Source organism: Poecilia formosa, unplaced genomic scaffold (assembly GCF_000485575.1).
Source record: "Poecilia formosa unplaced genomic scaffold, Poecilia_formosa-5.1.2 Scaffold388, whole genome shotgun sequence".
NCBI lineage: Eukaryota > Metazoa > Chordata > Actinopteri > Cyprinodontiformes > Poeciliidae > Poecilia > Poecilia formosa.
In genome coordinates, this window is record NW_006800327.1 from 1 (window position 1) to 67132 (window position 67132).

General features: G+C 36.7%; 5 protein-coding genes across 6 annotated transcripts; 3 read left to right on the forward strand and 2 right to left on the reverse strand.

Annotated features, from left to right (window-relative positions):
* Nucleotides 1-3052: 3052 nt before the first annotated feature.
* On the forward strand, nt 3053-5473 carry LOC103154475 (lysozyme C, milk isozyme-like). Its single transcript, XM_007575769.2, has 5 exons — nt 3053-3254; nt 3398-3676; nt 4666-4729; nt 5158-5202; nt 5320-5473. Exons 1-5 carry the CDS (start codon nt 3089-3091, stop codon nt 5378-5380), a joined length of 615 nt encoding a protein of 204 aa, XP_007575831.1. The 5' UTR covers nt 3053-3088; the 3' UTR covers nt 5381-5473.
* Nucleotides 5474-11851: 6378 nt separating this feature from the next.
* ifngr1 (interferon gamma receptor 1) lies at nt 11852-23863 on the forward strand. The gene is made up of 7 exons (NM_001360866.1): nt 11852-12121; nt 17956-18079; nt 18182-18363; nt 19329-19480; nt 20700-20856; nt 21412-21539; nt 22114-23863. The coding sequence occupies exons 1-7, from the start codon at nt 12058-12060 to the stop codon at nt 22534-22536; spliced, it is 1230 nt and encodes a 409-aa protein (NP_001347795.1). The 5' UTR covers nt 11852-12057; the 3' UTR covers nt 22537-23863.
* Nucleotides 23864-23923: 60 nt separating this feature from the next.
* Nucleotides 23924-34094, reverse strand: ltv1 (LTV1 ribosome biogenesis factor). 2 transcript variants are annotated; one of them, XM_016662740.1, is made up of 11 exons: nt 33885-34094; nt 33293-33424; nt 32345-32530; nt 31420-31507; nt 31119-31251; nt 30442-30664; nt 30117-30244; nt 29905-30041; nt 27551-27603; nt 25663-25863; nt 23924-24353 (listed from the first exon to the last, which is right to left on the reverse strand). In XM_016662740.1, exons 1-11 carry the CDS (start codon nt 33885-33887, stop codon nt 24243-24245), a joined length of 1395 nt encoding a protein of 464 aa, XP_016518226.1. In that variant the 5' UTR covers nt 33888-34094; the 3' UTR covers nt 23924-24242. The 2 variants fall into 2 exon arrangements, with proteins under 2 accessions (XP_016518226.1, XP_007575832.1); XM_007575770.2 differs by having other exon boundaries at nt 32327-32530.
* A 753-nt stretch (nt 34095-34847) lies between these two features.
* Nucleotides 34848-45692, reverse strand: LOC103154478 (B-cell receptor CD22-like). Its single transcript, XM_007575773.2, has 12 exons — nt 45569-45692; nt 42932-43285; nt 42618-42839; nt 41551-41889; nt 41243-41467; nt 39671-39940; nt 38450-38707; nt 37170-37430; nt 35906-35987; nt 35736-35808; nt 35395-35600; nt 34848-35275 (listed from the first exon to the last, which is right to left on the reverse strand). Exons 1-12 carry the CDS (start codon nt 45618-45620, stop codon nt 35203-35205), a joined length of 2415 nt encoding a protein of 804 aa, XP_007575835.1. The 5' UTR covers nt 45621-45692; the 3' UTR covers nt 34848-35202.
* A 3742-nt stretch (nt 45693-49434) lies between these two features.
* atpv0e2 (ATPase H+ transporting V0 subunit e2) lies at nt 49435-57511 on the forward strand. The gene is made up of 4 exons (XM_007575774.2): nt 49435-49662; nt 50950-50997; nt 54504-54602; nt 55938-57511. Exons 1-3 carry the CDS (start codon nt 49559-49561, stop codon nt 54595-54597), a joined length of 246 nt encoding a protein of 81 aa, XP_007575836.1. The 5' UTR covers nt 49435-49558; the 3' UTR covers nt 54598-54602; nt 55938-57511.
* Nucleotides 57512-67132: the final 9621 nt, after the last annotated feature.

The window sequence follows — 67132 nt, forward strand, 5'->3', positions numbered from 1 at the left end:
TTCTAATCCATATTCCAATCATATTTTAGTTGTTGCTACTGTTTCAGATTAAACTTTATTTGTTGTCCAGTTTGTCATGTATGAACGTTCAGGGCCTCAGATGATGGGAACCATTTTTTTTCTAAGCTCTGGTTGGACCAACTGCGCCATCTAGAGTCCAGTGTTATCATTCACCTCTGAATAATTTATGGATATATTTGAAATGGACTTATCAATAGTCATTCTCTAGAAAAGAAAATGACTTTATGATGGACAAAATAAACAGAGGTAAGAAAGTATGACATGTAATCCTGATATAATAATTTAAAATATGGATAACACCAACAGTTTTTACAGTTTCATCCTCAAAATAACTTGTTTAATCTATTTCTCTGCGTCAAAACGTGATAACTTTTATAAAAAATTAAAATTAAAAATTATTTCTGGAGTATATTTTGTAAAACCTTTGGAGTTTTAAGTTTCACAGATAAACTGCTGCTCATTTTAGATTCCTATATGGTTAATTCTTTCACATGCACATTATTGTCACTTATTGTGATATTTGTGTGATTCTACTTGCTTTGAATGCCAATCACTTTACTTTACTGCTGTCGCACAATGAAGAATATTTCTATTTTATCTCATTTCTCCATTTTTACAACAGCGTATTAGGGTCATTGTAGATTATGGGGGAATTTTTCTTTTGGTGTCAAAACTTTTAATACTTTTGCTTACATTTTCACTTAGAAAGCAGGACATCATATTTTTTTCTCAAAACTTGTAATGCTTGTACTCAAAGCTTCTCCTCGCGCTCAGAAACAGTCGCTGCTCGGAGCAAATCTTTGCTTGCAAAACTCTCTGCTCGCTTGTAGGGAACAAAAGACGTGAAATCTTTCAGACTGAAAATGTGCGCTCTTGGATTATGGCAGAAAATTTGCCCTTAGTAGATATGAAAAAAAAAGAAAATCCACCAAGGAACTAAGAAATTTACAAGTTATTTTCTAGAACATTTATGAGATTAATTGAAAGATTTCTGAGCTTTTTGGGGGAAATTTACAACTCCTTTTCTTTTCTATCTACAAAGGCCCTAATTAGCTGTTTCTGCACTTATTAAAATTGGATATATTTTACTTACTTCAATGCATTACTGTCGTTTGACCACATCACATGTTCTGTCTGTTTGAAATCTTCCTGGCTTTAGTTTTAGCAAAGCTGCATTGCTTTTACATTAAGCTGCAAACTTATATGGGTGTATGTTTATTTAGTCGGATGGACATTTTAATCCAGTTTCAACATGTGGTTTTCCTGGGTTCACATCTAGCATCACCTGCTAGATGTGAATTTGGTTTCAAACGGGGTACGCCTTACCTTCATTCTTTTCCCTTACACCATAATTTTGCTCTCCTCTCTAACAGACATGCACAGGCAGACATTTTGAAAACATGTGATTAAAGCAGTGGAAACACTTCTGCTCCAACTGAAGTAGCTGCTTTGTTGCTGTTTCTTTTGTTCTGTTTCTGTCTAACATATAGCGGCACTCAGGGTGTCCTCACATTTAGTATACTCCTTTACTTCTCTATGACGAATTAGTTTTCTAGCCAGGTTCTCTCTTTCTCTTATATATGTGATCAATTTTGACCCATACATGAGAAAAGATGGCTTTAAGGACAGTTGTAGTCTACTGTATATACCAATTATGGGTATCCACATGTTTTTAATTGTGGTCTATTAAAAGACCAAGTGGGTTTTTTAACAGTTTGCATTTCTTGTGAATGTTCTCTGATTTGGTGTTTTTAAACAGTAGCTGTGTTTCCATTACAAATGTGCACAAAATTTTGTCTAATGCCAAAAGGACAAAATTTTGCAATTACGGTGTTTCCATAAAATAAGAAACACAATTAAAATCACATGTGAATAAGTTTGTTCATGCGATAAGTCATTAAAAATCAAGGCCACCATTATCCTCCTGCCACTTCCTGTCGTTTTCTTTGTCTTTTCCGCCAATAATGGCATCCAGCTGTTGATCACGACTTGTGTGATGCCAAAAAAATAAATTAAAAAATTTGATAGAGCTGAAAAAAAAACACCTCACCTTTTGCAAAAACTCAAAATTGCCTTGTTCCCATTAAGCAACTTATTTATTTTCACAATTCCAACTTCCAATTTTACGGTCTGTTGAACCTCAGCTTATGAACAACTGAAGAGATTTCTCTGCTAAAATCTGGTGAGCAGCAGCAACGACACCATTTTCCACCTCACCACATAACCTGATCTCTGGGAAGGATGATCCTAACGATACCTCAGGTGTCCTGAAATCCACCCAGTGATCGACCCTGATTGGTTCACCCAGAAACCTGCAGACACTCTGAACCAAGCCGTTTCTGTTCAGAAGGTTTCGATGGTTCTGTCTGGACAAAAAACACTCCGGTTTCCCTTGTAACAATAATAACACATGACACTGACGTAAAAACAAATAAAACTATCACTAATTTTGCTCCTCAAATATTACTTGTGGGGAAGCAAATCACATACAGCTACTTTAACACATGATAACCCTCTGTTGGTTTGGGTTTTCAGGACAGACTGCAACAAAACCTTTCTTTTGCCACAATACTGTTCTACATTTTGCTCTCAGACGTCTGGTGCTCTGAATGATCAGGGATTAATTATGCTGCTTTTTCGTTGTGTTTTTTTACTTTTGTTCTTCTTTTGGAGACTGTTTTAACCTGATAGCTGTGCTCAGGATGTTATTTCATTCTGTACTCCCACTCTATGTTCATAGAAATTATAAATGCCTTATGGTGACGTGGGGAAGATAAATCGTTTCATCTTACCAGGTTTTCAGTCTTCTTTCAACTGGATCAGATGTGACCTAAAAATGAGAAAAGATAGTTTCAGGTGGATGTATCAGTTTCTTCCCCAAGCTTCTTTGGTGATCTAAAACTCAAAATAGCTGTGAGATTTTACATCATCATTGAGAGTTCAGGGAGAGGCCTTTATTCAGAAGGACAATGGGTGTCCTGTGATTCTTTGCTGCCAATGATTCCTCGGAGGCATATAAGCACCATGACACACAGGCTCAGAGTCAGAGAAGATACTTGGTGTCAAGATGAAGGTACTTGTGCTTTTTGCTTTCGTCGTGCTGGGATGCAGCCTGGCCGCGGCTCGAAATGTGACCAAATGTGAACTGAGGCAGCAGCTGATGGTGGCGTTCAGCTCCCTACCGAAAAGTGTGACGGTGAACGGACTGACTGAAGATGCCTTCTTAGCCAAGGGTTGGTAGCTGATTTTCTCTTTAGATAAGAACAAATGATTGTAGGCAAAGTTAAATTATAATGGTGTTTGCTCATTGTTGAAAAAATGATTTGTGAAAACTGAACAGTCAGATCGATTACTGATTTCATTTTTAACTTTTCAGTGGTCTGCCACGCGGAGCAGCTTTCAGGCTTTAACACCAGTGCCGTGACTGATCTGAGCCGTGGGACGGGAAAAGAGAGTCAGGAGGATTCAACTAAGAGCGGATCATCTGAATCTAAGGAGAAGGACAAGAAAAAGTCAAAGGGCAAGGGCAAGTCCTCCGAAAGCAACGAGGACGATGTGGGTGTGACCCTTTACGGCCTTTTCCAACTCCCCGATGATTTGGTCTGCAGCAGCACCAACAGCGCCTCACTCAATTTGTGTGATATCAGCTGCAACAGTAAGCATACGGTTATTGTGTAACTAACCCACAAATCAACTGTTTATAGCTGACAAGCTGTCTGAACAGGTTGTTTAGGGGTCTGTCTTTGTGTTTCTGTGCAGATGTTGACATTTTTGTGCAAATTTGTTTAGTTTTGCATTATTTTTGCCTAAAACCGTCTCAGTGCTGGCCTACTTTGGTCAAATGGTGCCTAGGCAGTTGATTCTCCTGTTATTTTAAACTGACCAGCTTTACCAAACACAGCTTCCTTAGGGATATAAAACATCTCACTAAAACGTAAAAGTCACTTCAACACAGAAAAATACCGCTACATTTCTCTCTTGTATTTCTGACAAAAAGTTGCTTGCTAAATACAGTGACGAAGTTTATAAGTTAGCAACAGAACTTCTTTTGTCCTGACCCTGGCCACGCCCCTCACTGTATCTTGGCTCCGCCCACTTTTGTGTAATTTTTCAATTATTGTGTGGGGGCAGGGTTATCAACCTTTTTTTTACTGACAGGTTTCTATCTTTAAAGTTCTGTGCAAATTTTGACATTTTTGTGCAAATTTGTTGAGTTCATATTATTTTGCCTAGAAATGTCTTGTTTTGTCAAATGTAAGCTGTTTAAAACGGTAATGTTTTATGTCATGCAGGTCTGAATTCAGGTCTAAAACCATCTCAAACATAAAACAGCACAAAAAAAGTTTAGATTTGCCACTTGTTGGTTTTTTTTTTTTTAAAGTCACTACAAAGTTCATAGCAATAGTACCACAAAGCCCCTCCGCTCATCCCCACTTGGCCACGCTCCTCCGCGTATATTGGCTCCGCCCACTTTTCAGGAATTTTCTGGGGCAGGGTTAGAGTTACACTTTAAGCTACTCATTGCTTAGCTGTGGCATGTAGAGTGATATGAGGACTGTTAAAACTTTTTACTGTTTTTCTCAAGTTCTTTTGTTCTGTCATCTGAAACAGGAAATACTGTTTTTGTGTTTTTTTTTTCCTTAGAACTAACTGATGACGACATCTCTGATGACATCAACTGTGTGGTGAAGGTCATCAACGAGCTTGTGTAAGTTTTTATTTGTTTTTTTTATTTTAAATTTGTATGTTGTACCATCAAGTTCCTGATGGTAAACTGGGTGTTTTTAAATATTTCCATGATGGTGGTTGAGTTATATGAAGTATAACAAAAAAGTGTTTGACCCCTTACAGATTTCTTCTGGGTTTTTTTTTTTGTTTTTTTGCCACACCTACGTGTTCATATCATCAAAGAAATCGTGATTTTTCCACTGGATTGCATATTGTTGGGATGGATGATCTAAAATATTAAATTGTGATAACAAAAGCAAAAAACAGAAGAAATCTGTCGGGGAATAAACAGATTCCCCCAAGAAAACTAAACCATGTTAAAATTAAATAAGTCAAGGTAGAATCATTACAAAATGACAAACATATTTTGTTATTTTGGTTGTTTTTTTATTTTACATTCTTCAACAGAACAAAAAACTTCATGGCGAAGAACTCAAAGGAGCTTTGGGAAGTGTAAGTCTAATTTACAGAAATGTTTTACTGTTGTTAGTTTTTTTGTATTTTTGTGACAGCTTGATTAACAAATGGCAAAATGTTCTTTACTGAGCGATCCCCTCTGTTTGTTTGCAGTGTCAAGAAACTTGTGGGTGGCAACTGCAACAATTTGGACCAGTACTTCAGTGGTTGCTGAGAAACTTTGTTTCACCCTTAATCTCAATAGAATGATCGGTCTTCCTTTACCAAACTATTGAGAATTATGAATGAATAAAAAATATGAAGCATGTGCCATGTGTTGTGTTTATGAAAAGAAAGTTTATGTTTCAATCAGTTTTGCAAAGTAAAAGCAATTACTGAGGGTAGGGATTTCCAAAGTGAGACCCAGGGGCCATTTTCAGCCTTCCCAATGATTCTTTACACAATTCACAAATCGTATCCATTTGGTTTGCCAACTCAGATGGTTGTTACAGACGAAGATTTAATTTTTACTGATAAGAGGCCTTAAAAAAACCCTTAAAAATAGAAAATATAAACAATTTTTTGCAGGTAAACCTGTGAGATGTTTTTTTTTATTGTGGATCTACAGAGATTCCTCATCTACTTTGCTTGTTTTATTAAAATATTGTGACCCAGAAGATTGAAAACAAATCTGGCTTCCATCAGCCCAATCAAGATATTGCTTTATTTCTCTTTAGGCCAGTGTTTCTCAAACTTTTTCAGGCTGAGGACCACTTAACCCATTTAACAAACAGTCATGGACCACCTAACCTGAAATTGCCCCACGATAATACATGTTCATATATAATGCAACCTATGACAATATAAATCTTTAACTCACTCAAGTGTTATGTGCATTCATAACAATTAGGACTACTTGTGATTTAGAATGAAAGAAAAGTAGACTTGAGTTGCGTTAACAGAAACAAAAAAGCACCATTAAATATAAAAATAATCCACCCATTTCTATCAGTTGTATTTATTTAATTTAATCATTTATTTAATTAAATAAAAATAACAATAGCTGTAGACATGTAAGCAGAGCATCATAGGCAATAAAAAACAAATAACAGTTCTCACTAACCAAGACGAGTCCAACCGCTGACCGCATAAAGCCATTGAAGGAATCCAGTCGCTAAGCTGTGAACGACACATCAACAATCAGCAGCTATGATTTAGCTTCTTGTGATCATATAATAGTCCTGGAGTTGTTTTCTTTCCACCGGTATCTGCAGCTTTTCTTTTGAGTAACTTGGTTTTACGCCAGTTTTTCATCAGTATTTTTAACATAATCCTTTGCTAAGCTAGCTGCAGCGTTGCACTTTAAGCTGACGTCACGGCAAATAAACGGTCGTTTGCGTGAAGTACCTCGCGGACCACTAAGGGGTGACCGCGGACCACCAGAGGTCCGGCAACCACAGTTTGAGAAAGACTGCTTTAGACCATTTTGAAGCATTTATGTTTTACATTTTAATGTTGTACCTCAAGGAATAGGAATTATTGCATTGGACAATTTTGCATGTATGAATGCAATTCTCTAAGCTGTTGAGCAACACGTTACAGTAATTTTGAGGCACTGTGTTCTGCATTTTAGTTTATTTGTTACATAATCAATGTCACATATTGTTTATGTGAGGATTTATTTGCATACAGTAAAACTTAGCAAGAATAAGAGGATTGTATTCCAAATGTTTGTGATTTCTGTCCCGTCATGGCTGAACTGATAAGAAAATTATTTTTATTATTTCCCACACAAAAAGGCAGATCACTGCAGAGATCGGAACGGAATAAACATTTTTTATTCCTTTGAGATTAGAGCTCATGAAATAACGATATAAACATTCTCACACAATCCATATTTACACATTTAGAAAAACATCTTGATCTGGTAGGATGAGCATCTCTTGCTTGTCTGTAACTTTGTCTGTTTCTTTTGTTTTCCAGTATGCAACAAATTTCGCTGACCATTTTTCTGATACTACAAAAGCTACATTTAATATTGAACATGTAGCCTTAAGCAGCTCTAAATCCAAAATCTGGAGCAAAACAGATAAATACTCTCCAGAACCTAAGTGACTGATTATACATATTGTTATAAAATCTTTTTTTAAGTAGTGGAGTTGAAGTTGCAGTTTGTAACTTTTTACACAAATTTTATTTTTCCATTTTTGTTGAAACTGTCACGATTTTGTGACAGTTTGATACGAGACAGATAATCTGTGAAAAAATCAGGCTCCTCCACCTTCTCCCTGAGCTAACTAAAGAAGAACTAATCAGACAGGAGGCGGCTCTTAGCGCTGTCAATCATTTTCAATGTGACGCTGCTCGCAACTCTTTTTTTCCCCACTGCCCCCCTATTGGTGAAGCTAAGAGCTAACAAATGCCAGGGGTTGTTAGTATGGCCACTGTTTTTCTGTAACTATAAATTGTTTCTTCTCCATTAGCACATTTAGCAACATGTTCATGAGATTGATTAACAGCTCTAAGACCCGCCTGCTGGCTCTGATTGGTTGTTTTTCCACTCCTTCATACAAAAATAGCAGCTCAAGTAGGAGGAGAAACAACCAATCAGTGCCAGGAGGAGTGTCAAAGTGCTGTCAATCACAATCTCACGTGGGGCTGCTCATCCTCCCCCATTGCAGCTAGCATAACTTGTTGTGAATGCTAAATCTAGTTAGCATGGCAGCTGATGATGGCAGATAAACAGTTTTCCTGTAACGGTGAGTTGTTTCTCTGTCATTAGCACATTTAGCAGCACGTTCATGAGGATGATTGGCAGCTCTAAGACCCGCCTCCTGGCTCTGATTGGATGTTTTTCCATTTCTGCAGACAGCAGCAGCAGCTTGGGGAAGAGAAGGAGATACATTTTTTCCACAGATAATCTGTCTCATAACAAACTGTCACAACATGGTGACAGTTTTAACAAATGTGTCAAAATTATATTTTTTAAATAAAATAAAAGTGCATAAGGTGCAGCTTTAAGAGCTCATCACACAGTCTGGATGTTATGTTTCAGCTCAGGGCCCAGCATGGCCTCCAGGTTTTCTATCTTCATCGCCTCTACATCTCTGGAGCTGGACAGGCTGGCGGCCCGGGTGATTTTGGTGAGCGTTTCCTCGTACGGCGGCGGCAGGTAAACCATGACGAAGACGCCTTCCGATCCGTCAGAACTGGTGCTGGTGTGGCGCTCGGCGTTCCTGGTCAGGGAGGCTAGAAACTCTGCGTTGGCGTCTGCGTCCTGGACGTCCAGGGCGATTATGTTGGCCAGGCTAAGTTTGTGGCAGAACCAGCGTTGATAGGCCAGTCCAGCCAGGAGAGCCAGCAGGAAAACGGAGACGATTGGGAGACAAATGTACAACGCCAGCTCTGAGCCTCTGTCCTCTTCTAACCCCACATCAGGCCAGGTGTTGATCTGAAGATCAGCAAGAAAGATTAAGATTTTAAAAACTTGATTTTATTACATTATCAGGTATAGAGAGAATGGTATCTGCAAAGTAATACATGAAAACAAGTAATAATTTCACTGAATTTCTGCTTTTAAAACCTGAACAAAATGATTAGAACCCAGATCTGAGTACCCAGAAATATTACTCGAGTAAAAGTAGCTCTGCTTCAACATATTTTTACTCAGGTAAAAGTAAAAAGTAGTCATTCAAGAAATTCCTCAAGTAAGAGTAAAAAAGTATTTGGTAAAAAGTCTATTCAAGTACTGAGTAACTGATTATCAATAATTTTACATTTAAAATGTACATAATCAGATTAACTGAAATATAAAGTTAAGTGAAAATTTTGGTATTTTAAGGATGAAAATGACAATAATTGATATAACAAAAATAATAACCAATTTAGGCAAAAGAAAATGTTTCCAAACCAGTTTCTTTAGATTAAAAACTTATGAAACTTTAACAAAAACGTTTACTTTTTACTTTTACTTGAGTAAAATATGTTGAAGTAGTGTTACTCTTACTTGAGTACAATTTTGGCTACTCTACCCACCTCTGCTCGTAAGTTAGTTTTATGTAATTTCAAGTGTACTAAGATACTTAAACTAGAAACTAAACTAAAAATACTTGGTAATATCTTGTGTTTTTGCAGTGAACTTTAAAATACTGCTCTGTATTGTTATTATAATAATTATTCAGTTATGATGTAACGTCACACACCTGCTGCTCCTGTGTTGGAAGCCGACCTGTCTTCCAGCCGTCCAGCCCATCGCCTGCTGGTCCAAACCNCCCACATCAGGCCAGGTGTTGATCTGAAGATCAGCAAGAAAGATTAAGATTTTAAAAACTTGATTTTCTTACATTATCAGGTATAGAGAGAATGGTATCTGCAAAGTAATACATGAAAACAAGTAATAATTTCACTGAATTTCTGCTTTTAAAACCTGAACAAAATGATTAGAACCCAGATTAGAGTACCCAGAAATATTACTCGAGTAAAAGTAGCTCTGCTTCAACATATTTTTACACAGGTAGAAGTAAAAAGTAGTCATTCAAGAAGTTCCTCAAGTAAGAGTAAAAAAGTATTTGGTAAAAAGTCCAGTCAAGTACTGAGTAACTGATTATCAATAATTTTACATTTAAAATGTACATAATCAGATTAACCGAAATATAAAGTTAAGTGAAAATTTTGGTACTTTAAGGATGAAAATGACAAAAATTGATATAACAAATAAATAACAAATTTAGGCAAAAGAAAATATTTCCAAACCAGTTTCTTTAGATTAAAAACTTATGAAACTTTAACAAAAACGTCTACTTTTTACTTTTACTTGAGTAAAATATGTTGAAGTAGTGGTACTCTTACTTGAGTATAATTTTGGCTACTCTACCCACCTCTGCTCGTAAGTTAGTTTTATGTAATTTCAAGTGTACAAAGATACTTAAACTAGAAACTAGACTAAAAATACTTGGTAATATCTTGTGTTTTTGCAGTGAACTTTAAAATGCTACTCTGTATTGTTGTTATAATAATTATTCAGTTATGATGTAACGTCACACACCTGCTGCTCCTGTGTTGGAAGCCGACCTGTCTTCCAGCCGTCCAGCCCATCGCCTGCTGGTCCAAACCTCATCCAGCTGCTGTCCAGCAGCGTCCGGGTCATGGTCAGCTGCTGCTGGAGTGGATGAATGATGGATGGATGGATGCAGAGGGGCCGTTTGCAGCAGCAGAATATGTGTCTGCAGAGAAAGCTGCACTGAGTTAAGGATGAGATGAGCGTGTTTCTGTCCAGCTGTGGTGGGAGGGGCCAGAGGTTAAGCAGCTGCTCACATGCTTACACATGCAGCGGAGGAACTGCCCAGTGATGGGATTATCTTTGTTTTGTCTGCCCTTCATCACAGTAACTGGAAAGCCTGGTGAGAGAAAAGGGAGTGGCTTGTCTTAAACCTCAGTCACGTGGAGTAAACGATAGTAAAATGACACAATAGTAACCTCGAGACCTCCGCAGCATGTGTGTTTTACAGACACATCGTGGTAAGGAAAGTCTCCCAAACGTCTGAGCGAGAAATTGGTCTGAAGCAACGTTTCACGACAAAACAATGAACAACTCGGTGCGTTTTGAGTTATTCACAGATTCTGAAAGAGTCTAACCTTTCCATTGACGTCAAACACATGGAAATAAAAAAACAGTTAATTTGTTAACATTTTAAGTCTATTTGTAACCAGACTTGACTTGCTTTGGAAGAAATAAAAATCCTCTTCTGCACCATTACATATAAAAGTTATCCACCTAGTTCTATAAGTTGTATTTATTTCCTGATTAAACCATTTTAAATTAAAAATAACAATAGCTGTTGTCGTGCAAGCAGAGCATTTTTAGTAAGAAAAGTCATAAAAAGCAAAGAACGGTTCTTACTAACTGAGACTTGAGTCCTACCGTTCAGGAGCCGTTCAAAAGAATCAAATCGCTAGTGAATGTTTTTGATGAGGCAATAACATAAATTGATGCAAAGCTAAAAAAAAAAAAAAAGTTGATTTTACATAATATTGTCTCTTTAAATACAGAATAAAAGTGAGAAAAAAAATCCAAAAGTCATTGTTTCTTTAAATATTTTGTAGCATTGTGTGTTGGTTTATAAAGGCCAAAAGCAAACACTGTTTGGAGAAGTCATGGCATGGAAATGTTTGGAAAACCCTGAGCTAGAGAACAAGGACATATAAAAACAAGATAAATATTTTCTTCTCCGTGTGGGAATAAAATCAAATAGCGTCAGGAAAGCAGTGGAAAGATAAATCACATCTCTTAAATGTGTCACCTGAAGGCAAATTTTTCATAAAGAAAACAAAATGGGGTCTAAAATGCAGCTTTGCGGGACTCCACAAGTAATGAATTCTGACCAGAATCGTCTTGTTGATAATCAGAACCCAAAACACAATGGAAACATGGTTTAAGCATCATTTAGGTGTTTAAAGCCAAACTGAAGCATTTTATTAATGCATTTGTCCTAAAAAAAAATGTCACAAGGTCCTTTAGTTGCAGGTCAAACCCTTTTGCTCAACCTTTTCAGATTTATTTATTTTTTTGATTGAGATTCTGACGTCCACCACTAGACGGCGATAGTGCACAACAGACGTTTGAAAGGCTCCACCCGTGACGTCAGTCAAGGTGTTTTACAGGTTAATGAGCCATCAGTCTTTTTACTACACACGCCTGAGAACTAGTCGGAACTCAGACTCATTTCTGCTGACGGGACGTTTGACAGGAAATCGACTTAAAAATAGCTCCGATGTGAAATCACGGAATTGTTGAGGCTTTTGATCCTTTTTGCCAAATGGAAGCTGAGGTTTAATTCGTTTAGTTCTGGCAGCCAGTCGCTGAGGAGGAAGTCCAACCTGACGGTCAATCAGAACCCTTCAAAGGCCTCAGCCATGCTGAAGAATGGTGCGTTCACGGCCCTGATTCTCGTCATCTGCGGCCATTTTTCTGACGCCGGTAAGAAGATTTCCTTGACCGTTTTTAAAAATGGATTATGAGAAATATAGAACGTGACTGTAATATATCTAATATTAGAGGAAAATATTGTAAAGATGTACCATAAAACAACTGACATACACGAACTGATAAGGAAATGATTGTTTCTTTGCTGTTTTAATATCTCGTTTCTATTTCAAAGTGGTTGATAAAATGCACCAAAGGAAAATCCCGAATGAAAAACTGAATATCCATTGAAAACTTAGCCATCAAATTAACTTATTTAATTTTTTTTAACAAAATAAGTGGATTTCTGGTCTTTCGTTCTGAAGAAATGACAAAATATAAATAACACAAATTAACTTGATTAAGGTATTTAAAGTAAAATCTGAAAACTTTACGGAAAACCGAGAAAATCATTTTTTTTAATGTTGAGGTAAATGTCTCATCTGTTCAGTTGAAGAAGCTGTGAATCAAAACCTTTTTGTTGTGCAAGGCTGTAAAGTGGCCATTGTGTGAGATGTTGTCACCTGAAAGTAATCAGGGCTGACCTGTTTGACATAAGGTGTGGAAATACCTTTTAGTTCTTTTTATGTTAACTCTTACCCAACCTGCTTGAATGCAGCTACGCTACAAATTGTACTTTTCCACCGGTTAGATTGGGGAAATCTGCTTAAGTACTTTAAATTTGATATCAACTTAGTTATAATTTAATTCACAATAAATCTGCTTTTTTTTGGGTTTGTTTTTTACTTCCCTAAAACTGGAGTATGTAGCTTTTGTAAATAAGTTTTGGTAAATAATAAATAAATTATTTTTACACATTTGTTGAAACTGTCACCATTTTGTCACAGTATAATCTGGGAAAAAAGTGAGCTCTTCTTCCTTCTCCCAGTTCTAACTAGAAACAACTAATCAGAGCCAGGAGTAGGTCTGTAGCGATACACTAATCTCACAATACAATATTCTGCTCACAATACGATGTATATCACGATATTCAGCAAACAATTTGATACGATTTGATACATTTTTAAGGTTTCCTGAAAGGCTTTGGAGGGACAGAGTGATTTTGGCGACATTTTGTGACTGTTCCATAAACTTGGATTGAATTAATTGAACTGATGATAATACTGGTGTAATAAATGTTGTTTTTGTTACACGTTTGCTTTGTTTAAATGTTAATTGTGTAGCTTTGTGTATTTGGTTATGCAGGAAAGGAACCTTTTTCGTCTTATTCGCTTAGATAATGTAGTTTATTTCATTTCATTATTTAATTAATTGTAACTGGTTGTTTCATTACATGTCATTTCTAATGTACATGTCCATCTGGGAAAAAATGTCATGTGTGATAGCTGTCATTTAATTCATGTGGATTTAACATAAAACTCAAAGTAGGATTTAATGTATCGACACTCACGGATGAAAAATTTATACTTTCTGAGGAAAAAAAAAATATCAATAAATATAGATAGAATTGATCAAATTACACAGCCCTGGCCAGGAGGCGGGTTTTATCGCTGTCAATCACAATCTTATGTGGCGCCGCTCATTCTCTCTCCTTTACTCTGTTGTGTAGCAGCATGTTGTGAATGCTAAGGCTAGTTAGCATGGCCGCTGATGACGGCAGATAAACAGTTTTTACTGTAACGGAAAGTTGTTTCTCCACCATTGGAACATTTAGCAGTGAGAACATGAGGTTGATTGACAGCACTAAGACCCTCCTCTTTGCTCTGATTGGTTGTTTTTGCTGCATTTGAGCGGTGCATTTCTTCAGATGGCAATAGCAGCTCAGGGAGGAAGTGGAGGAGATTGATATTTTCACAGACTATCTTTCTCACAGCAAACAGTAACGACATAGTGACAAAAATAAAATAAAAAATATATATATATTATATATATTTTTTATTTTTATTTTTTTTTCTTTAATAAAAGTTCTAAGCAATATCCTGAGCTTGAAATATCTCACGGTTCAATCCGTCATCCAAAACTAGAACGGATGTGGACCAACAACACACCCAACAAGAAACGACCATCGAAAGCGACTTAGTGGGCAGGGCGAGTATCCAGAGCAGAGAAGCTGTTCAAAGCTGAAAATGGCTCAGCAGGGAAAAAACAATATTTGTTGTGCTCGCTCACTGAAGAGCGATTAAAGAAAGCCTCTGTTGAAAGATGAGCGGACATGAAGGGAACAAAGCAGAATGTGGCAGAAGAGGCTCCGGTTACATGAGACCAAACCGATGAGTTTGACCAGCATTCAAAACGGTTTGAGAGGAGAAAAAGCCCTGAACAACCCAGAGGTGAAGCATAGTAATAGATAAAACATTGGGAAAATAAAACCCATTATTTTTTAAATCAAATATACTGAAATTCTGGGACTTTGTAAAAGTCAAAACTGTAAAACCATCAATTTTCTCCCAATATTCAGAAAATGTTTTGTGACACAGAGGGGGGGGGGGGGGTTATGATTTAAGATTAGCAGGAAATAAATATCAGTGTGTGTGGAAGATCTATGGACTGGATTAAATGATGAGTTTAAACAAAGTACAGATATAAACCTGCTTTAAAAATCTGGTAAAAAAGAAGCTTATTCATATGTTTTACATGATGGGTATAACATATGAAATTTAGGAATAATTTTACATTTAAGGAAGAGAATGAGAGGTCTAAGTGTATTTCAATGTGGGAATAATTTCAGAGTTTATCATGTGTGGAGATTTAAATGTTTGTAGGATGAATATGAGAGCAGGTGGAAATCATGAGATCAAATATGTAAAACTGCTTGTCAATGGGGCATGATTTGTTTTATTTTCATTTTTTTCATGTTCTCACTTGGTGTCTGTTAGATAAATGAATGAAAAAAGCTTGGTGGTAGCAGCATCAGGCTGTTTTCATTCAGCCGGTTGATGGGAAGAAAACCTGTTGGTCTACAAAGAGTTCAGCCTGCAGGGCGGCGCTCAAACTAATGTTTCTGTCTCCACAAACATCAAGTCTTTTCTCCAGTCGTTTTATTTATAAACGTCGCATCTGAAACCAGAAGTTTACATACTTTATAAAAGAAACACCGCAATTCTCTTTATTTAGTCTTTCCACTGATGTTACACGAAGAAGCCGTGTGTTTTAGGCGCACTTTAAATTACACCCACAGGTGTGTCTCTAATTAACTCAGATGTTATGAATAAGCTTCCAAACAAATGGCATCAAACTGTTTAAAGGCTTATTTAAGCTTCTGGCTTTAAAGAAAGTAATAAATTTGCCACTGTTGGTAATCTTGATTGACCTAAAATGGGAAAAGTTTGTCAGTGTGGTAAAAAAAATGCATAGGTGTCTTTAACAGAGTGTATGTAAACTTCTGGTTTCAAATGTATGTAAATGGACCAAAGTGCTTTCCGAGATCATCAAACACTAATCAATCAATCAATAAAATACAATGTCAGCTCTTATCAAATGAAAATGAGTCTTAAACTGATCCAAAGTATGAACAATACTTAATTATTTGTGTTTATAGATCACAAAAATGACTCAAAATTTTTGTCTCTTTTAAGTAAAATGTGGGGTGTAAAACATTTTGCAAGTCACTGTATGTCTGAATGTCTCTTCTTTAGCTGTGGGCTGTTATCTCACTACATGTTGGTACAAGTTGAAGTTTCATGTATATTCCTGGAGGATTGTTGCTCAGAGGTCATCTGCTGCCTTTTCCACTTCCTTGTCGAGTGTCTTAATATTTCTGCGAAGCCTTTTGGAACATGACTAACCGGTCGAAGGAGGCCTGGTGTTGCTGCTCTGTCTCCAGCGAGTTTCTTTAACCTCCTTATCTCATTTGATCTGTGGAGTTTAACCTGCAGCTGAAGGATTATAAAACTATAAACACTCCAGTTTGTAACGCAAAGGTCAAAAACATTTAGTTGCTGTTTTAAGCTCTTTCAGGAAACAACTGAGAATGATCTTGGTTTGCCTGCAAAGATTATTTAACTTTTGTTAAATGACTTGGTAATTATTTAGGCAGAAGGAAATTAAAATCTCAAACATCAGTTTGAGGAGCTCAATAATTTCCATTTGCCTGATTTATCACTTTTCTCTTTTTTTCCTCTTTTTATCAAAAGCTGGACCATAAAATTCCTCAACTAGCCAGTTTTTTGAAGAATCATTTTGTCTAGACTTCACAATTAATTTTATTTGTTCTCTGTTTCTCTTTCTTTATTTGGACATTTAAAATATCTTTCAGTTCCAGTGTTAAATATTCAACATAATTTATTGTTTGTTATTGATCTTTGAGTGTTTTTATCGTTACGCCATTATCAGTTTATATCAATAACTTCTGATCACCATGACAGGCCTAACCAAGTAGCTCATAAAACATGCACAGATTAAACATTTTAAAAGTAATTAACTACCAAAGTTAAAATTCACCAATAGATGATTAACGCAGTGGAAAAAAAATCAAACCAACATGTGAAAAGCTCGGCTCTTTCTGCTCGACTTAACATTAATGCAGTTACAACCGATCTGTTTGTTTTTTGGATTAACTGATTATTGGATAGCAAAGGGGGCTTAAAGGATTTTTATTTATTTATTTTTACTAAAATTACTTTTCTTTTTAATCTTAAACTTAAAATGTGTATATATACTTTTTATAGTTTTGGTTTAATTACAAATCTCAGTATGTTGTTCTTTTTGCAAAGTTCAGTTAAGGATTAATAAGCTAAGTTAGTTGATTATTTCAAAAATTGATTCTTCACAATTAATCTCTTCAGCCCTACAGTTGTTTTTAAATAAATTTTTTATTATAATTACTGCAGGCTTCCTGTCCGGTTGTGGTCATTTTCTAACAGGAGAAATAAAAAATGATTTCCACTTTAGCTAAAAACTCTTTATAAACTGAGGTTTTTCTGAATAAAACTCAGTTTTTTGCATTGCATTTGGTCTGTGATCGGTTTTTTTTTTCATTAACTGAATCGCTGGATTCCTGCTCTGGCAGTGAAAACACAGTAACTGGAATGCAGAAGAGCAGTAAACCATTTACTGTCATCTGTCACCACGAGGCTTTCAGATCCTGGATGCAGTACAAAGTGTTGCTGTCTGCGTTGCGTAAAACTCTATTATAGCTCTGGGCAGCAGTCTGACTTGTTGTTGGAAATTATGACCCTGATGGCTCCAAGTTTTCCTGTTTCAACTATGCAGATCTTTATCTGAACATGTATGACAGAATGATAAGTGGGGGTTTCGCCTTTGAATTTGGGTACATCCTCGTGTTTCCTAAGGGTGTGTCCACACCAGCCCTGCTTTAGTTCGCTTTAATCAAACTCTAGTTTGTTTGGATCGTTTGGGGAATCTGTGAATCTGCAATCGAACTCTGCTCCGGCTGAAAACATAAGTCTGGGTCTGGTTGAAGCAGAGTGGAGACTGCTGAAAAAGCAGGAAGTAGACTATAGCGCCAGGCATTCTGGGTAAATATTAAACTCTAGAGTGAGAAATGGATTGTGGTCTTTTATCAAAGATAAAACAGAAATCCTACAGCCTCTAAAATCCGACGCTACTCCATTTTTGTTTACATTTTGTGAAGAAGGAAGTTGCTCTCATCTCATCTTTTTGTTTCTTTCAGTGGTTTTTGTTGTGGCGCCCCCCACAGGTGTGGAGGAGGACTTCTAGGCCAGTTCTGAGTCGTTTTGGTTTAATTATGGAAATAGTTTTATTTACAATACTTTGACCAGAGCTTATTGTTGAACTTCTGGTTTGTCTAACTCTGTTTAATGCACCAGAGGATGAATAGAATGTGAAATACTTATATTTTCTCCAAAAAAGCAGAAATCGATAAGAGAATTGTCTTTCAGAGTCTTATTTGCTTTTCTTTTTTGCAGTTCCACCTCCATCAAATGTGACGGTGAAATGCGAAAACCTGAAAATCACAGTTAGCTGGGATTACAGCAAACATCAACCTCAAACCATTTTCTGGGTAAACGTCACTGGATCTAAAGTTGTAGGGTAAGTATCTGCTGCTGCTCCTTGGTGCGTTCTTCATGTCTTTGATTTAGAGCAAAATCAATGAAATTAAACAATCGTCTTGTTTTCCTGCTTTGATTGAAGGTCTTTTGAAGCGAGCACAGAGGAGCACCAGTACGACCTCAGCCAGTTTGTGCTGGGCTCTCAGGAACGCTACCTGTCTTACCTGGTTGTTTTTGTAACGGCCGTCCAAGGAGGCGATCGGTCAGAAGCCGTAAATTCAAAGTCCTTCTCCTTCAACCAGTTAATGGTGGTTGATATCAAATGTAAGTAAAATTATTCAGCATGCTCAGCGACTCGGCACCTACAGACTTTTATGGGGTGCCATTTGTAAAACTGCATAAACAAAAAATTAAGTGCAATAATTTGGGTCATTTGGGTCACAATTTACAATTGTGTAAACTGAACTACTAGTTTACTGAACTAGTAGTTCAGTAAACTACTAGTAGTTTACTGAACTACTAGTAAACTATCATAACTAATAACTAAACTAGTGTACTAAAGTACTTTACTAGTCTACCTAAGTCTAGTTTATAAAGTAAACATTTTACTCCAACTAAATGTTTAATTAGCAAGTTAAATATTCATTTCAGGCTAAATTTTTAGCTTCTTGAGTAAATATTGAAACCAGCTGCGTTCTCCTGCTGGCGGCGTTTCGCTGGTCCACAAACGGCGACGGCAGAAAACGACAGTCAGATGGTTGTTCAGCAGTAACTGAATATGTTGTTTGAAAACGTTTTCTTCTGTTGAGTATTTATTACCTAATCGATGTAATCACAATACTTCAACCTTTTTGAAAAAAATGAACCAAAGTATTTAAAAACTAATATAACTAATACAAACTAAACTAATACTAAGACATATTTAACTAATAAAAACCAGCAATGACTCTCTTAACTAATTAAACCCAACAAAAAGTTAAAATTAAATAAAACTAAAGTATAATGAGAACAGCGGGTTTTTCTGTGGGTGAAGGGGTTAAAACCATGTTATTTTCCTTGTATTTCTTGACCATGAGCCTCTTTGCGTTAGTTTAAAACACAAACACGTTTTTGTGGGAGGAATAAATGAAGGTTATGAATAAGTTTGCCTGGCACTGAAGCTTGACTGGAGCTGGACTGTGGTGTTTGTACTGGTTTCCAGCCAGCTTCCTGATGCTCTCACAGGATGCTTGACTTGGGTTTCAGGTGAAAGGAGTCAGGCAGATAAACTTTAAATGATCTTCTTTCAGGTTTGTTAGATCTTCCTCCTGTGAAGGTCCACAAGGCTGAAGATGGGGCTTCTGTGAAGTTTGCAAATCCCCTCCGTTTCTACGACGAATTGAAGAGAACTGTCACACGGAACAGTAACGCTGCTCTCTATTTCACGGTTTACCCATCTGAAGTAAGCTACCATTGTAAACTGTTTTTATTTTTTTACAGTGAAAAGATCTGATGGCTATAAAACACCAGGCTGTAATCCTGATCTCATCCACAAGTTGACGCTAACATTTCTGTTCTGTTTAAAATCTGTCATTGTCTCAGATTTTCTCAGCTTGGAGTGATTTTACATCAGTTTCACAGAGTAATCACCGCAAAAGGAAACACTGCTGGTGTGTTGCATCTGATTTCTGCTGAAACTGCACCACTTTGATAATATAAATATAAAATAGTTCATTTAAAATGTTGGTTATCACAAGCTTTTGAGAGAATTAAATATGCAACCACCTTTAACTAACTTCTGTTAGTCCAGCATTTAATGGGGCGGAGCTTCATAAATGGCAGAGTTTGGCTGGTGGATAACAGATTAACCAGCAGAGGAGGTTGGAAAGCACCTTCTTGTTGTTTGACTTTAAAGCTGCTGTCTAAGGCTTTGCACACACCAAGCCGAGTCTTTATGAAAACAAATATGTTGGCCATATTGTTTAAAAACATATTTTAAACACGGGACTGGTTTCAGAAAAGCTTTTACCCAAATAAACCTGCACAAATTTGCCCACGAGCAAATTTGTGCGCTCAGGGGCTCATGGGGGGCGCTAGACTGCCCTCAATACCCAAAACAGCAAAGTTAAAACCTGTCAGCCAATCAGATTGCTTCTAACGCCCTCCACTTCCTGTTAGTAATTTAACATGGCATCAGCAGGTTCATTTGTGTGCAGATTTCAAAGTTTAACTGCTTTTAAATAGCATTTTAGAGTATAAAGTTAATAAAACATCGATTGGGAATCGTATGAAAGGAAGCATGTGGTGAATTGTTTGTTGCAGATAATAATGCATAAGAACCTAAATCCCCGTTTTCCCGTGTATACACGCAAACAAAATGTTTGCTCAAATCTCCACTTTGAGATTTTTTGAGAGTTTTTATAAATAATTTTTTTATGGACATTAAGTTTTTTGTGGATAAAAGGCTAAATCACATAAAAATGTATTTGTTTTCCTAATTATCTCTCTACATTTGACTGAGACAACAGAGTTGATGGAGAGGATGGAGAGGAGGAACCTGTTGAGATTTAGTCATGCAGACTGTATTTGCAAATTATTACAGCTTGTTGGAGCTCAGTTTGCATCCAAACAGGACTTTGGGATACCAAACACTAATACCTGTGATGATTATGTGATTTCAGTTCAGAGGGTCATGCCGTGTGTCAGATTTAACCTGCAAACTCGACGTGACGCTCCCTGCGGAAGACTGCGTCACCTTAGAGGGCGTCCTGTGCTTTGACCAGTGTGTTAGCCAAATAGCGTTCAAAGAGACGAAGAAATACTGCTCTGAAAAGCCGGGTAAGTATCTACTGGAAATGCAGAAAATGTTGCATTAAAACATGGATCATACCATGAAAGGTTTCCAGACACCATGTTTATACAGATACGTCACAGATATTCATCTTTTGAAACGGCGTTTACTTCTAATTCAAAATGGCCGCCGTATAAAAGTCTTATATTTTGGTCTAACTGTGCACATATATGTCTAATACAGATGATTCTGATATCAAACTATATATTATTGATCAAATCTGAAACTCCAACATCTCTTAAAGACTTACATTTGCCTTAATTAGAGCTTGGATTAGTGATTAGTTGTTTATTTGTAAATATATAAAATAAGCTCAAGTGGCTAATTTTTTATATCTAATTAATCATCAGAATAAGCCATAGAAAAATCAATTACTAAATTATTGTCAGATTTAAAACTTATTGGAACCAATTTGACTAAAAAACTGATCTTGATTCAACTGAAATAAAATAAGCAACAGACATGTTTTAAAATCCAGACATCTTCAAACAGAAAGGCGTTTTCCCCAACCTGATCACTGTCTGCTTACATTTCTGGTGCAGAAGTTGATGGACTGGTAATGCTTGCCGTCATACTGGGGTCCATTTTTATCGTCGTAATCATCGTCGCTGTAGCCGTCATCTGCAAGGTGGAGGCCTGGACCATGAAGATACCGATGCCAAAAATCCAGGTAACCAGAGGAATAAACATTTTACTTTTCTTGTGAGAAACTTTGCAGTTTGTTGGGCCATTGTAGATGGAAAAAGAGTAAATTTCCACCAAAAAAACTGATATTTGAGATAAATCTTAGAAAATTTCTAAAAAAAAAAAAAAAAAACAAACAAACAAGAAAGAGTTAAGTTCGTAGTTCCAAAAGTCAAAAATGTATGGAAAAAAATCTCAAATTTTATAGAAGAAAACTGAAACTTCTGAGTTTGAAAAGTTGTAAATTTGCTAGAAATCTCTCAGATGTTTAGCTTAATCTCAAAACATCTTTGGGATTTTCAAACTCAGAAATGTCCATGTTTTTTTCCAGAAAGTTTCTGAGACCTCAAAATTTCAGGGTTTTTTTTCTACCAAATTTTTGACTTTTCAAGCTCAGAAATTTCCAAGTATTTCTAGAAAATATGAGATTAATCTCAAAATTGTAGTTTATTTTTTTGTCTTTTTCTAAAAGAAAGTTGAGAGATTTCTGGGGGAAATTTACCTTTTTTCCTTTAGCGGCCCCGATTCCTGCTCACCGTTTGCTTGTTTCCGATTCTTAGCAGAAAAATGTGGACAGAGACGGCGAACAGCAGAGTTTCTTTATCCCTCAAGAGAACCCAGACAACAGTCCAGTCTCCATCTACTCTCCGCCCGCCGAGACGACGTCGCTCGCCTCAGAGGACCAGAACGTCTGTGAGCAACCAGAACCGAACAACAACGGCGGCGACGATTACGACTGTCGGGGCGAACAAAACTACGCGGGTGGAGGCTGTTTGGACGACAGCAACCCAAACCTGGACATGGAGGGTTTCGTGACAGGGGCAAACGGGACGGAAGACGACTCTCCAGACGGCTCCGTGAAGACGGAGTGCATTTCCATATCTTCCACGGAGGAGGAAGGATCGCCGTATGACCGGCCACATGTGTACTGCCAGAGGGAGCTGGGCGACGGAGATCTGGTCATTGGTTACAGTGGGAACTGACAGGAACAGCTTCTGGGATTCTTTCCTTTTGGTTGGTGCTTCAACACGAGCCTCACATGTACCTCAGGGAACATAAAGGGATACCGATGTTTGGGACGTCGATGCGCTCTTAAAGTGACAGAAAGGAAATCCATTTTTACATCCATGACCTCACGGTGGAGACGCAGTAGGCTGGGGACTCCGCCTTTCCGGATGCTTCCTGAAGCATTTTACCAGGTGCATTATGTTAAAGTGCACTATGCAGCTTTTAATTAAAAAAAACTTTACATATTTGTCTTGACAGTATGAGACAGATGATCTGTGGGGAAAAAACAGAACAAGCTCCTCTACCTTCCCACAGTGCCTACTAGAAACAGCCAATCAGCGCTAGGAGGCGGGTCTTGGTGCTGTCAATCATGGTTGTGTGGTTGTGAATGCTGAAGCTAGTTGGCATGGGAAGCAATAACTTTGGATGACCAGTTTTCCTGTAACAGTGAGCCATTTCTCTGCCATTAACACTGGGATGATTGACAGCACTAAGGCCCTCCTCCTGGCTCTGATTGGTTAATTTTGACAAGGAGTTGTAAATCTTTTCAATGATCCTCTCACATGCTGAGTTTTAATATGTAAAAAAAACATTTTGTAAAAGTTACTTACTGCAGCTGTAAAGCATCTTTCTTCAGGGATTTTTGATTAGAGAGGCGACACATGGCCAAAGTCTTCGACTATTTGCACTGATTAATCTGCCAAAAGTTAAACTTTAACCTCATTTAATGTTTCATTACCTGATCAATCTAGACGGCAGTCAGCACATGAAACAGTCACGCCCTGGATGACTGCAATGGAAACTATTTGACTTGTAAAACAGGCTTCAGAAGTTTTTTATAGAAGTTTACAGTACGTCGCTGAAGGATTGTTTCTCTTTTTTCCAGAGCTGCTATCTTATTAAGTTAGTATTTTAATAAATGTCTGAATGTTAATTTGATCTTCACTGCGCTCAAAGTGACTGCAGCTTCCTGCTGTTGTAGAACAGGTTTTCTTCCGTCCTTGTTTGCATGAGATGGAGGAAGGTCAACATGTTGCTCAACCAGAATCTCCCTGCTCTCAGGGCAGGTCAACTCCACAAAGGAAAACATTTTAGATCTTATAAATGACTTCATGAAGAATTGGTGACTTCTGTGATTTTATGCATTCATATTTGCTTAAATTTTGTATATTGTCGCCAATTTTGCATCATTTGTCTCTTTTTGTTGGGTTGAAATCCTTTAACCTCCGTATTGTCAGATTTATAACAAGCTGCCAAAATGGATTCTTTTATTGCCCACAATAAAGTATTTGTATATATTTTTAGAGTGCTTGTTTTACACATTGTTTTTGCAGTTTGTGACGGCAGGAAGCAATAATTTTCTACGTAATGTTTTTTAATAGAGACGACATGGGCTGGTTGCTCAGTTAAATAACATAACATTCCCGCAGCAGTCCAGTTTTTGACGCAGATGAAACACCCGTTCCTCCTGTGGAACCTGTTTTATTCATTCAACCAGTTGCTTGCTTCTTCCTTTTTTTGGGTTTGTTTTCTGTCTGCAGTCAACCAGATTATCCGTAGGTCAACGCCGTCCTGTTTTCCGAGCTTCTCAGTTTCACTGAAGAGAGGAACATGTCCACTGGAAACGCCACAGGGTGAAACGTTTGTGCAGAACGCCGGCGGGCGGGCGGTCGGTCGGCGGCTACAGCTTCAGGCCCTGAATGTTTGTCCTTAAGTTCAACATTTGCTTCTCCTGTCGCACTTTCTCCTCCTTGAACGCCAACTTGTTCGCTTTCTTCTCCACTCTCCTCTCCTAAAGATAAAAAGAGAATATTCAAAGTTTATCCAAATGTGGAGCTTCTGTTGCAGTGTTTTCTCATCTGACAGGGAGTGTCTCTGCTCACCTTTTGTCAAGAAAAACAAACAAGTGGTGCCCTCAAAATCAGCAAATCATGACTAAAGATGCGTTAGCTGTAATGAAAATATTTTGCTTTGACTCCTCTTTGCTTATCGATAAACTTGCCTGCAACTTCGACATATATCTGGGTTTCTTTGGCAAATTTGACCTTATATGTGGTTGAAATGACTGAAAATAGAGACTCAAAGGTAACCTGCTAAAGGAATAGCAACTAAACCAAAATTGTACAAAAATGACATACATTTTGCTTTTATTAAAAAATGGTGTTTGTAAATGTTCTACCTAGATTTCAAGTGCCAAAGTTTTGGCTTCAAATTCTGTTAAAATAAGTAATTAAAGCAGAAAAGGTTGAGCTTTTCATACTGAAGTATTTTTCAGATGCATTCTTTGCTACAAATGATCAGCCGTGTGCTGAAGGAAAGCTACGTTGCTGCATTTTAGGAAACTAAAATTAAGTTGTTTTTTTTGGGGGGGGATTTTTAATATTGTATAAAAAGTTTTGTGGTTAAATTAAAAAAATATGCAAGATGTGCCGCTTTTTTAATCTGATAAATCATCAGAATAAATCGATTACAAAAATAATTGTTAGTAAAACTGCAACTAACCAACAATGAAGATTGATTCCAACAAAACTGGTTCCCAGTAAATCAACCTACAGTTAATGGTTCAATGTTTTAGTGTAAAATGGCTTTAAATGCTATAGGAGGAGCAACAGAAGCCATAATATTAAGTACCATATGGTCACCAAAATGTTCTGTTAAATGGTGCAGGTTTCTCCTGACAAAGAAGCATTTTCATTTTCAGGGTTTTTGTGTAATAAATCGTCTACAAAGATGGAAAAGATTCAGCAGAAATACCGTAAATTACTTTACTTTCTGCCATCCAGATTGTAATTTTTAGCCATCAAGTAGCAGTTTGGAGAAACATTCCTGAGGAAATTATTTTTTCCAGAGATAATGGTTCCTAATATTAAAACAGGAAAAATCTTCAGAGTAATCGGTCTCTGTAGAAGATTATCTTTGAGTGGTATCTCAGGATAAAACAGCTCAGTTTTTGCCATTAATCTGTATGTGTTACCATGGTAACAGACCCACAAATCTGCGTTTTGACGATGGAAATCCTCAACGATCTCTGACAATCGTGTTCATCCGACTCGGTAAACGGCTCATAAAGCCAAACCAGAGGCTCTTGGAGGTTTCCTCACCTTCCGCTCCTCTTTGATGGCCTGCTTCCTCGCCCTCCTCTCCTCTTTGCTCTCCTCTTTGTTTCGGGCCTGCGTCGACACGCGCGGCAGATCCAAGTCGTTGATTCTCGTCATGCGCTCCGCTTGCTTGGCTGTGAGGCCCCTGGAGGGCAGGACGTCCAGGGGGATGCCCGTCTTACCGGACACACGGATCGCCTTCGGCTGCACACAGACGAGAAGTTTCCGTCCGATTCGTCAACCTCTGATGTTTGACTCTGCTTAATTAAACTCATAATTGGTTCAGTTTAGTTTGTTGCTAAACAAATTCTCAATTTTAGGAAGGTAAACTAGTAAAATGTAGCAAATCAAGCACCGCCACAGCAGCAAAGGACAGAGATTTCCATCCTTAAATTTGAAACAACCAAACCAAGATGGATTCCACTGAAGTTTTGGTACCATTTGGAAAATTTATTGACATTTTCACCAAGTTTGAAGCAACATTGCTAATGAAGTCGTCGCTTTTAGCCCGTAACTTAAAACCTCCACCTGCTGGTGTTTAAGATTTTACTCTTTTGTACTCGGTTCCCTCTGCTTTTAGAGCTCATAAAAACAGGAACTAATTTAACATTTCAATGTGGCTTTTCTTCTTTTCTGCCTGTGCTAAATGTGGGGGGAACTAAATGCGTGTTGCTATGGCAACATGCAGGGCAATGACAGCATCTGTTTTTGCTTTTTTTTTCTGTCAAACTCCAAGACCAAGTAAACTTGTTAACATCAGAAAAAGTCGTCCTCTATAAGCAGAAAACCTAGGAAAGATATTTTCTTAAGACTTTGGGCTTCCAGTGAGCCACAGCGATTAAAAACAAGGAAGAGAGGAAAAACCTCTGAAGAAGACACTGAGCGCAACTTTCTATTTCATGAAATGTAAACAAAGACGGAGCTGCGTCAGATTTGAGCCGTTTCAGGATTTCTGTTTTGTTTTTTCTACAAGACGACAACCCATTTCTCGAGCTACTGCTAGCCACAAGCGTCTGTTTTTGGCTAGATTTACCCAGAATGCCCTGCTCTACAGTCCGCTTCCTGCTCTTGAAGCGGACTACGGACTTATTGGCTTTCACATTTGCCTTTGAGCTGCACCGGAGTTGCTCAAGCTCCGCGTGGGTTCAGCTGGGGTTGCTAGGTTACCGGGCTGAGCTCAGCTGGGGTTGCTAGGTAACAGGGCAGCGCCAGGCAATTGTGACTTACTCATCGAGAGGTTTTTGAAACTGTTTGTTTTGTAGACGGCTAAAAACATGAACTTATTGTCAGAAATGACTAGGTGATCATTTTTTAAGCGGTTGGTTTGTTTCTAGAAGCAGCAGAGACCCAAATAAAATAATTTAAAAAAAAACATGAAAGAGTGAATTTTGTATAATGGGTTCCCTTTACACTCACTTAACCTCAGTGTAATTTGTTTTAAATCTAATTATTTGCATAAACAAATCCATAATCTAGCAACATGAAACCAATAGGCCACATGTCTGAAAATCACTTTAAATTTAAAATAACTTCCTATGCTCTTTACAGTAGTGGTTTTGCTGTACTATTGCTCAATAAGTGATCGTTCCATCTCCAAGGTATGGCATGTTCTTAGTTTCCATGACATCCTAAACTAGTCTGGGCTTGTGCAGATGGATAGTTTGTAGATTAGGTTGATGGATGTTGCACCATAAACGAACATCTCTCCCTCCAAGCTGAATTTAGAAGTTGGCAACTCTTGCAACTGTACAACTTATCAAAACAAAGCGAATATTCTGGGATATTTAAGCCTGACGGGTCAAAGCACACCGCATATGGGAAAATTAACTCACTATTTCTGGGTTATGTGTGCATCTTACTTAATGTGTGTAAATGATCGTATGTTTGATACCTTGGCTGGTTCTTCAATGACTTTAGGTCTGTTGTACAAGTTGGAGTATGTACCTGAAAAATAAGGATATGTGGTTAACATTTAAGCTAAAGCAGCATTTCTATGTAGTTTCAATATTTTATCTCAGTTTTTGACTGTTAATTTAATTAATGTGAAGGATAAAGGCGTTTTCTCTCGTCAGTGGAGACGATGGGGCTTCATAAGAGACGAGAGTCAAATTCATCACTGATGCTGATTGAACAAAACAACCTTATCAATCTAAATCCTCTAAATATTGTTTTTTATTCCCTTCATAAAGTCAAACAATTGACATTTAACAGTAAACGCATTTCAAACCTTTAGTAAGAAAAGTTCTGGTAAAACCCAGGAAGACCGGATGCCATGTTTGTGATTTGGGCAAAATAAACAATTTAAACTTTCATCTGCCTCAGAAGTTTGTGAACATAGATGTTATTACATTCTCCCTTGTCATATTAATAAGCTTAATTTAGAAAAAACACACAGCAGGTAAAATAATGTAGATGTTTCATCACTTCTGACTGAATTTAATGTTTTGTCTGGGATTTAGTGACATCTAGTGGTAAGTTGTAGGGTTAGATAAATTAAGACAATATTTCTTCCTCATATAAATTGTAAAACTCTGGTAAGTTTTTAATTTCAAGATATTTGCACCACAGGAACCTTTTCCAGGCACTGGGTAGTTTTCTGGGGACATTACTGCTCCATTTTTATTTTGGTCTCAACTGACATGATGTGCTCATTATTCATTTTCATCCTGGTGGCCAGAGCAGACCAGTAACAATTATAGTGGGTCACAACTAAGAAAATAAAAATAAATATGATTTTATGTATTAGCTTTTAAGTACCGTATTTTCCGCACTATAAGACGCACCTAAAAACCTTCAATTTCCTCAAAAGCCGACAGTGCGCCTTATAATCCGGTGCGCCTTATATATGGACCAATATTGAGCCACAACAGGTCCAGCAACGGACCTTACCACAGGGGCCGCGTTTCATTGGCTAATGCCCATTTTAGGTCACAGTGCAGCTACCACGTGCGTGACCGTCTCACAAACACAAGCTACAGTAGTAAACATATGCTAATGTACATTGTGGACCATCAAAACCATGAATGCCGACTTACCCAGCCTTGCAAGAACAACAGGCATCAGTGATCTTGTCCACAGCTATATTTATGCTGAGGGTGTGAGGATCTGCTGTTTTCCTCATCTATCGGTAGCTTTTAGCTGTGACGCGCACAATGTTGGAGGCATCCAGTGGCTCAAACACCTTGATGTCGTCCAAAAAAGATGACATGAACTTGTTGGTTCCCCTGTCCATTGTCGTGGCTGATATGTTGTGAAAATCCGGCAGAAATGCTACGCTAATTAACTCAGATCGAAATGAAAGACGTCATGTTTACACAGACATGCAGTAGGCTGCTTACGTAGTTGGTCCACTACGGTAAGCAACCGCCAACTTCTTTTTCCCCCGTAGAAGAAGTAGTGCGCGGTGCATGCTGGGATAGTTGTCAGAACACTGGTTTGTTAATAAAGTTTGATAATACATTTAAAGGGGGGGAGGGGCAGGGGAAGAGAGACAGAGACTGCAGCGGCAGCGTGTCGGTTGGTCTGTGTTACCCAGAAAGCAGTTGGGCATAATATCCAACACCAACACCGTGAGTGAAACAACGACTGGGCCAGCCTACTATATAAAGTACTCGGGGACCATTTCTTTATTAATGTGGATGTGTAATAATAGAGTATGACGCGTCTATTCTATGCGCCTTATAATGCGGTGCGCCTAATATATGAAAAAAGTCCTAAAATAGGCCATTCATTGAAGGTGCGCCTTATAATCCGGTGCGCCTTCTAGTGCGGAAAATACGGTATGTGTCTTAACTGAAGAAGATGACTGCATGCCTCTTTATAACATAAATCTCTGGGGGCCCAGTGGGGTGGCCAGCATTTTTCAAGAAGGGGCCATCGCCCCCTTTCGTCCCCCTCTTGGGGACGCCACTGTCACTGATGTTGTCCAACATTAGTGACCAACTTATACACCTGGATTTACACTGAGATTAAATTACACACAAGTGGTCTCTACTTAGCAATGAGGTGACTTAAAAATAAACTTTAGATTTTTTTTAAAGGTTATCAGAGTTTAGCACATCAGCAATGGCACATCTTAATTTTCTATTTGTAGAAAAGCTTTGAAAATTATGCATCGCTGTTATTTCCCTTCATAATTATTTGCCACTTTATGCTGAACCATAAAGTTGTAATGTGACAGAATTTAGAAAAGTTCAAGCTACTAAATGTGAATAAAAAGCTAAAACAATGTAAACAGAGACTTACTGATGATGGTTTCACAGTCCCACTTCTCCTGAGGAGCCTCGCAAACAACCGTCTCCATCTCCTCTTCATCCTCGTCTTCCTCCTCCTCATTCAAAACAGGAAGTTCTTTTGGACCCAAATCTTCAGGCCTCAGAGAGCTGACCCAAAAACGCAATAAAACAGTTAAATTCGGTAACAGGAATCAACGATCAGAGGTCAGGAAAGAATCTCACTCTTTTTCTTTCTGCTTGAAGTAATCCTTGATGACTTCCTCCAGGCGGGCGCTGTCCGGTTCGATGAAGCCCTCCAGCTCGGCGTTGTCCAGAGCCCCGATCTCATCGTCATCAAACTGCTCATAAAACTGAAAAACAAGAACGCCGCATCGTAAACAAGCCTCGTTAGCAGATTAGTAACTTCTCCTTTTACTCTGGAAAAGTTAAACATCAGAGCTCTTCAACTTTCAGATGAACCTCCTCCTTTGTATGCAGGTAGGTTCTCCAAAGTCCTGCTAGTGCTAGTTTGCTAACAGAGCTCAGTGTAGCGGTCGCGACCTCTGACCTTTTCAAAGCGGTCGTCCAGCAGGCTGAGCTGCTCGTTCCTCCTCATAACAGACGAAGTCAGCGAATACTCTGTGAAGCGACTCTTTGTCTCCTCGTTCATGAACAGAAACTCTCCATCATGGCCGCCGCCCTCCAGCTGCTCGTCACCTGAGAAACCGCCATCGGAGTCAAAGTCGCCTTCCTCGTCTGTGTCCTCCCACTCATCATCATCATCGGATCCTCTGTTGGAATCACACAAACAGGAAGTTTAAAAATATGTATTTGCATTGAAAGTACGGTTGAGCGATAAACTGATTTTATCTATTAATTGAATTTTCTGCTTTTCAAGATTTAATATTGGAAAATCTGGACTTGCATAGTTTTATGGCTTTTTTTTCCTCCTTGACTTGGAATTTAGGTAAATCCACAGAATTAACATATGAAATAAAAACCGTTTTTAAATTTATTTTCTGTCATTTGTAATTTTTTTTAAAGGAAAAAAAATATTATATCATAGATCAAATTTCTTCTAAATATATTGCTATTGTTAATACATCACATATATACTAAAAAAACTAACATGACTGAATAACCAAAGCCACATCTTCTCCAGGGCTTCCACACATTTTGAATATTCTAGACTCAGATACTTTTCTCTGCAGATTTCTCATTTGTTTTTAATATTTTCTGTCTTACTCTGCATCCACAGCTCCTTTTGTGCGGTTTGCTTTCAGGATGAAGTCGTCCTCCAGCATGTTGTCGGGGTCGTCGTAGTCAAAGTCTTCATCTAAAGCAGCTACAATATCAGGATCCATGTCCAGTCGGGGTCCTGAAAGAAAACACAGCACACAGTGAAAACAGTTAGGTTTATGTAAGAAAACATTCAAACTAACAGAACTAGTAGCTAGAAAACACATTTATTTTTTACGCAGAGATAAAGAACGTGTTTGTTTAACAATGTTTAAGGGATTTATCTGGTCTACTTTGAGTGAATTACCTGAAACAGGAGCGGCTTTGTTCAGAAGTCCCACATCTTCCTCAAACTCCGAGGCGAACACTGAAGACGGCAGGTGGATCGTAGCTTCCTGTTCGTCAAACCAGATAGGGTTCAGGGTTCGTTTGGTTATTTCTTGATTTATTGTTTATTTGTTTAACCGAGAAAATATAAAATCCTCAAAACTTTACCAGAAGCAGCAATATTAAACCAAGCACAAGCAACGTCAAAGGAAAAATAACAAGACAAAACCAATAATTTCTAGTTAAACTACATACTTTACTAGTATTTCTCACAAAAGATTTTTCCTCATTGCGTATTTTCATAGGACGGTAGAAGGATCTATATCCTTTGAAAATAGGATGTAAACATAAACTTACATTTATTTTAGCTTGGTATTTTTGTTGCCTAGAAAAAAACGTTAAATCCCACATGGCTAATTTACCAATTGCTGTTTTAATCATTCCTATTTAGTGATAATAAACCGGTCTAAAGACACAGAGAGATACTTGACCAGTTAGAAAGTCAGAAATCCAATATTTTCCTGGTCAGTAAACGCAGCAGACCTAACAGATAAATCATCACTCTTTGGTGTTTCAAATTAAACTATTTTCAGCATCAGTGAAATGTTAAAAGTTATAGGAATCAGAGAAGCTCTTTAAATAGGATATTTATTTTCTACATGTCTTGAAATGTCAGTGATTTTTCAGGCTTTCAACACACAGCAGAACCACTGAATGGTACAGCTGAGTTTCTAGGTTTAATCCATTTGAGTTTCCATTAAAGAGAAATCTGCTCAAGTCAGTATCAAAGCTTTAAAAAAAAAAAAAGCTTGAGGATTGAAAATCAGTTGAAAAAAATTGTGATCAGTGCATCTTGACAGGAAATAAAAATTAAGACACTAACTCACAGGAATGTCCTGTCTAACAGTTTCCACCTCGTTTTCCTCATCATCATCTCTGATATCAGAGGCCCCTCTGTTGAAGTGTGAGGGTCCGGCGGTGACCAGCTCCGAGGGGCCAGACGCCTCCTTCAGGTGCTGCAGGTAGTCGTAATCGTCATCGAAGAAAACACCAAAGTTTCTCTGCTCTTCACGCCTCTTGTCTGCGTCCACCTGGGAAACACAGCCAGGTTGTCACTTCAGCATTTCCACAATCAGACGTGAAAAGCTCACTGCTACGTTTCACAACAGTACAGCTGAACATTTTTGCTTATATGCTTTTATTGTGAAAAGACCGCATGTCTTACTCTGGGTTCTGGCAGTTTTGTAAGGAACATGGTGTTGAAGAAACAAAGTTCTTTTTCAGCAATATGGAGTTTTATTAAGAGACATTAACATTGTACTTTAGTCAGTTTGTTGTTGTTTTTGCATAAGGAGTTCCAACATCAATTTATACTGTTGACAAATATTTCTACACAGTGAGAACAAATTGTTAGCAATTCTGCTGCAAAATTCTATGTTGATTCTAATAAACTTCACTTATAACACGGAGAAAATGTCTTGTTATAAGTGAAATAATCTGCCAGAGGAACTAGTACTTTTTAAAAATCAATATTAAGGAATTATTTACTTAAACAATGTCCTATATCTTGCTGAAAAGTTACTTGTAAGTTAGTTTTGTCTTATTTCAAGTGTAGAGAAAAATACTTGGTAAGATTTTGTGTTTTTGCAGTGCATTGATGCGGACTTGACAAGAGATCAGACTCCAAGTTACCAAACACTTTACCCATCGGTGTAGGACTGTGTGGGTGTAACTCTACTGTAAAAGTGCTTAAATTGGTAACTACTATGATCGGAAAAGTTTAAGTTTAGTTCATTTACCATTGTGAACTCCATAAAAGAACCAGAACCAGAGTCAAGGCTGTGAATGTTTACCTTTGCAGCAGGCAGGAGGACATGCTGTGGGGCTTTCTCATCTGCAGCCAGAGGATCCCTCTGACTTCTGTGGACGAGGTGAAAGGTCACCGCTTTCTTCTTTTCAATGAATGATTTCTTCTTTCGATGAGGCTGGATAAAAACAAACAAACATAAAAACAAAGGGAAATGATCAATCTTCTTTCCCGAACCATTCAGACATCAAAATTTCTAAGAGCTTTTCAAATGAGATGCTTAAAAAATAAACAATAATCAAATTTTGTAGCAAAAACAATTTAAAAGGTTTAAATAACTCTAGAAAGAGACACCAATCATGATTATTACAGAATAATAACACATAAAAAACCCAATGTCCATAATGTCACATCAGCCTAATCAATATTTTAAAGTAAACAAACAGAAAGCGCAAAAGAAACAGCAATAAAACAGCTGATTTCTTTCCTTTACGCAAAAGCAGCAGCAGTTTTGAGATTTAAATATAAAACATTTTTACCCTAAATACATAGTAATTGGGTATTTCCAGTTATTATAACTAATCCGAATAGTTGTTGTTAGCTAATGCTATTAGCTTAGTCTGGTAATGTCCTCTTACCATTTTGTTCCTGAAACTGTCACGATTTTCTTCCGCGGATCAAGTTTAGCAATGCCAAAAGCTCCCAAAACACCTTTAAAACACCCTTGAAATAATATAATTCTCAAAACGTAGAAGTTACGGTGAGCATTTATCAGTGCCGAAAAATCCTAAACTCGTGTTACATTAGACGGAGGACGTGGGCCGGACGTTGCAGTAAGTCTTGGCGCTGATTGGTCCAGAGTGTTCCAGAAGGCGGGCCCTTCACTCCAGCTGATCCAATCTGGACCCGTCTTCACCACGCTGCTTCCTGTTCTTCCTCTACTAGTGACTGCTAGCAAGCAACATATTTGAGCGTTATCGCCACCAGCTGATATAAAGTAAGGACTGCTTCTTTTTTTCTTTGTTCGCCACAATTTATTTGTCAGGCTAGTTCTGTATATCTTAAAGAAAATGTATCTTATAGCCAGTTTCATTGAGATTTCATCTAACCTCCTAAGTCCTAAACAAACACGTAGTTGTCATGGTAAATTAAAGATTTAGGGACAAGAATGACCTAATAAAAATACATTTATTTGACAGGTCAATAAAACATGAACAATAAATGTGTCAACATTATTGTTAACCGAAAAGGATCAGCTAAGAAGAGTAAAGTTAGTAAAAATGAGTGTTCTTCAGGAGATTCATTATCTGTTTATTTGTTTTATTTCATTAATTTATAGTTCAAAATAAACATGTCTCACATTGACACAAAGGTTTTGAACGAAAAAAATCTTGTATAGTCTTCCCCTTCTCTGAAAAAGTAAATTTACTTTACCATAAGCAACTAAGCAGCAATCAATTATCCATATAATCTTTAAACCCAATCAAGTAATGTGTACATATAAAAAATAACAATAAAATAAAGATATACATATTTTTTTTTGTGCTGTATGGCATTTCAGCAGAAATAGTGACTTAGGTAATCACACGTAATCAACTCAGTTAATTTAAGTTCAAGTTTATTTTTAAATGGGACAATACATAAAATGAACACTGACATGTAAATACATAACATTATAGCGAGAATTTCCATCTCTAGTCCCGATGGCAGGTTGATGTTAAAGCAAATAATAAATACAAGGATAACAACCACAAAATCACACTATGGAATAACAAATGCATAAAACAACCTTAAAATCCACACATCTTTGCATATAATCAATTTTAACATGTTTTTTTTTTATGAAACAGGAAGTGAAAGGTCCCTTGTGTTTCTCGTAATGGAAAGGATAATTTCTGATCAATGCATAAAGTATTATATTTATAAAAAGAATTCATCAGGAGTTTCAAGTGCTGTTTATAATCTGTTGACTTTGCAGACTGTGCTGTACAGTGCAGATGATTCATCTGAAGCATCATAACTTTTCCTACTGCAAAGGGATAAAAAACACTTTGTAAGTATCAGATATTATTAAAAGCTTAAAATCTGTAGTTACTATAACTGGATTAAGTGTAAGAACATATAAAGGAAATAACGTTTTGAACCCACCAAGGTGTGTTTTTGATCATCACCGCTGAATACTCCACATCTTCCTCCTGGTTTTTAGATGTTTTGGGTTCAGCTGGTACAAAGTTGGAGTAAAGAGGTTCCTCTTGATTTTTACAGAAATGTACGCTAGCATAGCAAACGTCGTCTTGATCTGCTGAATTTCCAAGTCCTGCAGTTGATGAACTCTCCAGATGTCGGCCCAAATTCTGCAAAAGAGCAAATGCTGCATTCAGAAGAGAAACATAATAACCACACCCTCCTGAAATGCCCTGCAGAACCACAGCCTCCCATTAGATGAGAGGAAAACACTGTTCAAAGTATGTAGATGAAGGAAGACTAACACCCAATCTCTTCGCCTCGTTATCTCCTGGTCCCTCTCTGGTCTGATGAATTTGCCTTACAGCCTTCTTTTTTCTACAAATATAAAAAGGTCAAGAAAAAATAAGCAAAAGAATGAACAACATAGCATTCCACATAGAGCATAAAAACAGTGGTAAAGAATTTAAATCACCTAAAAATGATGAAGGCAGACAAAAACAAACCAATCAGGAGTAGAAACATGATTGACCCAACAACAGCAGATGAAACTGAACCTGAGAAAAGGGAACAAAAACAAGAATAAAGAAACATGAACTGAATACCTAAAATAGTCACAGATGCAGAAAAATGTTTGCTTAAAATAATTATCTGGTAATGAAGAGAAAAGAGCCAGGAAGCTAAAGAAATTAATTCAGTCTTATTTTTAAAACCCAATAAAGGAAGTTTAAAATTAGAAGTCACGCAGCAAATAAATGAAGCAATTATTTGACCTTCCTGTTTTTGTAGGTAACATAGAAAGAACAAACTTCCTGCCAACTAACAGTATGCATCTGATAAAGGACAAGTAGCAGAAAGAGTAATGTAAACACACGAAGGACGCCAACTAACGCAATAAAGCAAATGGCAAACGTGAGCCAGATGTGTAGCGACAAAGTAATGTACAGTCAAGTAGAGACAAGTCTCTCAAATCAAGGCAGTTTTTTTCTCCATACTGACAAACTACATCATTATGAAAAGATTTTTGATATTATCTATACTAATTGAATGTACAGACAGCTATTTATTAGTATTGTAATAGTTTGTTAATGTTTTACCAAGGCATTCTGCCACAACCGGTCCTTTTTAGGATATTTGAGATGTTGATACGACCCAAAATGAAAACAGGTTTGACACACATGATTTAGATGCACATGAGCATCTTTAAATAATTTATTTTTAGTGTTAATTATATAACAAATATTGATTATTTTTGACAACCTTGACAGCCACATTGCAATAAATAGCCATAAAGAATATAAGAAACTACAATGAGTCTGGAAAAAAGGAGGATCAATTCAAAAACATTGGACAACATTTAGCTGGAGCTTCTTTTCTAATGTTCAAGATCTGAGATCTGCTACTAAAATATCCAACCCTTAATACAACATATAACTACTCTAGAATAATTTCAAAAACTTCCTGAATTCTAAACCAGCAAATGAAGAATATTTCTTTTACACCAAGAAATATCGATTTTATTTGAAGTATTTTGAAAAACATTCAGAGATATACTCTGTTTCTTAATTGGAACACGACTGGATCGAAGCACATCTGAATCTGCAGAATAAACAAATTTGATCTCAACTGGAAGTCATGCTGAAGATTTTCTATGTAGCTTTACAGGATAAAAATGTGTGTATAGGTACAGATGATGAGAATACATTATATATTTATTTTTAAAAATGACAGCAGCTTACTTGAAACCACAATCAGATGAAGGGTGGAGTTATGGTGTCCCCTGCTGTTTCTGGCTTGACAGTAATAATTTCCACCATGTTCACCTCTGATGTCCACAATGGTAAACGTCTGTCCATCTGCTGCTGGGGAAGTTGAATCCTCTTTGTACCAGGCATACGTAGCTGCAGGGTTTGCTGCACTGCTGCAGGTCAGATTCACTGAACTACCTGCTGCTACGTCACCAGGAGGATTCACAGACACAGAGGGAAGCCTTGGAGAATCTGATGGAAAACGATCAAGAAAACACGTCATGTTTAAACAACGTCTCCAAGCAGACTGAATGATATTTCAGAAGAGCGGTTGCACATGTGTACCTCAGTTTGCCTATTTGTGCAAAAATGTAAGCAAAAATCTACAACCATACCATTCATGTTTTCAGAACTGGAGGACTTTATTGCATATTAGATGCAGTTTAGTACAATCGCTGGATCTGTGTGACAAGGCTGCATACAGAGAATTCCCTAAAGATCCAATTTAAAGGGGATTTATTATACAAAATTCACTTTTTGCATCTATTTTTGTTCTTCTATTTGGGTTTCAACTGCTTCTAAAAGCAACCCAAACTTAAAAAAAACCTCACACCCAGTCAGTTTTTGACAATAAATTATTGTTTTTAGGTGTCTAGAAATTGAACCGTTTCAAAAACTTCCTTAATGTTAAGTCACAATCAGTGGGCACTGAGCTGTTACCTAGCAACCACACCTGTTAGCTAGCAACCCAAGCTGAGCTCCAGCATGTTTGGTTAACAGTTATTGTTTTTTTTTTGTTTGTTTGTTTTTTTCTGTATGCGTTGTACAATGCCTGCTGGAAAAGAAAAGTGTTTTGTTGTTGACATACCATTCAAAGTCAATTTGCTGCATTCCCTTTGGTTGTGCAGGTAGTATTTTGTAATTTCTCATCTATTTTCAGGCATTTTCACATGCAAGTGTAAATGCTGAGTTGGGGGGCGTGGCCACCAGCAACTTATTTGGATTTAAAGTGACAAGACACTTTAAGACAGCTCATTGTGAAAGGAGCTCAATATAAGCAGAACTGAGCAGACTAAAATATCATTATCTAAGAATGATTTTATGCAAAAAAATGTAATGAATATGTTTTGTAAACCAATCCTAACCTGTTCAAAGAAGAATAATAGGTCACTGTGGTTGTTTGGGGTTTGGTATAAACCATCCATCTTACAACTTTGGCTCTTCGATGAAGGTTTTAACAAATATTCAGAGAGAACCAATTGTGCACTTACACTCCACATTTATAAGAACAGTTGAAGAGTTGATCTGTCCGTATATGTTCCCAACCTCGCAGCAATACGTCCCGCTGTCCTCAGACTTGACAGAAGTGAACTGATACACGCCTCCTTGTCCTTGAAGCATCATTTGGTTGTCTTTGTACCATCTGTTAAAAGGTGCTGGGTTTCCATCACTGCTGCAGGTCAGATTTACTGAATCACCCTCCACTATCTCTGCATGACTCAGGGAAACATCCGCACGTTTTGGAGCGTCTAAGACAAATGAAAAGAAGAAACTTTGAACAATGTGTCAAGAGATTTGGTTACTCTGTAGCTCTAGATTTGTAGAACAAGGATTTTCAAAGTTTAGGAGAGCTAAAAAAATAAACTTTTTGTTGTTTCCTTTACTTCATGTTCCATTCACTGATGCTGTGATGTTTACCTGCTTTATATTCGTTATTGAAGCTTGTGGCGAATGAACAGGCAAAGCAATAAATTTAATTTAAAATGCAAAAAGTATTAAATATATAAACAAATAGCCACATAATTACATACAGACAAAATTATACCAATCACAGAAACAATCATCCTCAGGCTTTAGCCTTTCAAAAGACCTCAAAAACAAGGATTTTTAAAACTTCAACTGAAAATAATCAGTAGTTCTATTTCATTATCTTGACTAGTTTTATACAGAAACTAATAAAAAATAACTCCAGACAAAGTGGGGCCTAAAAACAGATCCTAGCAGTAAAATTAGCAACTGTCGACAAAAGGATCCCCCAAAAAACCCTGAATGTTGAAAAAACTCACCGCTCAATTTGGTAACGCCAATAAAATTTTTATTGGGATTTAGAGAAGTAAAAGTTAAGATATACACAGCCAGCACCTGTTTAACAGCGCCCCCGGTGGCTGGATGAATGAATAGGCTATAGGCTTAGTGAAGTTGGCTAAATGTTTGCAGTTACTTTGAGCTCTGGCGCCCCCTAGCGGGGACACGGCCCACACTTTGAAAAACCCTGTTCTGGAGCATAGCACACAAATGAAAGTTATTTATAATATATTTAAATCTTAGCTTCCATAAGTTCTTCCAAAACACCAAAGGTATTTGAACAACAGCCTGGAAAGGACATGTACAACTTGAATAAATAAGAAGGGCTTAGTTAACAGTTAATTTTCTCTAGTTAAATTAATTCACAATCTGGACAAAATATTTGTCAAAATAGCTATTCTACTTACATTTCACATCAATATTAAGGTTCCCAGATCTGCTTTCCCCCAACTGGTTCTTGGCTACACAGAAATATTCCCCAGAATCAGACGCCTGGATGGGATTCAGGTAAAACTCTGAATCTTTTCTGTGAAGTGGATGAGCTGACATTTTAGTCTTCTTGTACCAAGTGTAGTTAGCGGGTGGATTAGCATCACTGCTACACTTTAGAAACACTCGGTTGCCTTCAACTATGCCATCAGAGGGATCGGCTGACACAGAAGTTAAAACTGGAGCATCTGGAAGAAATAAGAAAATAACAAGCTGTTACATTATGGTAAACATAGAGAACATGAAAGTATACCATCTTGACATTAGCTTGGAAGTACAACACTTACATTTTATTGAAACACAAATTTATTTAGGTTCTAACGTACTACTATTTATATTCCACCCCGTTCATCTTAGGCTATTCAGGCAGCAAGCGAATGCGACCCAAATTCTACAGCAGCCCAATTTCAACCTTTTTACTGCCCACAAAGTCAGATTTATGTTTACAGACGTTTTTCGTCTGAAGCTCAACTGACAGAAATAATTGAAGGAAGTACAATTTCAAAAGTAAAATTGTGCGGACAACTTTAAAACAAATGTGAATTTCGGTGCATGGAGTCAAATTGTGGAATAGATTGGATTATGATTTGAAAAAATGTCCTACATTAAACCAATTCAAAATACTTTATAAGAAAAAATGATTAAGTCTTGTACACTTTTCAGTTAACAATGAGGAGAATGATATATTGTTTGTAATTTTATGCAAATAATCAAAAATATGCACAAAGCCAATTAGTGTGGGAATTAATAAAGCAATAAATGATTCTCTCTACTGCCACCGGTTCTTCACAGTCGCCAAAAAGAAATGGGAAAAAAAACACGCCAGGGATAAATAGATTTTTTTTTTCTTTTGATTGTCAAATCAAATCAGCCATGAAAGAAAAACAAATATTGTGTAATTATTGAGAATGGGAGAGTTTTTTTTTTTTTTACGAGGTTTTTTTTTTCCAGCTCCCTTTTCACTCATGTAGACTCTGTTACAAGAAAATGTTTTCATGGGTGATCAAATTTGTTTGGTTGAGTGAATAAACTGATTGATTGATTGATTGATTGATTGATTGATTGATTGATTGATTGATTGATTGATTGATTGATTGATTGATTTCTATCTGCACTCTGAGAGGTTGTGTCGTATGTGAGACGTGTTAGAGTTCTGCACCAGAAGAAGTCAGTGTTGGTAAATCCAGACAGAACGTAAACAATGGCTGAAAATTGTAATTATAAACTTTTGAAAGAAGTCAGTGAAGAAGGTAACATCACAATCCCACCACTCTTATCTCTGACTACACATCCAAACAAACGTCTCTACAAACGTTGCAGTCACTGCTCCACTGAAGGCTGTTGCCACTAGTTGTGGTTTCTTTTTATTAACTTCTTTGTCTTGTGATCTTGTGACAATCCTGTCAGTTTTCATTACTGAATATTTTTAAAATCAGAAGCAATAATGATTTAAAATGACTCAGTGATTGTGTATTTTAGAGTCAACTCACACACTTCAGGAGCTTTGTGTTCCTTAAACGATAATACAGAACAGGAGATTCTGTCTGTCGTGTTAATCAACACTTTATAAGTAGATTTGCTGTGACCAATGTCCTGTCCATTCCTGAACCATCTGTAATAATGATAGCCAGCTGGGGTGCATCTGCTGTGACATTTCAGCTCTGCATATTGTGGATCCTGGTTGGTTGAAGTTCTTGTCACTTCCACCTGCAGATCTGGAATATGACATAAAGAACCACATCAGTTATAATCCATAGTCTCAGGATGAGAAGCTGATGAACTGTAGGATCATCAGTACCTGTGACGGTCAGAGTTGTTCCATGTAAATCACTCCCCCAGGTAACCCGGTTTGTTTTGAATATGAATCGATACTCTGCTGAATCATTTTCCGTTAAGTTCTTAATTGTCAGGGTGGACTGTGGTATTGTGTTAATGACATGCACTCGACCCAAATATCTCGGGTCTTGTCTTAGGTCCTCAGGTTCTTTACTGCGTCCAGGACTGAACCAGAATAATATGACAAAATCTGAGGAATAATATGAATTGAAACTGGAATAAAAGCTCACTGAAGAACCTTTCAATGCACAGATTCTTGCATGACTGTAAGTCACTTTATTACATCTTTTGTTATTGACACCTGAAAAAAAACAAACATTTTTTTCATCAACGCTAAGTGACAATTTTCACTATTATAATTTATGACCACAAATTTGACTTTGATATAGACCAGTGTTTCTCAACCCTGGTCCTCACCGCCCCCCCTGCCCTGCATGTTTTAGGTGCTTCCCTTCTGCCACACACCTGAATTGTATCTCTGGGTGATTAACAGGCTTCGGCAGTACTTGATGGTCATGCAATCGTTTGAATCAGCTGTTCTGGAATAGAGGCACGTCTAAAACATGCAGAGCAGGGGGGCGGTGAGGATCAGGGTTGAGAAACACTGATCTAGAACATGAATTAAGTCACTTTTTTATTTGCGGCCAGACACAAAAAACATAGATCAAAACAATCTAATACCTGCATCACAGTAGCTATAGCTAACACACAGCATTCATCCCTAGAAAGACCTTTAACTGCTGGTTAAAATAAAAAAATAAGCTAAACAGTAAATATAATAAAATGATGAAAAGGAAATTTAAAACAATGAACTTAAAACTACTAAATCAAAAACAATTACAATATTTGCAAGTACAATTCTGATTAATCTTTAGTCAACATTTAAATATTGAAATGAATATTTTAATACCAGTTATGGTTTTAAAATTAAAACTGCAACTAAACCCAATTTAAACATAAAAATGAAAGAGAAATCTGACAAAGACTGTGACAGGAGGTGAAGTTAAGAAGATGTTGGAATAAACTTACAGAATAAAGGAGACGGGAAATCCTCACGTCCTTTCAGAGCGCAGGACAAGGTGTCGTCACTATCCACCCATGTGTTATAAACGTATGTCCCTATCTCCATATCTTTTCCATTTTTGTACCACACATATGTAGAATGATCAGGTAAAACACATGAGCTGGAACATATTAGGTTACTATTCCAGGATGAACTCTTCTTCCTGACAGTTAGATTTGGATCTGAATCTGAGTGGAGAGAATGTAAGATTTTTTAAAATAAAAATAAAAGCACAAAGATGTTGCTAGTAAATTAGTATTTATCATGTGGAAGTACAAACCTGTGACAATTAACACAACTCCTGGTTCACCAGTATAGCTTCCACCTGACCTGCTTGTAATGAACCTAAACTTGTAGACAGCCGAGTCGCTCTCTTTCACGTCTCTAATTGTCAAAGTGCAATTTTTCTTTGAGCTGCTGTATTCCAGGCGATCTGCATATTCCTCCTGTGTCTTCACATCTACAGGGCCCTCATCAGTTTTAGCAAACCAAAATGTTTGTGTGACGCTGATTTTTATGTTACCTTCCTGCGATGGGTGTCTATACATGCAGCTCATTCTCACCGTAGATCCTTTTAGGGCACAGATGTACTGGGAGCCATAAGTCACACCCCATGAAGAGTAAGTCTGTTCCACTGAAAGACAGAGCACAACAGAAACATATTTAAGGATATGAAACTGTCTGCTTATTCTAGTATGACTCCCCTCAAAAGAAGCAGAAAAGGACAAAGAGAATAATTTCAATTAGCTTAAGTTTGTTCAGAGCTTCTTGTTCTGATTAAACAGAATAAATCTCCTTTATGTTCTTAATTTTATGTCCTAACTGTTTTAGTAGTTCAAATTACTGACCATCGAGCTAATCGAACATAAATCTTCGTTTATGCTCAAGAGGGAATGTAGAGCTAGGATACAGTTTATACAAACTATAACATTTAAATCTAAGAAGCAGAAGTAAATTGTCTTTTTGTTTTCAGTTACTAAATATAAGCACAGATTTAAAAACACAAGGGAGTTAACCACATCTGCTCTGCTTGGTTGATCTGCAGGCGCTGGAACGATGTAAAAAGGAAACTTTAGCAAAAATTACCGCCATCACTGAGGCCTTTTGTTGCTTTTTATACTTTGATTTATTCATGTAGTAGATTTGTACAGGACTGAGCAAAACCCCCATGAACTAAAATGATCGGTCTTTAGTGGGTAAAGAAAGAAAGAAAGAAAGAAAGAAAGAAAGAAGAAGAAGGAAGATTTGATTTTGTTTTTAACAGCACATTTATTTCTCATTTTGACAGTTTAACATTCACATAAATGGAGAGTTAAAAAATAATTTTCCATCAATCACAGAATAAACATCATTAAAACACCACAAAGAGAAAAACTCAGCCAGGTTATCCATCATGAAGAAAAACAGAAATGTAGCTTTTACTTTGATTTTTACAGCCAAAGTAAACATAGTGCCAACATTTCCCCCAGGAACATTGTTTAATTTATTTTTCTCTACTCATTTAAATTAAATATTTTGCTTGTCCAACAAGAAAATTATATATTTTCCACTTACTAGCTTCCTTTTTTGTATAACCTGCATCAAATACAGCTCTGGAAAAAATGAAGTGGCCACTTAAAATGATCATTTTCTCTGATTTGACTTTTCATTGGTATATTTTTGAGTAAAATGAACTTTGTTATTTTATTCTATGAACTACTGACAAAATGTCTCTGAAATTCCAAGCAAAAATTTTATATTTATTTGCAAAAAATGAGAAATGGTCAAAATAATGAAGAAGATGCAGCGCTTTCAGACCTCAAATAATCCAAAGAAAACAAGTTCATATTCATTTAGAAACAACAACACATTAATGTTTTAACTCAGGAAGAGTTCAGAATCGATATTTGGTGGAAAAACCACGAGGTTTTCAATGCGGTTCAGTTAAGTTTTTCCAGAGCTGTGTAAAAACACACTTAAGACCAATGGACTCTATTTTTGTTAAAATATCTTCCAGCAGGATAAGCAATGGTGCAAATCATTTACATTTAAGAAATATGTGAAACATGTGAAAAGTAGTTTCTGCTTCCAGACAGAAAGAACAAAATGTATTTGTATCTTTTTAAATTTTAGACACAAAGAAAAAAAGATGAAGAGTCGATGGTGACCAAAGGCTAAAATTTTGTTGCTTTTAAAACTACCAACACTTTTCAAACTAAAATTGATCTTTTTTTATTTATATTACATTTTTCTGATCCATTAAGCCTGAATCATTTCAGTCCTTTGTCTGTAAATGTAAGACTCTCACTCTCAGCTCACTTAACGTAAAGTTGTGATTATGGAAAAACTGTCAACAGTTCTAAACTGTTTACATCCTCTTTGTTTTTAACAATGACAACAATACGATCAGCATATAACTTTATCAGCATAGGCAGAGTAAGTTTAAACATGTTAAAACCTGCAAAAACCTCCTATTAAATGGAAAACCTAACATTATTTAACATTGTTTCAACAGCAAGCACATTTTTCATAGCAGATAATTCCTTTAGACATTTTAAAATGTTTATTTGAACAAGCATTCATCCTGAGTACAGTTTGCTGTCTTCATACAACCCACACTTTCCAACACCCTGATTGCTTTCACTTCGATATTGCACCACTAATGGTTGGCTGTGTTAGGATTTTACTTACAACTCCAACTGCTTAATATTGCAGTAATACATAAATGTAAGTGTACAACTTTCAATAACAAAATTACATCATAAAATGCCTGTTTTTATGACACAGTTTCATTTAGAAGAATGATGGCCAACTGAATTAGCTCAGTCACTGGATCTCAGGTTAAACAGGACCAGTTCAAAATAAATAATAATTCAATAGTTCAAAATAAATAATTAAAGTTCAAAATAACTTTAATTAAAATGTAGAGACACAGTACCTTCACAGAAGAGAAAGAGGAGAAAGAGACTCGCTGCTGCAGATAGACTCATGGCTGCTTTTCTCCTCTTTTCAGTCACATCTGCGTGTTGCCCACATTTGTTTGATGCAACTTCCTGGTAACCTTTGCAACTTTTATTTTCTCCAACGTGTCTGAGGCAAACCCGACAGCTGAGACTTCAGCAAGCAAGCTGTCATTTGTTCCTCTTTACATTATTAATATGCATGGATGAAGGCATGACAGTAAATCCCTTCCGTCGCGCTCTAAAAAATGAAGAAATGATTCCTGCAGATGCTTTCTACAAGTGAACTTCTTTGGATGTGTAAACTGTATATGTAGCAGTACAAGATTGGAAAATCTTAATAGTTTTACATCACATTAGAACGTAAACAAGCAGGGTAGAGAATGAGAGGTTTTGAAGATTCAACCAGATTTTTACAGTTTGCAAAGTTTTTAAACTATATTTATGACTCATTTGTCCATTTGTACTTAAAATCCATTGTTGTCTTATTGTTTCTATTGTGCAGTTTGGTGGAAACTGCAGCATAATAACATAACTTCCAACTACTGCAAAAGCTAAAAATAGACAGTTATGCAAACTCTGGTTTCAAAAAAGAAAGTGAAACTGTCAAACACCTGACATGAATCCATTTGAGAATCTATGAAGAAGAGTTGGCCAAAAGTAGTGACCTAGAAAACTTTCATACTATTAAGAAAACATGAGTGAAAAAAAGGGTCAAAATCACCTCTGAGCGAGCAATGCATGGGACTAATTTCTCCACAATGGAGAAACCAGAAGACATCATAAAGTTATCATTAGTAAGGAAGGCTTTTCCAGGAAATATGTTAAAATTTATGTGAAGTATTCAATACTTACTCTCTGTGTCATTCCAGTTAGTTACTCTTAATTTTATTTATGGACTAATTTGCTTAATTTGGTTTTACTTCCTTGCAGCATGTGTAGATTGCTTGGATTGTCATCAGCAACTAGCATACTAGTATGAATCTTTGGCGATTCATGTATACATCTTCACGACAGACACATTCAGGTTCTCTGTATTTATTCTCAGAAGAGAGGAAATCAAGTTGGCGGCTAACATCAGTCAACCAGCTTCTGCCTCACAGTTACAAATGGGAACAAAAAAAAGGGGGAGGAGCTGCCAGTTAGTGGTTACAATGATTGAGCAAGAGCAGCAGAACAGAACTTAAAACAACAACTAGAACATTTCTGAAGGAATTTAAACAGAGCCTGCCAAAGTGAGCCTGTCGGTCGGAACTCAGCATTCGAATGCTAAACATTTGCGTCAATGCTAAGCTTAGCTAAAATAATATTAATGGCATGTGGAGAATCACGATAATATATAACATAACATGGACATAGTCCATTCAGTATGTTAAAACTAGTGTAAAAGCTAAAATTAGCCAAAATCATTAGCATGTGGACTTACATCAATTTCGTCTATTCAGCATACTAAACATGGCTACTAAATAAAAAAATAGCTCAAATGCTTATTTTAGAAAAATGTGATGTAAAGCACTAACTTGAGAGAAAGAATTAGCTAAAATGCTTATCTTAGGAAATGCTTGTTTTAGGGTAAGAGTTAATGTTAGTGCATGGCTTTGCTTAGCCTGAGAGAAAAAATAGCTAAGATGCTAACTATATGGAAAAGACCGATGTTAATGCAAGTTAGTTAACATGCAAGTTAGTTAATGCAAGTTAGTTCTCTCACTAACTTGAGAGAAGGAAATAGCTAATGCTTATTTTATGGTAAAGGCTAATAGTGGTACACTGCCTAAGACGTTGCTCTAACCTGAGAGGAATATTGAGGCTTTTCTTTTGAAATTTTCATTAAGCTTCACTTTAAAGGGCCACAATAATCCCATGTGTAATAGTGGTTGGCTTAAACCAGTCAAATAATGGCGAAAACAGCAATTATCTGTTGTGAAAAATGTGAAGGCTTTTATTTTGGAGGTTATGTGATGCTCTCATTTTGACAGTCCAACGTGGTTGTCACTTAAGGGGTATCGGGTTTCATGAATCACATGGTACTTCCTTTGCTCTTCTGCCATCTTGTCTGTATTAAGTGTTCCATCAAGGTGCTATTTCTGTGTTTCTAAATGTTATTTTGAAATGTTAGCTCTGCCCTCTGTTGTAACTCACTGTTCCACCATCACTGTGGTTCTAAAGGGCCATTCAGTATGGCCCAGAGGGGCAGACACAGTTCCATGTCTTTTCCTAACTGATACAAAGCCGTGTCAGTTAGAATTTGCTTTGAGTTGAATTTGGCTCGTTTTTTCGTTAATTATGTCGCCATGGTTACTCGAAATGCCAACAAAAGTAATAGCTCCCCTCACGGGATCGAGTCGCACGTTTCGACATATACATCGTGAGGGGGTTCTACTTGATCTTTGGGCAGATGTTGTGAATCCATCAGAGGAATCTGGGAGACCCACTGCTGAGTCTGAACAACATGGTCTACTCTGCAAAGTCAAGTGTTCATTCTCATCTGAGGTACAAGAGGCAGTAGGAGAGGCAGGTTGTGTTTGGTGCTAGCTGGAAAAATCCACAGCTTCATTTCCAGCCGAAGCAAAATATGAGTTATGAGTCAGGCAGGACTTGGCAGGAAGTTTACACATAGCAACAATTTATGGTGGCCCACTTTTGTTTGACATGAGATGGGATGGCGGACTTCAAATCGCTGCTGACCACACTATAGGCCACTTCTCCCCATCTATCTGCCAGCTTTCTTCGAGCTCTCTCTGCCTTGTTTGCTAAGAGAACCAATTTCAATCTTCACCCCTTTGACTCTTTTGTTGAATATGTTGACTTGCCACCTTTGCTCATCACTTGAATGTTTCTCTGCTGCAATCATGGTTTCATGAACCCTGAAAATTACCCTGAGAGACTTCACCGTCGTCTCTCAGGGTAGATTTGAACAGGACGTTGACAGGAAGGTGGGGAACTCGGCCTAACATTATAAAAGGGTGGAAATCCAGTAGTCTCATGGATGGATGCTTGTGATGGAAGAGTTCTAATCATATTGCCCAACATACGGTTAAAGAGCTCAGCAGATCCATTTCCCATTGGATGATAGGCTGTGGTGTGGGACTTTTTTACACCGGAGATCAGAAAAAGGACAGCCATCAACTCGCTCTAAAAGTTGGCACTTTGATCTGAATGTATTCTTTCATGTATTCTTTGTAGCAGAAGTTATCCCACAGTTTCCGTGCTACGTGTTTAGCTGTGCGATCAGGACAATAGAAAGCATGTGCCAGCTTGGTGAAGTGGTCAGTCACTATGAAAACATCCGTGGTGAGGTTTATATAAATAAATATATAGCAATGCCCACTTGGATATGGTATATAGTGTGATTCTGAACAAAAAGTGAAAGACCAGTAAAAATTGTACTTAAATTTCAAGAGCAGGTTTTGTAATAAAACCAGTGCATCTCTGTGTTTTACATTTCTAAGTGGAGTAAAAAAAATATTTTGATTTTAAATTTGCTTATTGCTCAATAAATAATTGCTGCAAAGAAAATAATGCTAATAATAATGATATATAAAACTTTTTAGCGCTTTTTCGGACACTCCAGGACGATTCACAAGAAAAAAAACTAATAATATTATTTATTAATTTATTATTAAAATAACAATGATGTTCGTTTCTAAATGGATTTTTCTAATTATCATATATTTCTACAGAAAATGTATAGGTTTTCTGCTCTAACATCAGCACCAGACATTACAATAACACAAACAGTATTAATCTATGGGAGCAGAGCTCTATTTAACGCCATCTGCTGTAATACTGAAAGACAGGGAGCTCCACCAATCAAACGCAGCCGCCTTTGGGCTTTGGACCAATCACACGCCACCTCTCCGGGAGTGGGCGGGAACAGTGCAACGGACTGACTGTAGCCATTGATGCGCTTCTTTTCGAAGACAAACCGATAATTTTTCCCATTTCTGCGGCTTTTCCCGACTGCAGCCATGGTGTCTCACTCTCTGGCCCTGCCGATGATCTGCTTCACCACGTTATGGGCTCTGGTGGGGGTCGTGGCTCCATTTTTAGTGCCGAAAGGACCCAACCGCGGGTAGGTGGCTTCTCCAATTGGCTGAATCCTTTAATAAATTCTCTTCAATTTTAAACATTAGGAAGCCTGCAGTCGTTTTATTGAAATCGTTTCCTCCAGAACATGTGATTTTGCTGTGTTAGTGTGTTTAGAAATGAATTAGAGTTTCGCTTAAATCGTGATAGAGGCCTGGCGTCATCAAGGATAATCCCTCCATCATCCCTGCATCCATACAGACACACACTGTCCCAGCGCCGTCATCTCTTCCGTTCAGCGGTCAAATCATGCCAACATTAATGAAAACATTCATTTATTATTGTTTCCTGTTGCAGTTTCACTTATTTACGCTGACTATCAAAAGTGTGTTGAAATACCTGTCTTTTATGTTTGTTTAAAATATTAACAGCATGAAAACAGCATTCCAAACAAATGTTATACACTTAATGCGACATGTTTTGCACCAATCTGTTAGATAAATGTAAAAAAAAAATAAAACAAGATGTTTTCAGTTGTATAAATTTACAAGCTTATTGATTCAATTTTGCATTCATTGTTTGATGTGTTTCTGGCAATATGTTAGAAAAATTCTTCAATTCTCAGATTGTGAGAATTATTTTCAGCTGTTTTCAAATGACTAGACAACTTTTCTGTCAGATTTTTCCTCATTTCATTTTCTGATGAGGCTTAAATAATTTTCCAGTAAATTCTTTATTTTATTGTCTTGGATGTTTGCTGGATTTTTGGTCAGAACGAACTAGTGTTATAATTTCATTCACTTTGACAAAAATCCAGTTTCATCTGAAGAAAATTCAGATTAAGTGATTTTTGTGTACTACTCATAATATGGAGAACCAATCCTGTCATAAGTAAAATTCTTTATTTCTTCTTAATTACGGCAGGATTGATCCTCCATACAGTAGCTAGTACCTCTGCATGAGACAAGTCACCGTTGCTGCAGCTCCACTCTAAAACACAAGGTGTAGTGTTGAGAAAAATAATACGTATCATTATATTGAAATAGTATCTGAATATAAAGAGGAATATTTTTTATCAGAGTGGCAGAAACAGGCTTCCATAGAATGACACCAGATGTTTATGTAAACAAAAATTAATCCACAGTTTCAGCTTATATAGTTTATCTTTCTAAAGTTTCATCAATTTGATCATCATCTTCATGATATAATTGGTTTGGTTCAGAGGTGATGATGTATCTTAAATATTTGTAATATTAAATCTGCCTGCAACACATTTATTGATAATACTGGAAAGAAACATGAGATTCATGTTTTTGTTTTAATTTTTTTACAGCGTGATCGTCACCAGTCTCATCCTCACAGCTGTCTGCTGTTACTTGTTGTGAGTACAGATGTTTTATTCTTCTTAAGAGCTAACTGGGCTCTGATTTAATCATCTGTGTTGTTGTATATATATTTTTAAAACATTATTTTTATATACGTGATCAGGTATGACAGCCAAAAGCTTCCACAGGGACACAAATATGCTGAGTGGTCTGATGTTCATGAATGTTTTCTAAATTTGACCTAATTTTGAATGGCCAACTATAGTTAAATCAAAACTAAAAACCTACCTGCTAGAGTTGTTTTGATTCATAATAACTGGAACACTGATCAATATATTTGATATGCATTTGACCAAATGTAATATTTATTGCTGTTTTATAATGAGATGTAAAGCACTTTGAACTGCCTTATTACTGACATGCATTATACAATACATTTGACTTAACTTATAGTAAGGCTAAAGTTAGAAGATGTCTAAACAAGCAGAATATTTACATTTTAGAGTTGTGGTCAAGTATCTCCAAAAAACATCTGCTCCGTTTCCAGAAAGCAAAAGAGAGAAACCGAAGTCAACAAAATGTTGATAGTTGCAAGACGGTCACAGTCGTTCAGGATATATTCCACTTAAACTTATAGTTTTAATTTATTTTTAGTATGTCAAAGATAGGAAAAATAAAAATGTTAAAATCAACAAAACATTGGTTCACCTCAAATCATTTGGCCAATGGATGTGAGCTGCTTGCAATAATATCTTTCCGCCACTAGAGGGAGATCTGTAGCTTGAAGAAAACAGCAGGTGCAGGTTGGTAAAGGTTAGGATTAAAATAGTTTAGCTTTATTTGGATACAATAAGAAAAATAACCCTGTAAGCCACAGGATGGAGAATGAAATGTGACATGCTGTGAGAACATTAGATTATACTGAATGTGAGCAAAACAACAGAGATGATTTTGGATTATGTCCATCATGGGAAATAATCCAGGGGAGGTAGTGGAGGAATATAAATACCTCTGTAGACAACAAACTGGGCTGGTGAGTGAGGACAGACAGAGCTGACTGTAATTTCTGAGGAAGATTACGGTAGATCATTCAGCATTTGCATCAAGATGATGCAGATCTTCTACATGTCTCTTGAGGGGAGTTTAGTTAAATGCTGTAAGGTATTAGAAATTATTGCAAAGGTGATAGGGACGCAAGCAGTTAATGGACTTCTGAGTAAGGGTCGTTTAATGGTTTATTTAGATTAAATTTCGTTCCAATCCATTAACTAATAACCGCTTACACCTCCTGTTAGTGATGTAATCTGGCCGCCATCCAGCAGAGGGCGCTGCTGGTCATCCTGAAGCGGAGTCAGTTGATTGTATAGAACTAAAGATGGAGTCATACTAGAACGGGAAGGAGAAACGATCCAAACGGAGTCCGGTGTGGGATGCAAAATGCATTTTATGCGGTTCTGTTTTGAAATATAAACACTCGACAAACTCCGTAAGTTTCCCCTTATATAGCGCTCATTAAGCCGTACTGCATGCCGAACGACGTCAAGTTCTCATTCAAAAAATATTGATATGCTACAAAGCTAACGGTATTTTGCATAATAGTAACATCGTGGCTGAAAACCCGTTGACAATAATCAGGGGCTCGTATCAACGCCTCTCTGTACATGTAAAATGGAGTTTTTCCACATACTTTATACGTTTTCATCTGTTATTTTTCTATTCGGCAAAGATTGTTGTTTTCTATTTTATAAATAGCTCTGAGTTTAATGATGCCAACCCCCGCAACCTTCTGTTTATTCAGCCAGTATTTAATACAGCTGAAACTAAATAATATTGAGTTGTTTTTTTTTTTTTAATTCAGTATTTTATGGAGAATGTAATCCTTCATGTTGTGGAATGACTTCGGCCCTCTTGATATGAGAGAAAAATCAGGTTTTTAAGAAAATGGCAGCTTTTCAATTAATCATTAGTTGATCAATAAGATCAGTTAACTTTAACGAAACTCAATAACTTAATTATCTTGGAAAATATTGTGATGACAAGGTCAGTTGCGATATGTCTGGTTTTTTTCCGCTTTTTTTCATCTGTGCTTTCATTACTCTGTGACCTTTGGCATTTTGGGCAAAGTCATTAGTGTCCAGTGAGCATCTGCAGCTGAATTCAAAGGTTTTCTAAATGAGATAATGTGAGTTAATGGGGGGAAAAAAGCTCAATGTGAAAAAAAAAGTGTTTCCACTGTGGTTAATGATCTGTTGGGTTTAACAAATCATTAACCATCCAAACCATCTCAGTATGGAGCAGAAATCATGGGTCCAACAGAGGATGAATGTGGCTAACGCTAAACCGTGTTATGATTTAAAAATATGTTTTCTAATATCTCCTTGTATATAAATAACACTGCTGTGTTTTATTATCATCACTGTAACAGGTGTAGGTCTAGAGTAGTTTTGTAAGATTCAGTGTCACATCACCTAATTCTCCTACCTACAAATGAGCACGCCCCCTGTTGGAGTAAAGTTGACACTGCAGTTAGGAAGTTGACAGGATGTCAATTTGGTTTCTGGGTTTCTGATGCTGTAATTGCAAAAAATAATCAAATGTATGTTTTTTGTAAGTTCTAGGGACTTAAAAATCCTACCAGCTAAGGTAAAAAAAAATAAATTAGTTATTATGTTACATGGACAAAGTTTAAATAATGAGAATAAGGTCCGTCACTTACTAGCTAGATTACTTTTGCTCCACCGAACTGTACAAACATCCCCAGCAAGAGGAATGGACTTTTATATCTTAACATAAGCAAAAAAAATAAATAAATCTTTAATTTCCTGATCTAATAATACCTGATGTTATATTTATATATGTACAAGTATATAGAAAAAAACAAAATATTGTGAAAAAGTTCAATATGTTTTGCCACTAATTTCAGAAAGTAAAACTTGTATGTTATATAGATTCATTACTACTGGGTGAAATATATTTTACTCCTTTATTTCTTGTAATTTTGATGATTATGGATAACAGATAAAGGAAATCCAAAATTCAATTTCTCAGAAAATTTGAATAATATATAAAATTAACAAAAAAATATGTTTTAAGCTGAAATATCAAGCTTCTGAAAAGTATCATTGCTATTCACTTAGTACTTGGTTTAACCTTTTTTTTTTGCATATAGTAACAGCAGATCAGAATGCTCATAAATGTAGCACATAGTTTACATGAAAATAAAAAGCAATAATAGAAAATTAGGATGTCAATTGTTAGCTTGGCGCTCTTTCTGAAGTTGTTGGAAGCTGAAGTGACCAACTTTTGTCCCAATACTGGGACACTTTTTGCACCATTAGGCAGTTGGCATGGCAACAAAAATGTAGCTTTACATAAACCATGAGCTAGATGTGCCACCTTCTGCTAACTTTGGCGTGACTACATGCTAAGGAAACTTCACCATCAAACTCATTGGTAGCATAAAACTCTTATCCTCTCATTCATAATACAATTGAACTCTGGTCTGGAAACAAAAACATTTTGAATACCAAACTACGCTGATGATCTCTCTTTCTTTTCTCAGTTGGTTAGTAGCCATTTTGGCGCAGGCCAACCCACTGTTTGGTCCTCAGCTGAAGAATGAAACTATATGGTATCTGCAGTACTACTGGGAGTAAACAAGGTGAGTCCAATGGGAAACATGTGATCTCAGTTTAAGCAGCAGCAACATTTGCTCTGGGTCCATCAGCTTTTTAATGTAATTTAGAAAACAACCACATGCTCAACTGGCAACTCAAGAAGCACACTACTTCCTTTCTCACTTCAAATTAAGAGTCTTAAAAGGTATATTTCACACTGACAGGAAATATATTACAAACCCACATATTTACAGTATATTTGGTTTGGTTTAATGTATCTATTACACATGTTAAGGCTGGACTATATGGCTGAAAAATGTGTCACGACATAAGCGTTTCATATTGGTCCATATCAATCATTTTTTTTGTTTTAAATATCTGAAATACTGCCAATTATTGACATGGCCTTTTCTGTTTTATCACAGTTTTTTACTCCACATCATTGTTTTTTATTGTTAAACAGTTATGAGGCAAAACTTTAAACTGCTGCTGCGCCAGTTACTTAAGTTGTTGCTAGGTAACCAAAGGGTGAGTGAGTTGCTAGGTAACCAAAGAGTGAGTGAGTTAGTAGAATGATTCCACCTGTCTAGTTTAACCAGCCGTGAGAGATTTAGCATCTAAAGTCTTGCGTCTGCCTAAATCCCCAGAACCCAGCTAAATTATTGAAAAGTCTATCAAACATATTATGTATTGATATTGATCACGTCTCTATTACCATATTGTTTTTGATTCATTGTCCGGCCCTAGTGCAGATTAGCTCCTCCAGCTAATAGCTGTTGACAATTAACACTTTCTTTTTTTAATTTTCTCTTTCAGTAGTCTCATTTTTGGAACTTGCACTTTCCACACCAACAAACTAAAAAACATTCAACTTAAAAAGGTTTCAGGCCTACTATTATTTGTTTATGCAGTGTTTTTTTTATTTTATTTTATTTTATTTATTTTTTTTATACTTATTCCATGTTTAATATACTGTTGAGCAGGTAAAATAAAAAAAATAAAAGACTCAGTTAAATTATTTAGTATTTTGAATTGGACTAAAGAAATTTGAGCGTCTGAGTACGTTCAGCTTGGCATCAAACTTGTTTTCATTTTGGGCCACATTAACATCACAAATGTTCTTGAAGAGCCGGTTGTGCCAGAATGTATTGAGAAACCTGATAAACGGTTGGAGCTGTCTCTGCATTTGATATGTTCTTCTTAAAATTATCTTAACTGACTTCAGTATAGTCAAAGAAATGGCAGGGTGTCAATTTGATTTACTTTCATTTTGTTAAAGCAGAAATTTTCTGTTTAGTTAATTGGTTATAATTTCAGTAAAAATGAAGTTATTTTCATGTTGTCGCTCATTTTGTCACCTTCTTGTCTTTCTCTTCCAGGACTCGGATGCCTCCTGTAATTCCCACCTGCTGATCTGCTGGACTTAATTTCACCATCACGTCTGATTCCCAACATCCTCACATCTTGGTCTGCAACATTATAAGATTCATACAAATCTTGACTTTAAGCATTTTGCAACTCAAAAGTTAACATCCGCTTTCTCTATAAACTTGGAGGATATTTAGATTACACTGCAGCCTCTGGGAGCTAAGATTTGAAGAATATTATAGGTTGTCTTTTAAAAATGAAGCAGAGGTAATCTGTTTGTCTTTTTTGTGCTGTGCTCAAACTAAAACTAAAAACTAAAACACATTAGAAGTAGATGTTATTTTTACCTTTTGAAAATGCACAATCTTTTAATTTAGCCTTTGTTTATATTATGGATTGTGTGTTGCTCTCTCGTCGGGCAAACCTGCATTTCAGTGTGTATTTATTTTGGGGCAAGGACACTTATGTGAGCTTGTAGTAATCAACACAGAGTCCATTGGGTCTTGTTATATAACTGGTATTATTTGTGATGTAACTGTTAGTGTGTGCGTGCGTGTGTGTGTGTGTGTGTGTGTGTGTTTGATTGAGTCAGTGTGAGCATGCAGAGTTTATAACTGCTGACGCAAGAGTCTCCCAAAAACTGCGAGCAGAGAGCGATTCCCTCCATTTTCAAAACGAAAACTTCCTCCCACATTCTTTTCCGTGCTCCACGCCATGGAGGTCCACGTTGCCATGGTGACCTCACCGCCCAATTCAGCCCTGATCCACTTGGGTTCTTTTGATTAAGCGCTACCCTTATTTCCTGCCTACGGAAAGACAAACGTCTGGTTCTGCTGCAGAGACGTGGTTGTGGAGAAATTGCTGCTTGTTGGTCTGCAGTTTGCGATCTGGTTTTAGCAGTTTCTGCTAGTTTTCTCATTTAAGTTATGGTGGATTAATCGATTGGTTTTGATCATTTTTTTTTACTTTTAGTATGAAGTTACATAGACTTTATCTCTAGTGATTTTATTCTGAATAAGATTTTTTTCTTTAATGATCTAAAAATGCCACTTTAGGGGCATTTTCACAGCTGATAGTCGGGTACACTCAGTTCAATTCGAGACCTAAATTGCAACATTCATTACTTTTTCAGCTGGTGTGGTTTGCTTTCACACTGGGCTGTCTTTGAAAAACCTGTTCCCCCCTCGCCTGTGGTGGCGCTGCCCTAAGAACTACTGAAGGAAACGACATGAAAACCTTTGAAGAAAACATTGAATGCTACTTCCTTCTTTATGAAATGTGAATGCAAACGAAGTGGAGTGAGATTTTAATTGTTGTAGAGTTCCTCTTTTGTCTTTGCTAAAAGACCATGAGCTATTTCTCATAGAAATGGCTCATAGCATAACGAGCTAACAAACAAGTTTGTTAGCTTTTTTGTTTAGCGAACAAGATAGACTTGCTTGTTTTTATTTGTATTTTCCCAGAATTCCCTATATTTTAGTCTGTTTCCTGCTTTTGGAGCAGTCTTTGGACCACTTGGTGTTCACATATGGATTCAAACTTCACCAGAATTCATTTCAACCAAACAGAGACCTACGTTTTTGGCAGACCAGAGTTTGTTTTGTTTTTTTTTGTCCATATCAGAGTTCGATTGCACATTCACACCTTCCCAAATGAACTAGATTGTCCAGGCAAACAAACTAGAGTTCAGTTAAAGCGGACTAAACAGGGCTGGTGTGAATCTCACTCCAGGTGTTGGTCCAGGAAGTAGACGGTTCTTTCTTTCTCTGCAGGTAACATGGCTGCTTAAATCAAGAATAACAACACAAACAGCAAAGAACACAAGTAGAAATGCTACCAAGTTGAATCTCTGCCAATTCTTCTATTACACACATAAACTACTGTTAACACCGCAGCACAGCTATTTGGTGCAGCAAGTTAGACAAGGGGAGTTTTAAAATTGGCTTCTCATCAGCCTTTTTTAAGACCACAGGGTTGTCCTCTTTCTCAGGCTGTCATGGACCTTTAACTAAACTTTCAGTATATTTCCAATATTTGATTGGAAGTTGTGTAAATTACTTATCCTTAGTTTGTGTTATGTGGCACTGAGATCTAGCTGTGGCATTCATGAAGTGGCTTTTTCACATTTTTAAGAAAAAGCGATGGCAGCCTGGCCTGTATGGCGATCAGATTGTTTGCGCTACAGGAATCCCAGTGTTTTTCTCCTGTGGTGTCATGTCTTCCTGTGCCAATGAAATGAAATGCAGACATGTGTGTGACAGAGACATCGGTTCAGTGCTGGTGTTGCTAAGGGTGATGTTTAATATCGGAGATGAACGGCCACAATAATGAAAGTTTCTCCAGCAGTGAGTCATAATCTGCCAGTGCAACGATGCAGTGACGGGTAAAATAATAGCACTAATTTATTGGCACACTCTTTAGGAGAATTCATCATATTAATTGTGATGAATTGATTATTGAAATCAACTAATTTAGTAATTGATTAATCGTTAAGCATTGAGACTCAAAAAAAGGTCATTTGCTGAAAGAGCAACAGTCAGAGCAGTAAAAAAAAAACTACAAAAAATATATACATTTTGCTTTTAAGATATAAAAAATATTTTATTAAAGATGTTTTACCCAAAACTCAAGTGCCATAGTTCTATCTTCACCCAGTTTGAATTTTGTAAAACAAATATCCTATTAAACACCTTTTGTTAACCAATTTTTAATCAATTAATTCAACTATACACTGTATTGACAAGTCAATTCAATTAAAAATACTTTATTAATCCCAAAGGAAAATGAAATGATGTTGTAGCTCATTGATTCAGATTCTTCAAGGAGTTATTGTAAATGGTGATGGCTGTTGGCAGGAAAGATCCCTTGTAGCAGTCTGTAGTGCAGCGAGGCTGAAGAAACCTCTGACTGAAGATGCTCTGTTTTCTCAAGAAGAGGAAAAGGCTGAGATGTTAGAAGTATTTTTTAGCTCCAGATGCGTCTTTTGGTACAGATAATCAAGCATCCACTAAAGGAATGCTTTTGTTGCATTTTAGACAGTAACATGTTTACTTTCTTATTTAAAAAAAAATAAATTCTTTATTTGCATCTTTGAATGTATTTCTAATATTGTATAGAAAAGGATTCAGTGAAAAATCTACAGAAATTTTCTTCATTCAATTAATTGTTAGAACAATCAATGGATTAATTAAAAACTAAAGTAATCGTTAGCTGCAGACCTCAATTTATCTTGGTGAATGCATATTTATGCCACAGCGCCCCCTGGAGGGTGCATCAGCCCCAATCTGTCCACATCCTTCCCTTTCTCTTCACTGTACCTCCGTTCCTCTGGCATGTTGGACATTTTTTGGACTCACCTGCCTCCTGTTGAAGCTTTAAGCGTGTCATCTGCCAACCACGACCACAGCTACGCTTCCCGCCTCCACTCCCCGTCTCCCGGTCTCAAACACCCCTCCCTTCCCGTCCGCCTCTCCAAAACCACTTTGCTTCAGCCAAAAAGAAACCAAATCAAAATACAGCTACTTTTTAGAAAGACCAAATTGCGTTGTATCTTTGCCCCAGCCCTTTGCTGTAGCTGTGGTGGTGGTTGCACACGTACAACGAGTTAGTAGGTGACTATAATGTGGCATGCATGAAGAAAGGACACAAGGGAGGCTGCCCTTTTACTCCTGTAAAGATGCATGTTAGTTTTTAGTTTCGCTCCAGCAGATCTCATAAAGCGGCGTCTCGTTTGCTCAAAGGACATCGTTTTGTCGAAAGTGACAAAGCAGCTCCGACTTGATTTTTTGTTGTTGTTTGGGCTTTGTCTCTCTTCTCGTTGGGATTACGTTCCCAATCCCACTCATCACCCAACAGTTTGCGTACAGACGGACAGAGTCGCATCTTCATTGTCAGTGAATCACAGGAGACCAAATGGCATCGTTCTCACCCAGCCAAACTCGCTGAACTGACAGAGGGAACAGCCAAGGCTTCAGCGAAATCCCTCCAAACGCGCCGTCAGTGAATGCAGCCCAGCCATTTGTCAACTATGTGGGATTTCTTCCTTTTGCGATGCTTCTCTCCAGCTTTGGTGATGACTGCCCACTACTCAGCTGTTAAACGCTCCTGGCAGTATCAAAAAGAGATGGATTTCATCACGTGTTGAGAGTCTCCACGGTAACTAAAATCCACCAAATCTCAAATCTAAATGTTGATGAAAATGGGATATGTATGATATGTATGTAGCCTTGTGTTATTGTGAAGTTAATTGGTGGCATTGTTGGTGAAATACCCCAATAAAGAATTTTGTCTCGTACAATTGAGTCATTTTATTACAATTTTTCTGGTTTTTCCTTCTAATAGCAGCTGGTTTTATAAGAAAACAAATTGATCTGTGACCCTCAAGATTTCATGAAGTAGTTTCAAAATATATCCTTGAAGGACGCAATAACAGAAACTTAAAAAAAATTGCTTTTCCAGCTAATAACAGCTGCTTTTATAACAAGTTGATCTGCGACCTTAAATGTTTTATAAAGTAGTTTCAAAAGATTTAAAATATATCCCTCAAGGATACAATAACAAAAATGTTAAAAATGTCTTTTCCAAGCTAATAGCTGTTTTTCTGATTTATGATATTCAATGTTTTAAAAATTAGTTTTGAACAGTTTACATTTTATTCTTCAAGGATGCAGTAACAAAAATCTTAATGTTTTTATATTTTTGTAATCGAAATAAGTTGATTCACGAAGTTTGATGTTTTAAAAAGTAGTTTCAAAAGGTTTAAATTTTATCCTTCAAGGATGCAATAACAAAACCCTCCTGCATTACAGACCAAAGTCATGAGCAAATTATTTCTAAAGCTTATTTAAAACAACCAGAGTTGATCAAAGTGCTTAAAAAATCCAAGATAAACAAAAACAATGAATTCTCTGAAGGAAAAAAAAAAACTAAACAGAAGAAAGCGATATAAACATGCTGTAAAAGAAATGACAAACTTTAAAATAATTGTAATTTACAACCAAATGAGTATATATGTGTAGGCAGACATGTTTGAGTTTTGTAGACTTTATACTCTGGGACTAAAAATTTGACTTGTAAAGGTTTAAAATGTATTCTACAACAATGCAACTGCAAAAATCTGAAAAGCTGCTTCTATACGCTATAAAAACAAAATCTTACCAAGTAATTTTGATCTAGTTTTTAGTGCAGATATCTCACTACACTGGAAATGAAACAAAAGTAACAAGTAACTTTTCAGCAAGATATAGGAGCTGGTTTTAAGTAAATGATTCCTTAATACTGACAAAAACATACTAGTTGCATTGGCAGATTATTTTATATGTAACAAGCAAAATTCCTTATAAGTGAAATAATCTGCCAATAATACAAATACATTTTAATTTACAACAAGCTCCTATAGCTTGTTGAAGGTTTACTTATAAGTTAGTTTAGTCTTATTTCAAGTTAACTAGGATATTTTCTAAAAACACTTGGTAAGATTTTGTGTTTTTGCAGTGTAATGGAAATAAGTTGATTCAAGACATTTGATGTTTGAAAAATCTGTTTCAAAAAGTTAACATTTTGTCCTTCAAGGATGCAATATAAAAAAAAAGTTAAATGTCTGTTTTGTACATATGAGGTTTACAAATGGATTATTTTTAGGATTTAAATGAAAGAAAAGTAAAATTCCTGTTTTGTGTCTGTTGACGTTGCATTGCTTGTTTTAGTTCGGTTAAATTACCTTGACATAAAAGAAGAAGGTTGACTAATCCGTCCAGATTCTTCTATCCGATACAAATAAAACGCAGGAATGATTCACACTCTGTTTATTCAGCTCGTATCTGAGGCGCAGTCATTTTTCTAGAAAGAAGCTGCTGCACTTTGTGGAAATATGAATCCTCGTTCCTCCAGTCACATTTAGGAATTAAAAAGCTTGTAAAGTGATTTATTTTGGCAGAAGGAGCTGGGTGTCAAAGACTGATCAGAATGCAATGAGTGTTTTTTTTTTAATGGATTCTCACTAACTGGCTTCTGAAATGTTTTGTTTTCAAAATATCTCCTCATTCATGAGCTTTAAGATCATCAGAAACTGTTCAACTGATGAATTAAAGGGGAAGCTGGAGGAGATCTCATGTAAAATCGACTTTTATTTTTAGCATTTTATCATGTTATAATGTTATTCCCTCATCAAAAATATACTTGATGAGGGTCTACAGGCCAGTCATGATCAAATAATCTTTATTTATAAAGCTTTGCTTAATAAATAAAGCAAAGCTTTATTTGCTTTGCTTTGTTGCTTTGATTCTTCATGTTTAAGGAATTCTTGAATCTCCCATAGCAACCATGGGGCTGCTCCCATAGCAACCACAAGGTTGCTATGGGTGATATGGGAGGTGTGTGTGGGGTGGGGGGTCGAAGCTCTTTCTCTCAAAAAGAGTTGAATATTTCAGCGAAGCTCCTCCTTGAAGCTGTCAGAGTAGGAGCTTCTTAAAGGGACAGAGGCCCAATTTCAAGGCGTCAAATTGCAAAGTCAAATTTCTTTTAAGTCATGTTTGATATAGCTGTGATATTGCACCTAGTAAAATAATGTATAAGAAAAACTTAAACTATGGTACAGTACGATGCCAATATAGTAGTAACTGATGGGAGATAACATAAGTAATAGTGGTAGAGGTACAGGAATTAAAACAATTTATTAATGCTGCATTACCTGTTGTTACACAGGTAATTGGTATGAATGACCTGCGGTATCTTTCCTTCCTCCACTGTGAATTTTTCAGTCTGCTGCTGCTGTTTGAGCTTTAAAATTGCAGCTTGTGCCTGGAAAATACATAATACTTCCCCTTTAAACAATGCAATAATAAAGACACCACATAATTCTGCTTCCTAACAGCCCGGTTCTGCACATATGGGTCTCTAGTAACAGTCACATAAACGCTAACAACCTAGAATTATTCAGAGAATGGGTCTTAATGTGCCCTCCCACCCTGACAACCCACTTTCCTCTGAGAATGCATCAAGATTTAACAATCTTTATGCAAGCAGCCATATGAGCTGACCTACATAACAGCGGCTATACCTTAGATAGGGAACATTTCATTATGCAAGGCTGCAGTTACAAGCTTTAGTCCATTCCTGTCTTTTTGTTCATGCATTGATAAGCATATTCCTTTGTAGTGCAAATTAAAAGCTGCACACAACCCACTTATTTCACTTTAACAATATTTTTTTATGTTAATAAACATCAAGTAATGCACAACTTGCTTCAAGAGATGATGTACCTAAATAAAAATAAAATACAGCCCCTCTCCTTTCTTGACTCCAAATATGTTAAAAAATAAACCAGATAAATAAATGCTAATGCATATCAGAATAAGGTTTGGGTGGCTGCGCGTAAAGACGCCTGATAAAGACTGTATCCCAGAAAAACATGATCTGATTTCTGTTCGTCTGTTGCAACAGAAGGTTTTGGGTTATTGCTGTGTTTCCCTGATAACCGTCGTTTTCACTAATCAGCACAGATAAAACTCGTTAGCGAGGTTTCGGTATTCACTTTTATTAAGTCTTCCTCCTGGTGTGCAACGACTCAGAAAAACAACTTGTATCTACAGGCCAGTCATGATCAAATAATCTTTATTTATAAAGCTTATTTAAAGAAAACACAGTTGATCAAAGCGCTCAAAAAAAAAGCCAGATAAACAACAACAAACAAAAGCATTAAATTATCTAAAGAAAAATATAACCTGAAGAAAGCTATTTTAAAAAACGCTACAAAAAATTATCTGAAAAATTACAAAAAGCACAACACAATAATCTCATTTTTTATTTTCAGGTTTTATTTTCTGGTACAAATGTTTTAACTGATTCCTGCTTTGTTGTAGTTTTTTCAAATTTCACTGATAAAAAAGATCCTACCAAGTATTTTTTTTTGTCTAGTTTCTACTGCAAATGTTATCAGTTTGCTTGAAATAAGACAAAACAAACTACAAGTAACTTTTCAGTAAGATATAGTAAATAATTTCTTAATATTGATTTTAATATTTATATATTTGTTCCACTATTATCAAGTCATTTTTTCCCCATGCATGTTAAATAATTTGCCAGTGGAACTAATATTTTTTCATCAATATTAAGGAATTACTGACTTAAAACAAACTGCTGAAACGTTACTTCTAAGTTTGTTTTATTCCTGGTACACTCAGATATTTTCAAACAAAAAATTTTGTGTTTTTGCAGTGTATAGGCAGTTATTTCCCTCTTTTTCTTTTATTGCTTATTTCTGTCTATTTCCCCAGCTCTTTGGTCTTTCATTCTACGCAGCTGCTGTTCATTCAGTGTGATTCATCTCTCCGGATCTTCCTGAGCCTCTGTAATTAGCTTTTCGTCTTGCTTCGCTGCTTTCTACTGTTGATAGTTCTGGTTCAGTTGCTTCCTGGTCTTTGTTGTCGTGTTGCTGCTTGTAAGTTGGATTTAGGTTTAGAAATTAACAGATGTTCTCTGCAGACTCGGACCGGTTTTCTTCCATGATCGCTCAGAGTTCAGTTTTAATTTCCCATCAGTTTTCCTCTCCCTGCTGAAGAACAGAGTCCCAACAGCATGATGCTGCCACCACCGTCCAGGTGCAAGGTAAATTTTACTCCACCCATTTCATTTTGCATGTAAAAAAATTTCATTTTTAATCATGTTGGCAAATGTTTACCTGGTTTTATTTGTTGTTGCTTGTATGCATTAATGTCATTTTGAACCTTAAAATACCAACATTTCCATTTAACTTTGTATGTTGGTCCATCTGATGATGTAATTTTTAATATAAAATGTAAAAAGTATTCTTCTTACCAAATATTTTTTCACTCTTACGTGGGTAATTTCTCGAATGGCTACTTTTTACTTCCACTTGAGTAAAAATATGTTATCAGTACTATATTAACCAGAAGTGCATAAAAATGTTGCTGCATCTTAGATTTTGCTGAATTAAATGAAATAGTAATTTTAAAAAATGAGCTAATTACATTTACTTGGGTAACTTTTTTGAAAAAAATATTCTTTTAGGAGTATTTTTACTACGCTACAATTTGTACTTTTACATAAGTCATTTTATTTCTCTTACTTGAGTAAAATTATAGATACTCCAGCCACTTTGAGTAACTTTATTGAATCAAGGACAGGCTTGTTTTAACTTAAACAAAATCACCACATAGATACATATCTGCAGTTTTGTTAAAATTTTGCAAGTTTTATATAAAAAAACTGATTTGGATTCTTTTGCCTGGTTTGGTTACATTGTAATTATGTAATTTACATGGATTTTTATCATTTTGTCCCTTAAAATACCAAAATGTCCACATAACTTTGTATTTTTTGAATTTATCTTTTGATCAGTTACTCAGTACTTGAGTAGCCTTTTGACCAAATACCTTTTTTACACTTGAGTAATTTCTTTGATGGCTACTTTTTACTTTTACTTGAGTAAAAATATGTTGAATAGTTACTTTAGTACAAGTTTTGGGTACTCTACTCCCCTCTGGCCACACAGCTCATCATTCAGAGCATATATTAAAAAAAACAGTCATTTATTTCCCATCCTGGATTTCTTTAGGATGAAGGACAAACTCTTAATTTTTCATAAAACCCTCAAAAAAGTTACCCACAAACACTTGTTGGATTAGCTGTTGTTATTCCCTGCTGCCTCTGCTCCTCTTGTGAACGTAATGCGGGTCTGGAGGTGAAATGGATCCAGCGGGACGGGCTCGGAAGCAGCCCCGGGCCCAGCTGAGGTCACCGGGTTCGCAGCCTCGCGGCTCTCGGTGTCCTTAAACACGGGTCGTGTGACCCCGCCCTCGTGACGATTCCGTGTCGTAGATCTAAACCATATCCGTTTTCACCGGCTGAGTAGGAAGTCAAGTTAGAACCAGTGAGTCGCTGAAACCGGAAGTTCAGTTTCACGCGTTCATGACAAAAAATGAACGACCTCAGGGGACAGCGACAGCTTTGATCAATGCCCTGGCAACCAAACAAGCAAATAATTATTCAAATCGGACACGTCATTTATTAATTCATTCACTGATTCAGGTTAAAGTTTGACACAATTTAAAATGAAATATATAGATTTTTACATCCAATTTTGTTTTGACTTAAAAAGCAACACTATAAAATTCACATCTATGTTTTAAAATTATTAGAAGTTGGGCTACATCTTAAAAAAATCAAAAATATAATCAATAAACCTAAAACACAGGCAGGAACACAGATTATAATATTAAAAGTGTGTTAAGCCTGTATTCATTCAAGTAATTGCTCCATTGGCAGACTATTTAACTTATAACATGAAAAAAATGTCTTGTAATTAGTGAACTAATCTTCCAATTAAAGTATTTTCATCAATATTAATGAATCATTATCTTAAAACAAGTTCCTATATCTTGCTGAAAAGTTCCTTCTGAGTCACTTTTGTCCTATTTCACATGTACCAAGATATTTTCAATGGAAACTAGACCAAAATTACCTGGTTAGTGTAGTTCATATGTATACAGCTCCTTCAGACTAGTCAGGAGCAATTAGCAAACACCTTCTAGAGCTCAGTATACTAGCTAATTTTCAGTGCAACAGTGGTATAAATGCTGTTAAAGGGTTAATAGTGGAGCAATGTTGTGATGACTTCCTGAAGTCGGAGTTCCAGAAAGAACAGCAGTTTTTAAAGAGACAGAGGCCTAATTTCAAAGTCTAGAATTACAAAATCATTTTTAAAGTATATTTGGTATATAGAATTTTTAGAACAACTGAAGTTGCTTGATTGTGGTGTAAAATGGCACTTTATGCTTAGAAAGTACATAATACTGCCCTTTTAATACATTTCTAATTTTATAGACTTATATACATTTATGTCTTGAAGAACATGATTCTGTATACCTTAATATGACCTGAACATGAATTTGGTGGGGGAAGTGGGCCAGTGGAGTGGCCAACATTTTTCAAGACAGGGGTCAAGGTCCCTCAGGGCCCTTTCTTAGGGGTGCCACTGTTGTATCCTTTGATACATATATATATATATATATAACAGCAGGGTGCAAGATGCTGGCAGGGAAAGCGTACATGGAACGACATAACCAAGTGGCGGGCATAGTGTACAGGAACATCTGTGCAGAATATGGACTGGAAGCCCCGAGTTCAAACTAAGGAACACCCCCAAAGGTGGTGTTGACCGATGACCGAGCTAAGATCCTGTGGGACT

What these genes read in the sequence shown, in the direction of transcription:
- atpv0e2 (XM_007575774.2), top strand. Translation starts at nt 49,559, where the DNA reads ATGGTGTCTCACTCTCTGGCCCTGCCGATGATCTGCTTCACCACGTTA. An exon ending in CCGAAAGGACCCAACCGCGG is followed by an intron (nt 49,663 to 50,949) that starts GTAGGTGGCTTC and finishes ATTTTTTTACAG; the next exon opens with CGTGATCGTCACCAGTCTCA. An exon ending in GCTGTCTGCTGTTACTTGTT is followed by an intron (nt 50,998 to 54,503) that starts GTGAGTACAGAT and finishes TTCTTTTCTCAG; the next exon opens with TTGGTTAGTAGCCATTTTGG.
- ifngr1 (NM_001360866.1), top strand. Translation starts at nt 12,058, where the DNA reads ATGCTGAAGAATGGTGCGTTCACGGCCCTGATTCTCGTCATCTGCGGC. An exon ending in ACTGGATCTAAAGTTGTAGG is followed by an intron (nt 18,080 to 18,181) that starts GTAAGTATCTGC and finishes CTTTGATTGAAG; the next exon opens with GTCTTTTGAAGCGAGCACAG. An exon ending in ATACTGCTCTGAAAAGCCGG is followed by an intron (nt 20,857 to 21,411) that starts GTAAGTATCTAC and finishes TTTCTGGTGCAG; the next exon opens with AAGTTGATGGACTGGTAATG.
- ltv1 (XM_007575770.2), bottom strand. An exon ending in TGGACGACCGCTTTGAAAAG is followed by an intron (nt 30,245 to 30,441) that starts GTCAGAGGTCGC and finishes CTTGTTTTTCAG; the next exon opens with TTTTATGAGCAGTTTGATGA. An exon ending in CCATCAAAGAGGAGCGGAAG is followed by an intron (nt 24,354 to 25,662) that starts GTGAGGAAACCT and finishes TTTTATCTTTAG; the next exon opens with GAGAGGAGAGTGGAGAAGAA.
- LOC103154475 (XM_007575769.2), top strand. Translation starts at nt 3,089, where the DNA reads ATGAAGGTACTTGTGCTTTTTGCTTTCGTCGTGCTGGGATGCAGCCTG. An exon ending in AGATGCCTTCTTAGCCAAGG is followed by an intron (nt 3,255 to 3,397) that starts GTTGGTAGCTGA and finishes TTAACTTTTCAG; the next exon opens with TGGTCTGCCACGCGGAGCAG. An exon ending in AAGGTCATCAACGAGCTTGT is followed by an intron (nt 4,730 to 5,157) that starts GTAAGTTTTTAT and finishes ATTCTTCAACAG; the next exon opens with AACAAAAAACTTCATGGCGA.
- LOC103154478 (XM_007575773.2), bottom strand. Translation starts at nt 45,620, where the DNA reads ATGAGTCTATCTGCAGCAGCGAGTCTCTTTCTCCTCTTTCTCTTCTGT. An exon ending in TTTCCCGTCTCCTTTATTCT is followed by an intron (nt 41,890 to 42,617) that starts GTAAGTTTATTC and finishes GTTTTTTTTCAG; the next exon opens with GTGTCAATAACAAAAGATGT. An exon ending in CCTTAATATTGATGTGAAAT is followed by an intron (nt 38,708 to 39,670) that starts GTAAGTAGAATA and finishes CATTTGTCTTAG; the next exon opens with ACGCTCCAAAACGTGCGGAT.